Below are 72,089 nucleotides of genomic sequence, written 5' to 3' on the forward strand. Positions count from 1 at the left end.
ACAACATACACAATACTATGTAAAGATGACACAGAAAAAGATGCCATAACTGAAGACCAATAAGTGATGATCATAATGCTATGCAACTCTCCTCATTTCCTTACAAAACAAATAAAATCACAGAGAGTACTAACTGCAAACATAGTCCCCCAAATAAACAGGAGTTCTTCTTGTTCTTATTTCTCTTTCAACTTGTACAATGTTTCCTGGCTCACACACTCTCTCCCTCACTAGCCCCCCTTTGTTTACTTGTGACTAAATTCACTGTCATTCATGAATAACCATAGCGAATTTGAAATTTCTGCATCCATTGACCTACACTTTACTTCACCCTGTTTCTGATATAATGCCAACCTACTTAGATTCCAGACTTGCCCATTGTCCAACTTGACCCAATCCCCACCATTGGATTTGACCTTAAATGGGCCTTTGAACTTGGACATGCCTTTACCTACTCATCCTGGTTTAACCTTTACCAAATCCCCCACCTAAATGCATCTTTCTTGTCCCTTAGTACTTAACTAATTTTGTTCCTTCCTTGTAACAACTTTGCGCATCCAGGATGGGACCAATTTTGTGCCTGGTTGTCTGCCAGGCATCATTTCAAAAGGGCTCTTTCCTGTTCCGGTATGTACAGTAGTGCGATAGTCCCACATCTCCTTGATAGCCCTTTGCATTTGGATTTCAGAAGTACAGGCTAATTGCATTGCTCCTTTCACCATTTCGTTAACCCTTTCACATAACCCATTTCCTTGGGGATTATACTGAGAGGTGCAAGCATGTCTTATCGCTAGTTTTATAAAGAACTGATCCATTTCCTGAGAGGTCAATTGCATTCCATTATCAGCGAGGACCATTGCTGGAATGTTTCCCATCTAAACACTGAAAAATACATTTATGGCTCCATCTGTGGTAATGGACTTCATAAAGACTACCTTCACCCATCTTGACTGCATCCACCAACACAGCAGCATACCTTTCACATTCATGAAAACAATTGAATGGATCAATGAAATCCAAACAAATCTTCTCCCAGGTGTAATCGGCTTCCACTACATGCTGGACTCCTTCCACTTTGCCAACACCCACACGCAACCTCTTTTCAGGTTCTTTGTAACACTCACATTTTTCCACCAAGGCCTTTATTTGCTTGTCCATGATTGGCCACCAAAACCTGTCCTTTACTCTATTGATGGTCAATGTCTGAGCTAAATGTCCCTCATGGGCGAACCCCATTAGCCTATCTCTAAGTGATGCTGGTGGCACCACCCTTTCACCCCCCAACACCAACCATTCACCTTGGATCGACATCTCATCTTTGACATAGAAATATGGTCTTAGCTCCTCTGGTATGGTACTGTCCCTCCACTCTGCTCCTGTAATCATTTTTACCACACCTTTGGGAGTTTCATCTCGCTGCACAACTGTGATCCATTTTTCCCTATATACAGAACTTCCTAGACCTTCAGTAAAATCATCCAAATTAGTTACCACATCCTCAATTTGTAAATCAATGTGCTCAGCATTTTTATTTGGCAAGCTTGAGGATGTCGGCTACTTTATTCCTCCATCTCGGTACATACTCCACACCACAGTTATATTCCTGTAACTTAACAGCCAAACGTGCCAATCTTCTTGAACAATATTTTGTGCCATCAGGACCTAACTTTTCAAGAAGTGGTTTGTGCTCTGTTCTCAATGGGAAAACACTACTCCATAAAAAACAATGAAATACCTAGTGGCCCAGGTGGCTGCTAAAGCCTCACACTCTATGACTGAATAATTCCTTTCAGTATCTGTCAAAGAACGTGAGGCAAAAGCCACGGTTTTCTCCACTTTGCCATATATTTGTGCTAACACAGCACCAATGCCCACCGCACTGGCATCCACATAAAGTATGGTGCTTAAGCCTGATTAAAAGAAGACTCCTCCCTAACCCATATTTTCCTTAATCAGTGTGAATGCTGTCTGTTGCCTTTCATCTCCTGTGAACTTCCTGCCTTTCCGTAACAACTCCCGTAGAGGTTTTGATTTTTTTTTTTAGCTTTATTTATAATTTTTAATGAAGTATGCACATCACATAATTTGACAGGACATACACATCACGAGCATAGAAAACGTAAACAGTGGCTCTTGTACATTGAACAACATGGCATGAGTCCATAAAGCGCAGACCCATCCAGGTTCTCATCCGGGGCATGGTCCCTGTGAACTGGGTCTACATGCATCGGGGATAAGGTGACTAGCAGTAGTGTCAGCCCCACGGTCTCAGGGAAACAAAGGATTCATAGCAACAGGCGCGCAGCATTGGCATTATAAACTGCCCCCCTCATATTTCCCATAAATGTCAGTCACTGTCAATAGTAATGGAGTGAAGCAAATAGGTATGCAAAGGCGGCCAAACGTCTCATGGGCAGATTGTTGGGTGGTTGCATCTGAGCGTATAGTTCGCTGGTCGTATCACAAAAGACAAGGCTCTTGTGCCAGCCTTTGAATCTAGGGTATTGTGTGCCTCCGCAATATATGGCGACCTCACGCTTTGCAAATAAAAGTGCGATTGCAATAAATATGCGAGTTTCCTTTGGGGTATCATGTACGTATCCCAACAGGCCTGGAAGGGGGTCAAGGGTCAGTGTTGCACATACCATCTGGGAGATGTGTGTGAAAATGTCAGTTCAGTAACTGCTGATGTGGGGACACAACCATGACAGGTGCAAAAAACCTGGATTGGGGACGTGACATTTGGGACAGTGCGATGAGAGAGCCAGGTCAAACCTAGCCTGTAACTTGGGTGTCATGAATATGCGGCGCAAAATCTTAAAATGTAGCAGTTTGTGTCTGCGGTTGGAGAGACTAGACTAGCTTGGTTTGCACTGAGCAATATTTCTAGATTTCATCTAATATGGGGCGCTGTAAGTCCTCTGACCAGGCCTCTTGCAATCAGCCATCCACGGTGGGCAACAAGTCTAGACATGTGCTATACAACTTGGATACCAGGTGTTCACCAGTGTCGGCCTCAATGAGGACAGTGAGGGGGGTGAAGTTGTCAGGAGCTTTGGGAAAAGTCGGGACACAACTCCTCAGAGCACTCTGGACTTGATGCAGTACAAATCTGTCCAACTGCGTGGCCTCAGTGACGCGTGCCCCTTCCGACCTGGTGATAGCATGTCTCTCTTGGAACAGATCCCCGATGGTATGCAGTAAATATTTGCTGATGTGCGTTTGACTGTGGGGTCTGTCATCGGGGGGGAGCCATTGGTTGTCCATGAGCGGGAGGGCAGGCGAGTGCAGACTCTGTACTCCTAGTAAGTGCTGCAGTCGGCGCCAGCCGCGGTGCGTCCATTGGGGCGTAGGGGCGTAGCCCCACCAGCCCTGCTGATTGGACCCGCGTTAAATAATACCCGCGTTAAATAATTAAAATATAATGTCCAAATTACCATTTACTGCGCACATTATTCCGGCGGCGCCGGGCAGCACCCGACTTTATCGGGAGTGTGCAGGGGGGCGGGCTGGCTGGTGTGGTCATTGATTTGAAGCCGGATGATTGACAGGTCTAAAAACTTTTTTTTTCCCCTTTCCCCGCATGTATACTTCGGGCAGCAACTTGCCCGAGCATGCGCACCCAGGCCGGCCCCATTAGCTAGTAGGGGGGGGGGGGGTGCAGGACCTGCTGGCGGCAGCGCTGGCAGCAAAAGGGCGACAGGGCGAGCAGTCACTATGCCCTCCAAGCCAATCCTGGCGCTGCATGCAGCGCCACTGCGCCAGGATTGGCCGGTCACCGCGCAGCATGAGCAGGGGCAATCCTGATTGGATGCCGAGCTTGACGTAAGGTAAGCGTGCTGCTTGGATCCGGTAACGGTCGGGTTCACTTCGTGCGCGTCGCCTGAGCCTCGTGGTCGTCGTGACTCGTGGACTGGACGGTGGCTGAGGACTGAGGACACACAGGTAGGATCGGTTGGGGAAACATGGGGAAATGCTGGGCCGGCTGATTTGTAACTGCTGTCATATACCGTTTTAAGTGTTTATTAAAGTCCTTTTCGTATCAAATTAAAGCAGTGAGTTGGACCTACAATTTTGTGCTGCGGAGCGTTCAGTTTGTACACCCCTGCCCTACTTTCCTGAGAAGCCTGTGGCTGTTCACCAGCGGTACCACTGAAATTCGTGTTGAAGGGGTTGTACTTGGCCTAGTTTGCGAAGCCATAGTAGGACAGATTACAGGAGATCTGAGGTGAACCACCCCTGCCCTATGGCCGTGGCTCAGCCCCTAAACTGGGTCTGGCACATGCCTTCAACCAGAAAGGTTATGTATTCAGAGTGACCAACTTTACTCGTTGTGCCACCCAAGTCTATATAGTCCGTTAATCACTATTCACTGAATTCTACATTTCATTGGAAGTCAAGGGCACAGTGTGTGCAGGTAGAAATGCCGCACTAAAGGCATTAAAGGAAAAGAATGAAAACCAGCCTAGATGCCGGTCTACATCATTTCTTCAAAAGCTGCAAAACAGCACTTGTGGCTGTAGGTGACCTATTCCTTCCTTCATAGTGGTCGTTATGAAATCCATTGGGGCTCAGTGTTGGGCATGGGATTTCTTCCACCCCACCTGCGCTATACCCTTAGCGATCAGTCCCTGCTCGATTCCCACACAAGCTCACAGCCACAGTTGCAGTGCTTGAACCTCATCTGTTGTGCTGCTGCCCTCCAGCAGCCTTTGCCTGCTTTATCTACTCCCTTTTGGCTGATTCCTCAGGGCCTAAGACTAATCCCACCTCCCACTCAGCCACCTCTGGTTCCCACTCAGTCTTCTTTCCTGTGCTATTCCTCAGCGCACTCTTCCCCTCTTGCACTGGTATTTTAGTTACGGAGAGTAGGCATGCACTAATGCAGGAAGAACAGATATTCAAAGTATGTACACTTTCACGAGAGTTGGGTAATTAAATGTATGCTGTGTTAGGTGTGCCTGTGTAAGTGCTGGGTGACACGGAGTGAGCAGTGTGAGTGCAGGGTGAAAGGTATGCCTGTGGAAGTACAGGGTGAGTAGTGAGTGCAGGGTGAATAGGGTGCCCATGTGAGAACTGGGTGACCAGTGTGGTCTTGTCTCAGGACGGGAAGCGTGAAAGATGAGCTGTGTGAGAAATGCGTAACCGAAGTACCAGTGCGAGTGCTGGGGGAATCGTGAACCAGTGTGAGTGTAGGGTCATTCGTGGAGCTGTGTCCATGCAGGAGGATTCATCCCTCGACAGGAAGAAACCGTCATTGACAGTTTAGGTGTAATTGGAACTATAATTATAATGATTGTGAAGCTGATCCTGCAACAAAATGTCAGTATTTTGGATATTTCAAAGTTACTTTTGTAGAGGTAGGTGAGCCTTTGAAGGCCAGAGCCAGATGTTGAGCTCTGGCTCTGAAAGAAGTGTTCTTGGAACTTCACGCCAAGTCTTCTTGTGGTTTCTGTCACCCACACACTTATGTTTGTCACTACGCCGCCTCATCGAGAGGCTAAATGTTGCAACGTAAAACCAAGAAACCTGGTTTCAAATGGTATATCTGCTTGGCAAAATGTGTGTTTCCCTGGCCCATTAACTTATTTCACTGTGCCTTCTTTTCTGTTATCATCCTACCTTAAAACTCAATTAAGGATGTGTCATCAACAACCTCATTTGTTTAAAAGACTTTAATAATACCCCCTATGTTATAAAAACCTATGCAGTGTTCACATGACGGCTGACTTGCCTCTTGGTTCACTAAAAGCATCGTCCTCGCAGGCATGAATGTTTCAAAGTTGACATTTAGAACCAATAACTTCTCATAAATTCCAGTCCATGCAGAAATTAATTCTAGGTCTCTGAACTAAAACGCATCCAAGTTAAACAAATCTACCTTTTTAAAATTTGAGCCTTTAGCATAGGTTTACATGGCAAATTATACACCACACAGAGCACTGCCTGGACTCTGGCTCGGCACTCTTTTAATGTTCTGCTTGCCTAGCTCTGTATTGTTCCTGAAATGTATTCTTCCACTGTGGCATCAAGGGTCCTTAACAAGAGCAGGGACAGCAGGGGGGCCTGTAGTAATTAAAACACACAGACTGGTGAACTGAGAGCAGTCATGCGAAGGTGTGGCTAGAAGCGAAGAATACACTTTGACACCGCATAATCATGATTGCACTTAAGCACTTTAGGGTAATGCTTTAGTTGTGATACAATACATATATCATGCATTTATGTATTTCCATGTCTTAAGGTACCTTTCTTAGATTTGCGAATGAGAGAATATTTTATACTGGATTAGGTATGTGTTAAATATGTTATATTCTAAATCTCTGCTGAATGGGATTCATTCAAAATGTACACTTTATGATTAGGGTCAATCTGATGGCAGCGTAATCAAAATGACTTACTCCGTGACTCTAGGATTGTCGACAATGAATCTCTAGTATTGTGTGCTTTATTGCACCTTTCCTAGTGGGCTTCTGATATATTATGCATACTGTGAGACACTGCACTTCAATATCTGTGATTGCCTGTGTTTGCCTTAGCTTCTGCTTTGCAGTTGTCTCATTGGGTGATGAACTGAGCTATTACCCTTTTGCACTTGTTTTCTTGTCACGTTTGCTGGTTATTGAAATACAAAGGTCAAATGTCAGCCGCTTTCATTCTGGGAGCCTGGTGTTTACTTTTCTTTCTCTGACTTCGAAGTGAGAGAGTTATGTGAAATCTTGCTATGAAATGGAAAGGGTTTTTTCTAGCACACAACAAATATGAAAAGTGCTGATATTTCACACTATATTAGAATTATAAATAGATAATGAAGTTAATTTTTGTATTGGAGTCTGGAAACAAATATTTGAATACAATGAAAACACAATACACTAGCCAATGCTATTTCCACACATTATCATTTATGCGCTAAAAATCTGCATGTCTGTACCAATGTTATGGTCATTTCAATTGGAAATGTGTTGTCTGTAAAGGCAGTGTGCTACCACACGATGGATACTCCACATTACGCCGCTCCACTCTGCAACACTCTCCTTCAGTCTATGCCCTTTGATTCAGAGACATGCCCCTCGACTTTGACATGCCACTCTATGCCACTCCAATCTAAGCCACTCAACACCATTTGACCCTCTTAACTCTACCCACCCCACTCTTTACTAATCTATTTCAGTCAACTCTATCTCACTTCACTACAGTCTACCCCACTAGGGTCTACCCAACTTTACCCCTCTCCACTCCTGGCCAATCCACCCCAACCTGCCTCATTCCACTACAATCTACATCACTACAATCTACTCCAATCCACTCAACCACAATCTACACCAGTCCAGTCTGCCTATCTACCCTACTGCAATCTACCTCACTGCAATCCTCTCAATGTTTTCCACTCTACTACAATCTACCCCACTCCACTCTCCCACAATCTTGCACTCCAGTCTACTCCACAGCAAACTACCCCACCCCATGCCTTCCCCGCTCTGGTCTTCTCAAGTCTACCCCAACTCCACTTCACCCCAACTCCACTCGCTCTTCTCAAGACTACCCCAACTCCACTCCAATGTACCCCACCCCTTTCTGCCCCGCTCCAATCTACCCCTTTCCAATACACCAGTCTACCCCGCTCAACTCCAGTCTACCCCACCCCACTCTAGCCCACTTCACACCCATGTACCCCAATCTACTCCAGTCTACTACAATCTACCCCACTCCGCCCCAATCTACCCCACTCCGCCCCAATCTACCCCACTTACTCCAATCTACCCCACTTACTCCAATCTACCCCACTTACTCCAATCTACCCCACTTACTCCAATTACACTGCTGTGCAACTTCTTCTACTCTTAGAGCTGAGATTTCCATGAGTCTTATAGTCTGAATTCAGCACCTGAGCATAATAGGACAGAATGTATGAAGCTCTGTGGTAATACTGAATAAGCAGCTACCTATGTTATGCCATCTATTAATGTAATAACTGCACTTTCACAATTGCTTTATTAACCTTCCTGCTTTCTCAAATTTGCTTGAAAATGCCTGATTTTTCTTCTTTTTTTTCAATATTTTCTAGGGGGGGGTAACCCCCCCAAACCCCCCTTTTGGGGTTCGGGCTCGCTCGCTGCGCTCGCTCGCTACGGTGCTGTATGCTAATTCGTTTGCGCCCCACCACTTTAAAATCTCACCCACCGCCCCTGGTCGGCGCCATGCCCAACTAGTGGTGGAGGGTGGCTCGATGTCCCTGGGGTCCAGGGGTATTTCCAGTGGAAGACTGGCTCCAAGGGGTGGTGAGCCGGCCACCTCCCTATCTACCCTGCTGTAAGGAAGTCTGGCATCCCCATGGTTCAGATGGTATGCATACTGGCTCTGAGCTATCAGATAATAAAGGTAGAAGTGGGGCACACCAAAACCACCCCTCTCATATGGCAGGATAAGTGCCCGCCAACCGACATGTGGCCTGCGACCAGCCCATATCAGTCTCAACATGTGCCCTCTCAAGTTAGCGAAAAAAGCATTTGTAAGAGGGATAGGTATTTTGAGGAACAAGTAAAAAAAATCGAGGCAGGACGAGCATTTTGATTATCACAATACACCCTGATATCAATAACAGCAGTTTAATCCATCTTTCAATTTGTGATGTTAAATTGTCCATAGCCGGGCCGTAGTTTAAGCGAAGAACCTGCTCCTTATCAATGATGGACATGAACACCAAGCTATTTGACCGTGCCATTACACCAGCACAGTGGGAAATTGCAGTGAAACTGTTGGGCCGCCTCTGTCAATGGAAAGAGCTCTGACCTATTCCAGATAATCTGGAGCCCGGAGTATTGCCCATATCTCAGAATTTATCGCAGCACTGGGCTCTAGTTTGTGGCCGGGTGTCAGAGAAAAAGTAGGATATCATCTGTGTAAAGGGACAGTGAAAGCGGGCCTGTGTTGAACTGTAGCCCAAGCCCAATATGCTTGTCCTGCAGATGTTGAATGAGTGGGTCCATTACTATTATAAAGAGAAGCGGGGAGAGGGGGCATCCCCGCCTGGTACCTCTGGCCAGTTCAAACAGGGCAGTTAGAGAGCCATTGGTGCACAATCGAGACAATGTGCGGGCATAAAGGAGCTGGATCAAAGATGTGAAACCGAGCAGGAGCCCGAGCTTCCACAGCGTCGCCCACAAGAAGGGCCACTAGAGTGAGTCAAAGGACTTTTCTCTGTCAAGCAGGGACAGATATGCTGGGACCTCCAGGGAGATCCTGTTGATCACAGGGAACAGAGAGTGCAGATTTATGGATGTAGAGCGGTGAGGGACGAATCCTGCCTGGAGTGGAGAGATGATGGTTATGATAGGAGCGACAGTCTTGTTGCCAAGACCTTTGCAAGGATTTTATTATCAAAATTCAGGAGAGACAGTGGTCAATATGACTGGCAGTGTTGCGGGTCTTTGCTCGGCTTCAGCAATAGGACTATGACTGCCTCACGCAATGTGAGGGGAGAACCCCGCCTACAAGGATTCCACGTATAGCTCCAACAAAGAGGGCAAGCAGATGCTTTTACGTTTTGTAGAATGCGCCCATAAGGCCATCCGAGCTCGGAGCTTTCGATTCATCTATGGAGTCAACTGCAGATACAATCTCCTCCACTGCAAGGGGCTCGCTAAGAAATGGGAGGATAGCCAGACCATGGTGACCTCCCACAGGTAGACCGCCAAGCCGCCATCCTCCTCAACATATCTGGATGTGTAGAGCTGTTTATAATACTCCAACAATTCCTCCGGGATCTCTCTCTCATTTGTGGAGTGTGTACCATCCTCCAGGGTGAGTTCAGATTTGTAGTCACTTCCCCGCTGCGGGCAAAACAAATTTGCCAGAGTGCGCCCAGGCCACTTGCCCTCGCCATACTGATGTGCCCGCACGTATTTCACCAGAAACTGCACCTCACAATCTGCGAGATCCCGGAACTCTACCACTACTTCCACACAAAGTCGCAGCCCATCCTCCGACAGTTCCCCTGGGGCCACCGCATCGAGAAGCCAAAGAGTAGTCTCCACTCACTCTAGGGAATGCTGTATGTCACGCAATATTCCGCTGTGTTTGGCGATCGCCATACCAAGGATATATTGCTTAACGGCCTCCCATAGGGTGGCCTGTGTGGTCACTGGACGCATGTTGAGGTCAAAATAATCTGTGATTGCTGTGCGGAGCTCGTCGCGAAAGACTGGATCCAGAAGGAAGAAAACGCCACGCCCTAAACGCAGTGCCCAGAAGGGGGACCTTAAGAACCACACAAACCAGGGAGTGATCCTACAGTGTGCTGGGAAGGCATGTCACATCACTCAACCATGGGAGGACCAAGGGAGAGAGGAACCAATAGTCTAAGCGTGTCCAGGTGCCGTGGGGAGCAGAGTAAAAGGTGTACTCTGAAAGTTGCTCATGCAGATATCACCACAGATCTCTGAGGGAGTGTGAGGTTCAGGTGTCCTGGAGGATGGGTGTGGCGCGGGGTTTACTGCTTGGGCCGCTGTGGAGGAGTCCAGTCCTGGATTAAGGCACTGATTGAAGTCGCCCCCCAATATAACATGGTCCGTATTTGTCCTGTCAATGAGTGAGCCAAAGTTTGAAAGAACTCAGGAGAGTACATATTTTGTGCTAAGACATTCAGCTATAGCACCGTCTGGCCTGCCAACTGGCCGCCTTCAGCCACATATCTCCTCTCAGCATCTGATAAACTATCAAGAAGGGACAGAGCGGTGGATCAATATACAGACTCCTCGAGGATATGACCTGTAGTTGGAGTAGAACCTGTGTAGACCTCATGTCGAGGCCAAGGTCGGGGAAGCGCCTGCAGATATGTGTGTTTCTTGTAAGAAAGCAATTTTGACCCTGTGCCTGACCATGTATTGTAGCACTAACTTGCCTTTGCGGGGATTATTGATACCTCTAATGTTCCATGACATAAAAAGTATCTCGAGAGCCCGGGTCGCCGTAGACTCATCCACTGGCATGTTCAAGGGTACTAAAGTGGGACCTGCAGGATGCGATTTCACAAACATTTTGGAAAAATAGTGCACAGTCAAAAACAACAACCACTTCCCTTTCCCCACCCATCCCAGGCAAAATGGTGCCGGGAGCTTTCCAACATTACACATAGACAAAATACCCCAAGCAACCCAGATAATATAGCTGTGTACACCATGAGGGATGGGCGGCACACCGACATCTGGTTCCCATTCTGAATCAATGGTAGTTAGTGGTAAATCGAGCTAGAGGTGTGCATGAGTGGGCATAACAGAGTGCATGGTGGATACTGCGGTGGGGCCTGTTCTGCCAGGCGCCACGGTTGGGCAGGCAATCACATCTCCAAGTGCTGGTTCCATAAGGCATCCTAGTTCAACTCAGTCGTCATTGCCATGGGGCGTGAGCCAGAGGCCATGAGGCAAGGCGGAGGACAAAGGCCCAACTCCAGGGCCGCCGGAGCACAGTATGTGGCATCAGCTAGTCCATCGGAAAGAGATTATAGCTGTTCGTAGTACAGGTAGGGGGGACCACGCCGGGGAGCCCCCAGCAGCGTTCCGGCTACTCTTGGCATGTCTCTTGCAGAACTCCTGGGCCTCTACAGGGGTGTCGAACACGCAAGTCTTTTCCTGTACATCCATGCGTAAGTGCGCCGTGTAAAGCATGACATATCGGAGTCCCATCCCTCTGAGTGTTACCTTCACAGCCGAGAACTTGCGGCAGGCCTCCTGCACCATCAGAGTGAAATCTGGATAAAATTTGATCACTGCGCCTCTTGCATTCCAAACACACATTTTTCTCTCCGCAAGGTTAACCCTGCCTCAACCAATCGCAATAACACTTCTCCCAAAGTTCTATTGTGTTCTTCTTCATCCTCCCCAAACACCAAAATATTGTCTTGAAATAAATACGACTTTGGTGGGACCTGTTATGACTTGAGTAATAAGTTGTTAGAAAACACTAGCTGCTCAGCATAAACGGAATGGAAGCCTGTTAAATTGGAATGTTCCTTCAGATGTTATAAAAGATGTGAACTGTTTAGAGTGTGAATAAAGCTGCAACTGATGATATATGCTTCTTAAATCAAGTTTAGAAAATATTTCTCCCCTGACAACATCAACAATATTTCATTTATGTTGGGCAGTGGAAAATTATCCAGTGTCGCATTATCATTTAAACTTCACAAATCCACACAAAAACCAAGTTACTCATCGGACTTCTTGGTGATGATTACCCCGCCAACCATTCTGTTGCCTCCACTGCATCTACGACTTTATCATCTAACAGTTGCTGAATTATTTCTTTCACTTGTTCTCTTGCTGCCAGGGTGTTGAAGGGCCTGATAACGGCAGGGGCCGGGAAAAAATTGCCTTAATGGACAAAGTTAGTAGCCCCACAATACTTTAAAGGTCTTTCAAAAAGATCTTCTGAGATGAGAGGGCCTATCTCAGCTCCTTCTTGATCAACATAATCTTTTGGGTTGGAGGTTTTAGATGGGCTTGGATCAAATCAATTTGGAAACACAGAAATTCCAGAGACTGGGATGGAATCAGACTTGTTTTAGAGGTATTGATGATCAACTCCAAATTTTGCAACAATTAAATCGTCTTGTTGAGGTGAAGCAGTATCTTGTCTCAATTCTGCACCATTATGATCATGCAGTCTTGATAGATTATTAGTTTTACACACCTCAGCCTGAGAGTCTCAACTACTGGTCTCATTAGTTTGGTGAAACACCATTGGGCTTATGAAAGCCCAAAAGGAAGGATAGTGAATTTGTCCCAATGTAGGAAAATAGGCACTGCCAAGTATGCATCTTCAAGTCTAGCCTGACTAGCAAATCTGTTTCCTGAAGAAGGCCTCTAAACAGATGAACCCCCTCCATTTTGAAATGACGATAGATCATCGAAGCAATTCATTGTTTGAAGTTCAGAACCAACCTGCAACCACCTACTTTCTTCTATACTAGCAAGATAGTAATGATAAAGTCTTTGGGTGAGGCTGCATTAGTATAATAGGACTCCTTCCGCAAGAGCTCCTGAATCTCGATGCTTATGAAGACTGTTTCTTGATGGGAAAAAAGTAGGGTGCAAGGAGGCATGTGCTGTATGGGTGATTCATTGTACTCCAGTTTGTACCTCTGAACTGTCTCTAGCACCTATGGATCCATCGTGATTTGCCATCAATTGGAAAAGAAATGGGGCACCCTGCCCCACAAAGTGACCTCTGAGGGAGAATTTATGGGTACCTGAACATGATGAGTCGGCATTCCCAGCTGCTTTGTCTCGATAGATGGTCCTGTTGAAATGACCTTGGCCGTCTCATACTCTGGTTGGAAAGAAACTGCCATGGCCTAGGGAGTTATTCCAACTTCCTCTGGGATGGGAACCTCCATATGAGACCTGGCCATATCCTCGGTCTGACGTTTGGCCTCTATAGCGTCCGGCTCTGGTAAAAAGGCTATTGCGGAAGACCTTTTTAAGCGAAGATTGAGCCTTGACCAGTTTCTAAAATGTTGAGCCAAATTTCCCTTAATCCTTTATGAAGTTGTCTTAAAAAAATTGTCAATTTGCCACGGGGCCTGCTTCTGACAGAACCAATTTGGCGTCAATTCACATTGCCTTTCCGGTGAGATAGCGCATATGGCATGACCCAGCAAACATATCGTTCACTGGGTCCATCCCATGATGATATGTGGGTCCAAGGAAGAGCCTGTCTTCTTAGCCTGAATTGCCATCTCAAGGATTTTGGTTAGTGAACCAGATATGTCGAAGACCTTGTCGTGATACCTGCGCCAGGCGCCGTCAATTACCTTTTTGGGGGACTTTTGAGAACGTTTTCATAAAGTCCGGCATACCCTGATTGATTTCAGGAGTTTTCTGCTACTTTCCCCATCAGGGATAGACAGGGATAGACAGGGACATTCGGTATGGAGTTTTGCTCTGACCTCTTTCTCTGACCATTTACCAAGCGTAAACTGAACACAGTCCGTCACTTCAGTAAAGGGGCACCATTCCTTTGACCTGGGATGTATAATCTCTTCTGGATTGAAATCCAGGAGCCTGTTGTGGGTTCCTTGTGGATCAAGATAGTGGGTCTTGTGCTTGCGCTTCAGCATCAGTGGGTAGATGATTGGGATGAATCGTCATCCTGCGCTAGGTCTGTACACATTGAAGACCTGGAAGGCCGAGGGGGCTCATAGGTGCCATATCCATGATCAAGCAAAGTGTCCTTGGCAATCTTGTCCAGAGGCTTCCTGTGTTGCAATGTCGGCTCACTCGTGTTAGTCGTAGGCGAGTTGGCTGTGATACTCGCTACATGGGGTTCTTTGCCCAGATCTCGTAGCGCATAAGAGAAAGTCTAAATAGATGCAGCGCAACCACCAAAGCCTTGTTTACAGACCCCTGCATAGAGCTGTCTATCGCCTCAACCAATTGCTCTTCCAGGTGGTAGTCATTGGAGGCCTTGTACTCATCATAGCCCTCATACTCCCCAGATAGTACTCTGCTTTGAAGAGAATGTAGTATTAGCACTGTGTACTGATCTCCGAAAAAGGGTTGAGGGCAACCCCAAATAGGCTGGATGGTGTAAAGATTGTTGAATGTGCACTACCAATGATATATATACCCGGCCAGTATCTTGAGGAGGGAGCAGGCTGTAGCCCCTGGAGCCCAGCTCTAACTCAATTATTGCAGCCCCAGTAGGGCATAAGAAGAGACCTTGCGAGCGTTGACCTCCGTAGCAGTACTGAGCTGCACTGCTTAAATGTTGCGGGCCCCACATGCATGCTCGATTGGGCACCCATTAATAAAACGTGGGCTGCGCACGCTCCAAGGGATCGCTTGTGCTTCCTCTTGCTTCTCGCTCCACGTAGGGGGGATCACAGGGACCATGGTCTCATAAAGCCTGCGGTAAGGATTGTTGCCTAGGTTTCAAAGAAATAATGGAGAGCAAATGCCGTACCCGCTTGGAAGGTGGCCTGCATTGCAGATCGCGTGATAGCGAGCTATTCACAGACTTCACTACATAAACAAATATACGGATTCAATACATGATCAAGTACACAATCATCTTCCAGCATAGCATCAAGCATTAAATAAGATATACTTTATGGTAATTACTTAGACTAGAAAAACACTTGTCTCAGGGCTGCTGGAGCAGCAAAGAAAGAGGAAGGACTATGTGGTGGGGTTGGTGAGGCTAACACAGTTTATATAGGTCTGTAAGGGCCCTGATTGGAGGAAGGGGTGTGATGTCATGGTGCAGATTATGAGAAATTAAGTAGTGATATGTTTACTGTAACGTAATTGGCTGCTGTTTTTTGCAATAAAGTAAGAGAAGCATAATCTGAAGCCTCGCGGTTTTGATATAGAATAGTTGCCTCCTCACACGATGCCACGTCACAGCAATGCGTTCCCCATAGAGACCGTCTGCTTCTGGTGGGTGGGCTGAGCACTACACTCCCCATGGTGCCTTGCTGCTTCCGGTGGGCGGTACACTACACTCCCCATGATTCCCTGCGGCTTCCGGTGTGACTGTAAACACCGGGCCCGTATGGGGCTTTGAGCCTCGATGGGGAACTGTCTGTCCTCGCAGAGCGCTGACGACTTGTCTCTGCTGAACGAATCCGAAGGGGCCAGCCTGCCGGGAGAGCCGCCACCCCCATACCGGGTATAGAAGGTCCTGGGGTACCAGGGAGACGGGCGAGCCTGCCTGGGGAGCTGCTTCCCCCTCAACTGGGCGGCCTAGTGAATCTAGGGAAGCTTGAATGGAGAGCCTGTTTGTGGACAAGGCGGAGAGGGAGGGTCTTTAGGGAGAAAGAGTCTTGAGCGCCGCGAAATCCTCTATCGCCTGAAGAGCGGTAGCGAAACAGAGAAGAGAAGGCAGCTGGAGCTTCTCTACTAGTTTATTTGGCACAGAAGCAAGGCAGAGGGAACCATTTCCTCTTTACAGAGTGGCCGGTGAACTACGTGGAAGGTAGAGAGTTTGTCAGGCTATTTGCCTCCACTTTGGTGTAGAGGGCCAGGAGCAGAAGAGTCCCCGGAGTAGGCGAATAGCTTAATGGGGTGAACAAAAGAACATTCGTACGGCAGGGGGAGGTGGAGTGGAATCGCCGTGAATAAGTTACTCTCCCCCCCCTTCTCCTGCCTCCACTCCTACCAGATATTGAGGGCGCGAGAGAAGTGTCAAAGAATCATCGGGCACCTTATGATTACTTTTTAAATTTTGTTTCTTTGTCAGGAGCATGAGCATGTACCGGTGTATCACCCTACCCCGAGCCAGAGCCGCCTGGCCACACAGCTCACTGAAGAGGAGCAGATTCGTATCGCCCAGAGGATCGGACTCATTCAGCACCTTCCCAAAGGCATCTATGACCCAGGGTCCGAGCCTTCAGAGAAAAAAGTCAAAGAGTAAGTTGAGAGTGGGCACCCTAAACTTTTTTAAACATGAGAGATCGAGGTTTGGTGTGCGACCTTACTATTTAAATTGAATGAAGGTTATCACTTATCAGGGATGGGAAGATAATGCGAGTAGTCAACAAAAAAGGGGACTGTGGGACTTTTTATTGAGGTCCAGCATAAGTGCCCAGTCAGATACTAATAACTAAAGGTATGCAGTTCCTCTCATTGTAGTGCCTAGAAAATAAAGTCATTAGACCAAGTCACCGTCGTTTGTAGTAACAAACTTGGTGGTGTCTGATGCGAGAAAAGAGAGTGGAGGAATTCCTTCTTTTGGAACTAGGGTCCTCACACACCCAGCGAGCTAGGTGTCAGGACCTGGAGAGATAAGCATAGCTTAGACTGAACCTTTGTGTCAGAAAATCTGCCACTGTTTGTTTTATTGAGGTGGATAGCCAGCCAGAATAAAAGTTTTATTTGGACTATCTTACTTCTTTTAAATCACCCTCCCACTATATCTACACATTATAGCCCCCCCCCCCCTGCATCATACGGCGAGGAACAAAAGATCTCAGCTAAAGAGCCCCTTTATGGGTGCCTGTTGGGTATTGCAGCGCCAACTCGACGAGGAGCAGGTCCATATGATGAAGCATGACACCTAGCTTGCTGGGTGTGTGAGGACCCTAGTTCCAAAACAAGGAATTCCTCCATTCTCTTTTCTCACATAAGACACCACCAAGTTTGTTACTACGAACGGCGTTGACTTGGTCTACTGACTTTATTTTCTAGGCACTACAATGAGAGGAACTGCATACCTTTAGATCAGAGGTATTCAAACTTTTTTGCTCTGAGCCCCCCTTACCCAAAATATTTTTAAGTCGGGCCCCCCTCCAAAACGTTATGGATAATTGTGAGGGTTAGGACTGAGCGCAGAGAGTGGGGCTTATGAGATAATATCAGGGGCACTGTTTCAGTAGCTAATACTTCACACTAACTGTGAGATGTATAAAAGAGCAAACCCATATAAACTGAACTAAACAATAAATACTGCTCACATTAATTGAGGTCCTCATGCTCTTGGGTCCCAATGCAATTGCTCCTTCTGGGCCAACGGTAGCTGCAGCCATGAATAGTAGGTGATCCCCTCTCTCTTTCACCCCTTCCCCACCACATCTGCCCATCACTCCATTCTTGAAACAGATTCTCTGTCCCTAACAGAAAAAATGAGCGCCCATGTGTGAACCACCTTATCCCTAATGTTCTCCTCATGTCCTATTGTAAAGTATAATACAGTCTTCATTGTGATGCAGTGGGCCCTTCACACTCTTGGGCCCCAGTGCCACTTTGCTTGCTTCACTAAAGAGACCTACTGCCTTGCGAAGCTGGAAGTCTTCTCTACCCCATGTTAAAGTCCTCCTCCCACCCTCCTTTCTGGCATCTCCCTGAAGCCTAAAGCTAAAGTGTGTCCTCTGCTCAAATTATTCTCTCTCTTGGGCCATTGGTCTGATGCCGGACACAACACTGACACAGCAAGGGTGGACTGAGCCCTACTGCAAGGAAGGAATGAGTAAAGCAGCAATAATAAGGATTTAGTTGGGCCCTCACACCCCTGGGTCCTGATGCCATGCAGCCCAAATGATACCTACTCTTCTGCCCATTCCACTGGCTGTTATTTTTAAGTCTGACACCCAAAGCAGACAGTCTGCCCCTTTATTTCGAAAAATGGAGGAAAATATCCACATTCTCCCCCGTTGCTTGTAATCCAGACTCTAATGCTAACAAGGAAAATGGCTTCCCACCCTTTGTGCTAGCGCCACCCTCATTATTGGTGTGCATTGGCCCCTCGCACTATTGTGCCAATGCAGCTGCTGTACTAATGGTAGTGGTGGCCAAAAAAAGAAAACTGAACCTGCATTTCTGAACACTTTCTTCAGGCATCTCTCTGAGGATAGGGGGAAGCGGACTCATTTATAAATGAAAAAAATCATTCCACATAGCGCATCCTCCTCTGGTCTATCTCTTTTGATGCTGTCCATGGATTTCACGCCTTTACTCTTTCTGCTGGGCCATTACCCAGAAACCCCAGGGGTCCGGGCAATTGGGCGTTTGAATATGGCCCTTTTGGTCTCTTCCCTTGTACCCTCTCAACTCACCTGAAAGGACATCTGCATGTAAACAGAGGCCACAGTTGGCAGGGGGTATGAGGACTAAGGTGCCCATGTGTTTTTAATTTTGCAAAGACTTGCCATGTTAAAAACAACCATCCCAGATATGTTAACGGGGACCTGGAGGTACCTCTGTGTGAGAGTTCAAGGAGGGGGTGTAATGTGATTTAATTTATGGGATAACTTGAAGCACCATCATGGCAAAAAAATAATGATTTTTTAGAGGCAATGTAGGGATGTTGAGTTTTGAAAAGTGTACTTTTAATGGTCTTATAAAACAAATCCTACAATAGGTACAGTCTAGTTAGCTATTACTAATATGTATTCTTTGAAAGTACTTGTTTTATCTTATAAAGGTGCCGCTGGAATTATGCGAGTCTCCAGCCGTGACATTTTTCACATATTTGTGGATTTGCCACATAATCCACCACCTGCAGTATAACATGCAGATTAAAAAAAAATGTGATTGAAGCTCAGATGGATCAAAAGTTACTAAAAAACATGGTGACGTGTTTGTGCGCATTGAAAGCCCTTCACAAAGGGTATCTGGCCAACTTTCAGTGGCTTAGTTCTATATTTAGCTGTTAAATTGCTACTAATGAAGTGAAATCTTTGTCTAGTCAGTACTACCAAGTGAATACAATTTCAAAATAATTAATACTAGTAAAAATGTGCCGCATTATACTGCATAATTTGTCTATGGTGCTCCTGTGCCATATAATTCCATTGGCCCTGATCACATACGCAAAATCATTGTGTGGCAACCTATCTTAGACAGCGTTTAAACAATTTTAGAATAATGCCTTACATATTCACAATGCTTTCTGTTACATGCTAGGACCTAAACACACATTAAATTCACGTCACTATTATGCACTGCACCATCTTGGATTCAGTTTTGTGACTCTTTGTTCTCATACAGACATCTTCGGGGATCACATTAACCAAAATTTGCATTTATTTAACACCTAATTTCTCACTTGTAGAACTGAGCATTATTTTAAATGCAGTTGCTGAACATGTAAATACAACAAAATACTTATAAAATATTTTGTTATTTTTAGCCAAGCTGTTGACTTCGCGACCCCCAAGGTTCAGGATCACAGCTGCCTTACTTTTCTCAACACTTCCACTGTCATGTAAATGAAGTCGGCCTGGAAACGAGAAAAATAAGCAAAGTTGCTCTTCCAGGCTCTTCATTCTTAAGTACTTAATGAGGCATTTGCGCCCCCCTGGGACTGCCGCCACGGACCCCCAGGGGGGCGCGCCCCACAGTTTGACGACCTCTGCTTTAGATAGTAAGATAATGCAAGTGCCGCACACACCATTGCATCTAAAGCATTTTAGTTGCAACTTTGTTGTGTATTAAGAGCAGGCCTTAACTATCTCTTTGCAAATCTTGACACAGGCGACGTTTTTCACTTTCTGCAAATCATACATTTCCTCGTCCATTAGACTTGGTGTTTTATTTTTTATTTGGGGGGGGGGGGGGAGATACATCACGCACTACACTAAGCGACCTACTTTATCCATTGGCTCCTTTCTCTTTAAGTGACTACACAAAGCCTGTGCACATTGTTCACATCCATCTACAAATAGCTCCTTACTCTTCGTTGATAAGTCTGGTTCTAGGTGTGTTTTTTATTTTACTTATTTTTTTTATATTCACTTTAAGTAGCAGCTATATCTTGTGCCTACCCTTTAGGTGCCCAATTAGCTGATATATTTTTTGTCTCCTTTATTTTTAGGTCTCGCCTGACCCAGCGCATGCGCTGGTCTGGCGAGACTTATTTAGAGGGCTCCAAAAAGTGCTACCAGGCCAGCCTAGAGCTACAGTGCATGTGCGCGGGCACGCGCGCCGTGCTTTACCGGGATTACTTTCACTTTCGCTGCTACACGTCCGCTTTGATGTTTAATCACGAGCGCGATCACTTTCGCGGCTGCATGGCTGCTTTGCATAGCCAATGGGTCTCGCTTTTGGCACCTTATAAGTATTTAGTTATGCAACTGTTGCATGGCTAAACACTTATGAGGTCCCCAAGGCGAGACCTATTGGCTATGCCAATGCTTGTTTATTGTGATTTTCACCTTGTGTGATCAGAGCAAATGTCACCGATAATCCTCTATTCCAGCAGTTCTTAACATGACCCCTGGGGGTCTTTGACACCCACTGAGGAAGTCCACGACTGTTTAGAAAATTAAGTCTTTACAAGTGAATAAAGTGTATGTAAATAAAGAAGTAAAATTGAAAATGTAAAAACATTCTGTTAATGTAAAATAATTTAAAATTGGAGGATAAAAATTAAGTTGGTATTCTCAGATTGATCAGAGGGAGCACTGCAAGTGCATCAAATAGAATATAGTATGGAATATGGGTGGCCTTGATTGAATTTAGAAAAGCTCTAACCTTCCCATTAAAATACAGTTTTTTTATTTTATATTTGTTAAAGAAAATAGTTCATCATTGGTGTATTTGTTTGATAAATGCTTGTTTCTCTATTTTTGTGTATTGTTTTACGTTTCAAATCATGAAAATTGCTTAGGCCGGGGTTCCTGGATTCCACTAATGACTCAGTGGGGGACCCCAGATTCGAATAATGATTCATTGGTTGGTGGTTCCTGGGTTCCAGTAATGATTAAGTGGGGGTCTACAGAAGTCAAAAGGTTAAGAAAGACTACTCTATCTTGTCTCCTTTTTAAAGTTATAAAGTGTCAGGTGTCATCACAACATTGTTGCTGCCTTCAATTTGAGTACTTAGTTAACTGATTTAATTGTGTCTCCTTCAGAAATAGTAATGTAATGCTTTATAAAACTGAAAGTCATATATATTCACTGAAAAAACCAAAGGTTTCAGGGATGTTATAGTTGGGAATTAACATTTAAAAAAAGATCAGAAATTTATTTAAAAAACCCCAAGTTACAGGAACGTTCTCGTTAGGTTGACATTTCATTTGTACAAACCCTGTGAAATTCAGATGTTATAGTTAGCTGAGCTAACTATAACTCGTGCCTCTGCAATGCACTGCTGATGACGTCACCCATTACATTTCTCATGACGTGGTCAGTGCATTGCAGGGGGGTGAGTTATAGTTAGCTCAGCTAACTATAACAGCTGAATTGTGGAACTGAAATTATAGCCTAACTAATTTCTAAGCTTTTTAAAAATGTTAATTCCCACTATAACGTCCCTGAAAGCTTTGTTTTTTTTCAGTGAATTCCTAAGGTTTTTTTTTAACTAGCCATCACGTTTGCAGAGTAATGGAGAAAGGGGGCTGGGCCTCCGACCAGCTCTCAGGAATTCCGCTGCGTAGGGCTTACAGGATGTACCAGGAGGGCTTTTTGGTCCCTCTGGAGCCAAGGGGACTTTATCTCCAAATTAGTAGTGAACCGTGAGGCACATTTGCAGAGTGATGGAGAAAGGGGGGGTGGCCTCTGACAACTTCTCAGCAATCCTGCTGTGTAGGACCTACTGGAGGTAACAGGAGGGGTTAGTTGGCCCATAAGTATGTCCTTGGGGGCCAACTTCACCTCCTATTACTCCAGTAAGTTCCATACAGCAGGATTACAGAGTTCTGATAGCAGGCCACGCCTCCTTTCACCACCACTCTGCAGAGGGGGTAAGAAGCAAAGTGCTCCACTTAAAACCAGTGAGAGCAAAATGCTCTCACTTGCTCAAAGTGGAGCACTTGTTCGTTATGGAATGTCGGGAGCAGTGCTGCTGCTATCCCATAGCAAACTGCAATGTCCCTGGGGTGTGCACCCGGGGCTGTTGGGGGGGGGGGGGGGCTTGAGCCACCCCTACACGTTATTCTAAACATAGCCCTGGGGAGGGATCGGTTCCTGGGGCTGCTCGGGGGGGGGGGGGGCAGGAGTCCCCCACGCCTACTTATCTGCATAGCCCTAGGGAGGTGGTGGTCCCCGGGGCTGCGGAGGGGGGGGGCATGGCCCCCTGCATTTCACAAACGCGGACCGCCAGATTCTCAATAAGGCCCTTAGCTGATATTTTTTATGGTTTTCTGAATTTTTTTTTTGTCAACTTAAGCAGGTAGAGCAAACCTTTGCTGCATAATGGCTTCAGAGTTGCGTTGGTTGTGTTGTTGTTGTTAGTATGATCGCTAATCCGGTTAAGTTGTCTTCAGAACAGAGCTGAACAAAGTTGCATTCTTATACCGCATCTTATTTGCAGTCAGCTGAGCCGATTCTGGCTCACAATAACCCTTGCACAATTCTGGCATGATGACAACTGTATAGTAGCAAAAGTTTATCCTAGTGTGAGTGAACATACCACAAAAAATATAGAATGAATGCATATTACTTTAAAGAAACATTTTCTGTTGGTGGGGTCCCACTTGGCACGCTGTGGAAGTTGTGTGAAACAAGCGCGTTGGCTGTTAATGATTTTAAAGGTGGCTAAATTGGATCTTTCTAGTAAAAAAACGCTCTAATTTCCTGGATGCAAAATCATGGTTACGGTTACTCTTGTTTGCTGATTTGTCTGTTTTATAGCAATTGCTTTTGCCTGTCCAAAATGTTCACATATTTAAACTAGTGAATCGCAGGTAGTTTGTCTGGAATCACTCAAATGCTTATATCATTTAAGTGCTGCACTTTATTCCCAATAGTCTCCTATTATGAAAACAGTAAATGCAAAAAAAATGGATTAAAAAAATGTGTACAAGCTATCTTCCATACTTAAATATTTCTTTAAAAAACACCCATATTTAAATCCTAACTCAAACCAAACAAACATTTCACTGATAGGGTAGGTTAATTTACTAGTCTGATTCCAGTCAAAGAAAATTAAAAGACAGCTACACAACAGAGGTTATAGGTGTCTTCTGTTGTTTTTGAAGGAAAATTATATGTATGGCAGATGTTTTGGGAATAGGTGTTTTTGTAGATTTCACATTGTACCAGGGAAAAATCAGTTTAATTTGCTCATATAGGAAGCAGCATGTTGGATAGGAAGGGTAAATATTTTTTTATTAACCAGGCAGTGACTAAACACATATTGTTTCCATTTCTTAGGTGCGTGATCTGCATGTTGGATTTTGTTTATGGTGATCCGATCCGGTTCCTGCCCTGTATGCATATCTACCACATGGAATGTATCGATGACTGGCTGATGCGCTCCTTCACATGTCCGTCTTGTATGGAGCCTGTAGACGCTGCCTTGCTCTCATCTTATGAGGCCAACTGACAGGAGTGCTGCATCAGACTGGTTTAGTTTTGCTTGTTTGCACTTTAAAAAAAAATGCCAGGGCGAGGCAATGGAGAAGAGCTGCACTAATTTTGCACTTTTCAGGACAAACCAAAGACCTTTACGGCAGTTCGCTTCTGTGAGACTGCCAGAGAACTCGCCAGCTGTGAGCCTCCACAAGCAGTCCTAGTTTACCAATGTTGCTGGGGTTGCAGAGCTCCTGCACTCAGTTTGCTGGACTCTCTGGATCTTCTTTTCATGACTTGCTGGACGGCATTTATTGCTTGGATGGGACGCTGATAGCTATTTCACGCACACTTGTAGATGGGCTGTGGCTGTGATCATGGAAAGCTACTCTGCCACACATCCCAGCTACTGATAAACTGATTCTCTTTTAGCTGTCTATGCCTTGTCTCATCAAACACTTGCCTAGCATCAGCTGTCCAAAAGAAGCCTGCAACTTAAACAAAACGATAGACCCTCCTTCCTCACTAAAAAAACCAGAATCCATTGACTGGCAGAATAGCCTGAAAGGACCAACAGCTGCACGTATTACTTGTCTGATTCCTACATGTATCCTGGATTAGAACTGTGATTGATTATCTGCAGTCTGTGTACATGGAAACTACAATACTTCTGGGCCTAGGGCCAATTTTACCTTTTTCACTTTTGTTAAAAAAAAAGTGGCTCGTCACAACATATTCACATACATGTATGCTAGGTCTGTTTAGCTCCCTGCAAAGAAATGTCAAAGAAAAGCTCTGCTGCTTTCGTCATATACCTTACAAGCTTTGAACCAGTGTACCAAACACCATGTTCTGAGTGCTAAGCTCAATGCATAGCTTTGAGTGTAAACAGTTTACCCGTAATGGCTGCATGTGCAGCTTGGCTGGATGTAATTTCAGAAGAAGTGACCCCCCACCATAATCATGCTCATAACAAATGCTTGTACAGGTCCTTTCTCCAGTACTACTCCCAAATCATGTGTTTATTGGTAGGAGTTTGTGCAAGTAACCAATAAAAAACTGTGTTCAGTGTGTCAGTAGTTTTTGTCTGTTTTGGTTTTCGACCAAGCTAATTACTGCTTGGGAAAGCAAGTGTAAATGCACCTCAGATATAAAAAATAAAAATCTTGCTGTTCATGCTCCCATACTTCGGCACCTCATACTGATTTGCCTCTATGCGCTCTAGATACCTGCTAGTAGCTGAGGACCATATTAAGAAGGTCTGACCTATTTACTGTTTGCAACTTCACACTTTGTGCTACTATAGCAAGACAGATGTGTATTTAAGGCCAAATAACATATCCAGTTATTTAGAAAGCTGTGTCAAAGCATGTTTTCTTTTAGTCCACCATCCTCACAAAACAATTATTTTAGGCCTGTTTAGGTCTTTTTTTTTCTTCGTCGTCATAAAGCTGGTTTTAGGTAGGCCTGGGTGGTGTACTCCCCTGCGTTCGCAGAGTTGGCAGAGTTTTCTGCACTCCGCGCTCCACAGAGCTAGTGAAAAGCAGAAAACTCAGTGTAGTGCAGTGGAATTTTTTCCTCGCTCGCGTTCCCCCAACGGTACGTTGGCGAATGCGGGATGCCGCTCTGGTAGAATTTATACACGAGCGGCAGGAGGATCAGCACGAACGGGAGTTCACGTTGCACTCCGGCACTTGCGGAACTCCGCTGAGGTTTTTTGTCTCTACGCGGGACTTTGTGACTCCGCCCAGGCCTAGTTTTAGGCTTAGTTGGGTTCTAATCCATCCAGGAATGGAAACGCCGAATTGTTTGGTTGCAATGATGTCCATTTATAGACACATTTGTCATAGTATCCCTGCTAGGGACACATCCATGCTGTTACTCTGACACCAGGTTATGCAAGAGAGGAGCCAGGCTTGTTGCCAGTATTTTAGAAAATACATTTGTGTTGATCCAAAATGTGGGTCGAAATGAACCTCTTTCCCTGGGTGCTTAATCCTTTTTAAGAAACACTACCACATTTGTCACCACCAGGATACAGGGGCATCACTACCGCCCGCCATATCTTTAAATACATCGGCAACTTCTGGTACTAAAATTTCCCTGAAAACTTTATAAAATTCCAGGATAATTGTGTCCTCTACTGCAGCTTTCCCTCTGGACAGAACACTGATAGCAGATCCGATCTCTGAGAAGACGATGTCCCCTTGGAAGTGTGGATTCCTGCTGTGAATCAAGCTGAGGTAAGATGCTCCCCTGCAGATACTCCGTTATGATAGAATATTCGGGGCCATCTGGTTTGCTATAGACCTCTTGATAAAAAAGCCTAAACTGTTCTTCTATATAATGAGGTTATGTATAAATCACCCGTTGCTGCACTTAATGCATCTGATGTGCTCGAAAGCGGCCAACTTTCTCACTATTGAAACATTTTGTTCTTCTGATAGCTAGCGGCCACCTTCTCTGTCAGTCCCTGATTAATCATTAGCCGCTTTGCAATTAGCCTAAATATATAACCTGCTTGTTTGGGTCTATAGAGTACGTTGCCTGTGTGTGCTGTACTTCTAAATCCAGATAATCCTTCCGACACTGGGCAACTTCCTTGCGGCGAGATCTTTTTGTTTAAAATAAACTGAAGTGTTACCCCTCTGATTTACGCCTTAAATACAGTCCCATACAACAGCTACTGATGCAGCTCCTTTATTCATTTGTAAGAATTCGCTCAGTGAGCCTTTAGGCACCACCAATACTACAAATTAGCAAGACGATGAAGAGGGAACGAGAATGAACGATGACTTGCCCTGTCTGTTAATGTGACCTCAACTGTCGGCATAATAGGGTTATGATCTGATGTAATGTTAGGGCATATCTCAATACATGCACCCCCCAATGACTGGCCTTTAGTGAAGATCATATCGATATCTGAATACTGCTTATGGGGAGATGAGTAGTAAGTATATCCTGGTGTCAGGGGATTTAGCGTTCTCCATACATCCACGAACCTGTGCAATCACATAAGTTCCTAAATAGAAGCACACGTTTTAACCATCCTTGTGTGTGCTTGTCGGTTTGTGGTGTCAATACCATAGTCAATTATACAGTTAAAATCCCCCATGACTATTGGCTCACCCGACCAATCCAATATTTCCAGATTTAAGTAGTCAAACATCGGGATTGACCAGATTCGGACCATACACCACACAGATAGTGACCTTCTGCCCAAGAAATATCAGCTGAGCTATGGCTCACCTTCCCTTAGAATATGCCGAAGTCTTCACTATATTGACTGTCAAGTTTTTAGATTTCAATGTAGCCACCACCATATTGACACTCTGCAATGTGCAAATAAGGATCTCATACCCCAGCTGTTTTAGCTTAGCCCTATCCTTATATGCTAAGTGCGTTTCGGTTACTCCTAATATGTGTGCCTTAAAAACTATCAGTTCTTCTCTAATTGACAGTTTTTAGACTTTAGACTGATTCAGTTTAGCTACATTCAAGCACATGCATTTCAAACTAGACATAGTTTTGTCTTAATTTTGCTAATCTCTCCCTGACTACTTTCCAGAATGCTCCCAATCTCAAATTTTAGACCATACTTAAAAAACAAATTTGTGTCATTCGGCCTCCTCTGACCACCGCCCGACCTTCCCACAACACTAAATATATGCACGCAAAAAAGATAACCCCTCTTGCGACCCCTGCAAACCCCCTACACTGACCCACCCCATCTCGTGTCTGGAAAAAGGAATCCTCCACCCCAAATGTGATCTAGGATTACCAATAATTTATATACAAGACCTATTTCTATTTTGGACCCGTGAAAAACCATGACTGCCTTTATGGAAAAGAGTGCGAAAGTGAGTTTGCCTGTATGAGAGATAGTATGTATGGTGTGGGAATGATATTTTATCTGTTACACTTATTTTTCTAACAATGTGTAATGATTTTTGAAAAATGTTTGAGTGTTATATATCAAGAAGAGATTTTTCTACATGTTGCATGTTAATAAAAATACGAATTCTAAGAAATGTTGCATTCTCTGAGCCATATATTGTGGATGGATTCATAATTGAATGAGAGGGGTTTCTATTTACAATATTTCTCTCTATGAACCATAATCTTCCTACCATAGTGTTTTATATAACCACTCAGAAGAACTATGAAAGGGATTCAGAGTTACTGAACTTGGGTAAGCTACCTAAAGGGAATATCCCCATTCCTGGTTGATTTGCAAAGGGCAAACTGTAGCTTTTTCCCCTCAGGAAAGACTTTAACTTCACTTGGTATGGCATTTTCACAACTGGCCTCTAGAAATAGTATTTTATGCATGCTACCATCTCTTTCCTCCATTTGGAGGTATTGGGATGGGGGAAAGGGAGTAAATGGGGTTATCTTTTTTGGGCAGACTATGCTTCTGTTAACTGACCTCCGCACACAGTCTATGATGCCTTCATTTTGTAAGTTCAAAATTGCTGGTGGGACCCGCTTCTCTGGTCACAGGTAATATATTTGGGTCTTAAGGCGCAGAAGCAGCACATCATTTTTGTTTCTTGTCTCCCAGTCAGGACTTTTATCTCTGGCATCCACATAGCCTTGAAACAGCTTAGGCCATTGCCTCCCACGTCCTCTGGGACACTCTGTATCCACAGCTTCAGTGTCCAGGCTGCATTCAACAGATATTCCATTCCTGTCAAGTGCATACTGATGGTTTTGGATAACCCCTCAACCTTCCTGGGTATCTCTGATCATCTTCTAATTCCACGCGTATCCTCTGCAGTGTCCATGGATTTCTCCTGGTGAAAGGCTGTGCCATTTGATTTGAGAAAGATTTATTAAGCGTAGCATATGCCTGTAAGCATCAAGGCTCGTGCCAGTACTGTCGTTTGTGGGATGTTGAATTGAGAATTCAGGACAAATGTGGTTTTATTGACACATTACCACATTTGCATCACTCTAGTACCTAATGGGAATACTCCCCAGGAAAGTAAAAAACGAATCAATTCCTGTCTACTCCATCATCAAACCAGCTTTGTCTCCTCTCTCCTGGTATTTTTTGCAAGGAACTGAGCATACTGAAATGTCCACTGATCAAGGACAGCTGGCAGAAAAAAGGTACATATGCAATTGCCCAGCTCCACATCTGCTCTGCACCTTTTCAACGCTCATTCCAAATAGTAGGTATCTGGGCTTTCAAAGTCTGTTCTCACTACCCAACAATCTATCTTCTTAGTCAAGTCCTAGGAGACAGTCTAGGCTGGTATCTTCTGCAATAGCATTTTCCATAATGCTGGAGACCAGTCAGTTGGCGCTTCCCAGAGGCTCTCAGTTATCTTGAAAAACACAGCTGCAGGGAAGGTGTAGCTCTATCACTTTAAAAAATAACTTCACAGATGTAATGTTACTTGGGTGTACTTTTTCTCCACCCGGCTCTCTTGGGCTTCTTTAATAGATGGAACAACATATCAGCAAGAAATCGCAATAGGCTAGTCTTGCTGCAGTTTTTCCCGTTTGAGTAACAAAATACTTAAATCTCGCTGGTATGCATAATGATAGTAAGCATCAAAGTAAGAGTAAAATGTAGATGTCCTATGTTCTATTCTTCGATTAATGCTTAGCAAATGGCTGGGCAGAGAGGCCACTCCCAGCTAGGATGAAGATATACAACAAAATAATTAAAGTGACTACAAGACTAATGATTCCCCACCTAAGCCTCTCTCCCTTTCTGTCACTCGTCAGAGCTCGTGAGATAAGCACCCACCCAATCCAGCAGCTGTCATCATAAACTAGGGCGCTGTAATTCAATCGTGCATTTCTGGTTCAAAAGGGACCATTGGTGACCATACTAGAATAAAAGCTTTGACTGGCCCACAAAGGTAGAAACAGAAAGGAGAAAACATCCCTGAAGTTTAAACATTACACCTCTTCACCAGGCCACATGGTAGACCAAACCATTTAGCCTGTTTGAACTTGTATGGTCAGCCTAGTTAGCATCTGGGATCCTGGCAGCAAGAGCCTAACTTCCCACTGACCTTCTAGGATGTGCTAATCCCTCGAGGAGGAGACAGTAAACCAGTTGAGTATACAGTGACACATTCACATAATTTCAAGAATCTTTAGATTCCTCCCAGTGGGGATTTGTTTTTTACGTATCACCAGAGCCACAGGAAAAATGTAATTGTGGGGATGTGGCGTTTCCTGCATAAATATGAATTTGCCACATAAAGTCGTCGTCTGCTGCATCATTTGCACAAAATGCTTAGTATGACCCAAAGTTATTGTAATTGAGGCCTATGGGATCCAGTGGCGCACCGGCTACTCAAAACAATGACATCTAATTTAGAGAGGGTGGTTATAACGGTTCTTCTTTGGTTACGATTTAATTGTTTCACTACTAACTCCGATTTACTTTATTTCACTTCTCAAAAATGCATTTATTTAAGCTCAGACGTTCGAAGAATCCCAGATGTTTCATCTTTTATGGTACCATGTCTCGAACCCTAAAGTACCTTCTAGTTCATGGGTACTCACAAACTTTCTCTCAGGGGCCAAATTTACAGTGTGGTTTTTGTCCGAGGGCTGCACCGGTGGGGGCGGGGTCAGTGAGAGAGGGGGCGGGGTCCGTGAGAGAGGGGCGGGGCCAGAGCAAAAACAACTGACCGTGAGGTTGAACACAGGCCCTTGCATCGGACGCATTCATCCACTGAGCCCCCAGACCCGGCATACACACATCTCTCTCTATCTCCCTCCATCCGTCACCCTCCCTCCCTCTGGCTCACTCCCGCCTTCTGTCTCCCTCTCTCTGTCGCTGTCTCCCTCTCTCTATCGCTGTCTCCCTCTCTCTGTCGCTGTCTCCCTCTCTCTGTCGCTGTCTCCCTCTCTCTGTCGCTGTCTCCCTCTCTCTATCGCTGTCTCCCTCTCTCTGTCGCTGTCTCCCTCTCTCTGTCGCTGTCTCCCTCTCTCTGTCTCCCTCCTTCTGTCGCCCTCCTTCTGTCGCCCTCCTTCTGTCGCCCTCCTTCTGTCGCCCTCCTTCTGTCGCCCTCCTTCTGTCGCCCTCCTTCTGTCGCCCTCCTTCTGTCGCCCTCCTTCTGTCGCCCTCCTTCTGTCGCCCTCCTTCTGTCGCCCTCCTTCTGTCGCCCTCCTTCTGTCGCCCTCCTTCTGTCGCCCTCCTTCTGTCGCCCTCCTTCTGTCGCCCTCCTTCTGTCGCCCTCCTTCTGTCGCCCTCCTTCTGTCGCCCTCCTTCTGTCGCCCTCCTTCTGTCGCCCTCCTTCTGTCGCCCTCCTTCTGTCGCCCTCCTTCTGTCGCCCTCCTTCTGTCGCCCTCCTTCTGTCGCCCTCCTTCTGTCGCCCTCCTTCTGTCGCCCTCCTTCTGTCGCCCTCCTTCTGTCGCCCTCCTTCTGTCGCCCTCCTTCTGTCGCCCTCCTTCTGTCGCCCTCCTTCTGTCGCCCTCCTTCTGTCGCCCTCCTTCTGTCGCCCTCCTTCTGTCGCCCTCTCTCTGTCGCCCTCTCTCTGTCGCCCTGTCTCTGTCTCTATCTCCCTCCCTCTGTCTCTATCTCCCTCCCTCTGTCTCTATCTCCCTCCCTCTGTCTCTATCTCCCTCCCTCTGTCTCTATCTCCCTCCCTCTGTCTCTATCTCCCTCCCTCTGTCTCCCTCTCTCTGTCTAACTCTGTCTCTATCTCCCTCCCTCTGTCTCCCTCTCTCTGTCTAACTCTGTCTCTATCTCCCTCTCTCTGTCTAACTCTGTCTCTATCTCCCTCTCTCTGTCTAACTCTGTCTCTATCTCCCTCCCTCTGTCTCCCTCTCTCTGTCTAACTCTGTCTCTATCTCCCTCCCTCTGTCTCCCTCTCTCTGTCTAACTCTGTCTCTATCTCCCTCCCTCTGTCTCCCTCTCTCTGTCTAACTCTGTCTCTATCTCCCTCCCTCTGTCTCCCTCTCTCTGTCTAACTCTGTCTCTATCTCCCTCCCTCTGTCTCCCTCTCTCTGTCTAACTCTGTCTCTATCCCCCTCCCTCTGTCTCCCTCTCTCTGTCTAACTCTGTCTCTATCCCCCTCCCTCTGTCTCCCTCTCTCTGTCTAACTCTGTCTCTATCCCCCTCCCTCTCTATCTCCCTCCCTCTTGCGCCGTCTCCCTCTCTCTGTCTAGGCGAGGTGTAATAATTCTATTAGAAATGTCTTGAAAAGCAAGAGCTCTTTGCTGCACACATCGAACCACCTTCCCCAGCATTCCCAAAATCTGCAGCACATTATTAATGACACCCTAATGTAGAGGGTGGGGTGCACGAGAGGTGGCTGGACCGCCGCGGCAGTGATCAGGTGTAATCCGGAGGGCAGAGATTCCAAGTAAGGCTGGGCCGATTGAGACACTCAGACCTTAAGCCTCGCCCCCTCCCCCCCTGCCCTCTCGTGTGTGTCAGTGCGGCAGAGACAGATTTCCCGGCATACACACAGCCGCACCCTAGTAATTCACGGGTCTTTAAAAGACCATTTATATGCTAACGAGGCTTCGTTGCATTTCATATCTTCTTCACGCCCCTGCATCTCCACTCTGAATATCGCTGCCCATAGAGCAGAGTCTCCTGGAGCCCAACAGGTACGATGTCTGCGAGGTCCGCGGGCCGCCAAGGAAGGCTTGCCAGGCCGCTGGCGGCCCGCAGGCCGTACTATGAGTACCCGTGTTCTAGTTAAACCTCTACCTAATAAATAAGAAATGTACTAACTGTGCTGGTTGTTAAATGGAGAGAGTTGTTGTTAAACTGACACCTCCTGTACCTGCTCAAATCTGCATAATTCCAGTGGCCCTGTCTGTAATGCCTTCAGCGGCTTCCTGAGTGACTACGAAGATGATGCTATTTCATGGCGAAAATCCAGAAGTCAAACGAACGCTCAGCCTCGACACACTGAGTGAAGTGAACACTAGCCCAGGTTTTCTCTCTTTAAAAGAGCGTGAAGAATCTTTGCCAAATTCTAAATCCAACATTAAACGCCTCCACTAGAAGTCTCCCAGCTGGATGAAAGGTAGAGATTCACACAATCCTTCAAATTGTCAAGGGATTTCATATTACAATTGCGAAAACCAGACCTCTGCTGTCTCAGGATGTGGTCTTTGAATGGTACCTTCAAGAAGAGTTTTAGAGAAGGAAAAGGGTGGTAATAATTTTAATTTCTATTGGATCTCACTAGTGCTTGTTCTTATAGTCCCCTTCTAACCAGTTTAATGTGAGCTATAAAATGTAGTTAGTTCATGATTTTCTTCAAGAAAAGTCAGTATACAGAGGGTAGTAAAATCAGCTATGTAAGCATTTATCAATTGTTTTAGAATATTAGTCATGAGCTCATGAGTTAAAAAGCTCCACACGTGCTTAGCTTTCAATGAGTGCCGAAGTGTTTCTCTGCATAAGGGGGTCGGTATAATCCAGGGAATTCTTCATGACCTATGGAATTATTTTTTTCGAACACTCATTACATAATTGAGTTGTGAGACTTTACAGCTTTGACCATATCAAAACACTTTGGATCCTTCAGAAATGTAATTCATTCCAATAATTCATACAATTCAATAACACAGACATAGTTTGATACACTGGTAGCAGCACCCCAACTACGTTATTTGGTTGTTATATAGCTTAGAATCTAAGTGCACCCTGTTAAGCCTCAAACTTTAGGAGAGTGATTTTAAATAGAACAAGCATTGGCATAGCCAATAGGTCTCACTTTTGGGACCTTATAAGTATTTAGTTATGCAACTGTTGCATGGCTAAACACTTATAAGGTCCCAAAGGCGAGACCTATTGGCTATGCCAATGCTTGTTAAACTTGTGACAAAATCAAGCCTGCATAAAAAAACAGAAGCCTGTATTTAGAAGACTTCAAAAAGAATAAACTGTTTGAAATATCACTAGCTGCTGTGAAGCCTTAGAAGAATTCTCAAACTTGTTGGCAGCTAGGGTGTATTGGCACTTCAGTGCCAACCAGTGTTTAATGTGTAAAAAAAGCTTGTGAGGCATAGGCTCTGTAAATTGGCAAAACTAAGCAGCTTTGGGCTTGCCAGTGTGTGCAGGGGTGCCAGTTCTTTATTAAACAACTCACTCTTTCCATCAACAGGGGATTAAAAGGATGACCGAAACATCTTAAAGCGAAAAACAGATGGTCACAAAACCATATTTATTAGTATTGAACCGGGTACAAGAGGTATTCCATGTAAGAAGGAAGCGCGCGAGGGGCATCGTATGCAAAAACAAGCCTCTACAGCCATTCTTTGACTAGACAATGAATGCTGGAACTAATAGCTGACGGTGCAAAAACGATCAGATCTATAGAGTGGGCTGTTGAGGTGATGCAACTGACATATATGTATGAACGAATAAATGTTCGGACTGTTGAAATTCAACTTGAAAAATGCAGGTTTTGACTAATGCTGCAGGACAGCTTTGTGAATGAGGGCACGTGGCTACTGCCAATCAGAAAGTGCCTGGTTGAGAAAGGAGAAGCGGCATTGAAATATTGAGCTCTTAGCTGAATGGCTGAGCTCTGTCCTGGAGAAAAGTCATGTAAAATCCTTTCACTTTTGAAAGAGAAGGGCTGAGACGCCAATGGTTAAGGGGGCTGCCCCAAAGCCTCTTTCTGTGTGTTGTGTGCTGGCGTGAGGTCTCTCACTGACCATCCCTCATCGCGATTGCGATCACTGTAAAAGCGAGTGATCGCAATGACTCATGCTAGGGATATGCGCGCAGCAGCGGGGGGAGGGGTATGGTGCTGAAGGCTGGGGGAGGAGATGGCTGGGGGAGGAGGTCTCGCTGGGTCAGGCGAGACCTAATAAATGGCTTCACTTTACCACAAAACCTATTCTTACTCGGTGCTTATTTGTACTGTTGCATATGTATCAAGGTGCATATAGAACCGCTCTCCCATAACAAGTGAATATTGTGTACATCAAGAAAAGTGATTCATACTTTAGGTTTTACCTGAGAGTGCATGTGCTGTTGCATGTGAGTCTATTGTTACTTTAAAAATAAAAAATAAATGAAAAAGGGCTTAGTGGCTACCCAACACTAAACATTTGGCTTTATTGTCACTCTTTTTTCTTTACTTCGCATTGGTTAGCTTTTGGGGTTTCACTTTCTCTCTTCTCTTGTTTGTCTCTTTGATGGGAGTATGGACCAAATACTGATTCATTTGTTTTTTTTAGGTTGAGCCTAGCGCAGCGCGCTTGCGCTGCCCTGCTCAACTTTATGTAAGGACTTTAGAAATCTTGCACACGCTTGTGCGTGTGCTTTTGGTTTTGTCCCAGGCTATTGGCCTTTGTATGCATCTTTTTAACAAAGACAGCATGCAATTGGGCAAAGGCGGGCGCATGTCCCGCCTTTGCTCCGCCCACAGCCTATTGCATGCAGTTACCCGCACAGGCACCATCTGGTTTGAATTATCGTGCCCAGACGCGTGCGGGATAATTCAAACCAGATGCCACGCTGTGGCGCGCACGCACCACTCGCGTGCTTGTTTGAAGTTCTGCCATGAGTTTTCTTCACGCATTTGTTCCGGGTTCTGAACTGTGTCTGCTATATGCACGTGTAAATTAACAATATAAGGCTTTCTGTTTGCAGACACGCTCCGAGCGGGAAGTAAAGAGAGTTTGGTGGTTTTCCCTTTCATGGCACTGCCTTGGGTTTTCTTCCCACATTTGTTCCGGGTTCTGAACTGCGTCTGGCCGTCTGCTGTATATGCCCGCCCCTGTAAATTAACTATATAAGGCGTTTCTCTGTCCCATTAAAAGAACAGATTGAGCAGCTGACCAATGCTTTGTTGGAGGGTGGGGAAGGGGCGTACGCCGGTGACACAGCTCGGACGAGAGCACACAATAAGTACATCGATTGTAAAAGATCTTTTAATGACCCTGCTTTTGATTACATCCAAGTGAAAGTAGGGGTCCTACAGAGACCCTTACCCGTTTTACCGCCAACCCCCACCACCCCCTCCCCACAGTGATGTCACGGGGAGCATATGCATGACCCCACAGGACGTATACAGCTAGCAGATGCTACGTGCCTTATGCCTTTGCACCCCCCCCCCCCCCCCTTATGACCCAAAACACGTGCCCACCTTGCATAGGGTGGCCATGTACCTCTCATCACGGAGATGCCCCTTGTGTTTCCAAGTCTCAGCTTCAATCAACAAGCACAGACATTCTAGGATTCGTAGTAAAAGCGGTTTCTCAAGGATACTACTTAATTGCTGGAGAAGGAAGGGGCTGGCTAAAGTTGAGCCAGGGTACCTAGGAGCGCTATATCTCCTGCATCATATAGGTCCTCATGTTCCTGCTAATGATTAAAAATAGCACATTATACTCTGCTCTATCTGCATGTATGGTTCATCACATTGAATTTTTCATGAATATGGGTTTTATGATAAAAAAACATTTTTATAACAATTTAATTGATAATAAACGGCAAACATGTCAGGCAATACAGGGTTAGCAGTGGCAAGGCAGAGGATACAAAAGGATACATTACCAGTTATGCAGATTAAGAGGACACTTAACATTGTGTCTAGCCCGGTACCATGGCAGTCATAACAATGGTTCCCTCTTTCCAGAGAGCAGAAACAATGGAGAGCAGGTGCGTATTGTTTACACTTTGGAGTAATAGGAGTAGCCACACGGTGGTTAGGACCCCTCCGCCCCATCCCGTAGTTCCGGTTTTATTATTTTTTAAACTATTTAACCAAGACCAGGGTGCAACGGGTCAAATGTGCATAACGGTAAAATCCCATTAAAGAGGCCATGGGACTTTTAGGGAGGTTTCCTTGTGTAATAGTTCTTGCAATGTGCAATATGTGAGGATGAAAACAATTTTTCCCATGTCATTTCTGCTGTACTGTTGTAATAAAACGGGCTTTGGCACTGTAGCCATAAATGTGTGAAGGCCATGCGTTATAAGTGAAATTGTTCCAAAAATGTATTATTGGACCACATTTATTTCACTGCAATGACAGACAACGGGTCAATCTATCGACAGACAATAGTACCTAGATGACGTGGGTGCACGTGGCTGGTCATCGCCTTCCTTGCATGCATCTCCATGTAGAATTAAGAAACAGATATACCCTGGGAGGCTCACCACTCCTCAACCGAGGTTTACATACGTGCAGACCGTCTTGTAGAAGGCGCTATGTAAGTATAGCAAATCACTAAACCTTCTCCCAAAGCACACAGTCTGCAGTCCAGGATCTTGCTGAGCAACACAAAGAACACGCACAAAGAGCCCATCCCCCTTCAAGCAGGGCTAACGACCAGAGCCTCAAGGCGCTTTACTTTACACGTGCTGCTCACGAATACGATTGAATTTATTCAGATAAGATGCTATGGTGGTGATAGGCAGCTGCATCACACCTCGCGCTGCAGCGCACTGCCGGGCAGGGCGCCCGTCATCATGACTCATAATCACGAAATAAAAACACAGGGTGAGGCTGCCTGCTAAGGGGTTACTGGGACCACGCGCCGTGACGAGTTCAGTGATCGACGTCTGACTCAGTATTCACTCTAACCAGATTTATACACTGGTGTGAGCTCAGAGTTCATTACATAGACCGAATAAGTGTACTGTAAAGGGCGGAACCTCAACTGACTCTCAGACCAGAAGCATGCAGAGCAACAGCGACAGAAGTGTGGACTGACCGTTGGCCATTTTAGCGGGAGGCCAGAGTTCTCAGCGGCATCTGGACAACGCTGTGTGATCTGGGACTTCAAGCATGCCTCCTGTCATCGCGTCTTGTCTTGTCGAGCAAAAATGGGCATTCTTAGAAATCAGGCCGAAGCATTCTGTCCTGTAATGTTTGACCTTTCCTACTTAATCAACTATAGAGTTCCAATAAGCCCCTCGTGGGCAGGAAGATCACACCGCAGTGTGTCCATTCGGTCTTTGGACTGTTAGCAGAGATGCTTAAAATAGCGGTAAGTGCGACACCCCTCTGTGCTAAACTGGTTACCAGCTCAGCATTAACTCAACAAGCGTATGTTACACAGAGTACCAAACAACATCCATTGATGTTCACATATCCTATTTTCCCCAGCGATCACTGGGTCTATGCCAGGCCTTAAAGGAACTTCTGCCTACAGGGAAGCACACTCCCTGGATGCGGAGCAGTGGTGTACGCTAGGTCTAGCAAAGGGTTCCCTACTCACTTCAAGCCACCATTAACTCTCCAAACAACTTCCTGATGCCAGACCTGGGACCAGGAGTAACACATTTCTTGGAGTCTTGCTGGTGGGCATGTCTCACCTTATCCAAATAGCAGCGGGACATTGCAGCATGAATTAATGGGGTGCACAGGTGAATGCAGCCGGAGCTAGGATGTGGGTGCGGGTTCGGGACCCCCCAACAGATCGCTGCCCCAACTCTCTTTCCCCTCCTGGTGCACAAATCCCAACAATACAGCAGTTAAGCGGCCCCACCTGGCCCGGAGACGGTGCGCATGCACGATGCGTGGGCATACGGCTTTCAGGCGCATGCGTAGGGAGAGCGCTCCAGACAGAGCACGCTCTGCAGCTCGGCGGGAGGGAAGGGTGATCGTGGGGGCACGTGGAACATGAATGACGACAAGTTGTATGCCTGTGCCGACGCGCCCACTCGAACCCCAAACATTCCCTGCATGAAGTGTAGTTCACTTTAACCTACAAACAAGTATTGGCATAGCCAATAGGTCTCTCCTTGGGGACCTTATAAGTGTTTAGCCATGCAACGGTTGATGTTGCACCAATAAGGTCCCAAAAGCGAGACCTATTGACTTTGCCAATGCTTGTTTTATTTCTCCTTTCATCGCTCACATTCGGATTGAGGAACTTTAATTTTTTTTCTTGTTCTGTCGTCTAATCTGGCTCCCCTCCATGCCTAAGATTAGGACTGCCAGATAATATTTACTTTTGCTCTGTGGAATCTGTAAGTGTGTTTCTTCAGAGGAGAGTTACTTTTGAGGATTTTGACGTAACACAGAGAAAGCAGACAAAACATGGAAAAGGAATACACGCAGCGCGGGATCTCAGACGAGGTGGATACTCTAGGCCATTCATTAAAGTTAATTTGTGCGGTGCTGTAGTGAAACACAGCGTTTTTAGTGACTGTGCATACTTCAAATTATGATTGCCCGTGACTGACTTTCAAAACATGTGGCTAGTGGTTCCATCACACTCCTATCACTGCAATTTAAAGACTTTATTTGGGTTCATGTTTACAAACAAAATCAAGCAATGCAGGGCCTTTGTTTAAGTGCATGTTTTGAAACTAATTCACATGCACTCAAAAGTAAAAGTAATGTTGCACTGGCAAATCAGAATTTAAAAAAAAACGCAGTATGTTTATTCTGATTTTCAGGTGCAACATTACTTGCAATTCCGTGTGTGTAATTGAATTGCAAAACATGCGCCGAAACAGAGGCTTTTAACCCCTTCCATGCTGCGCAGATTCCGCCGCTGTGCTGACGGAATCTTGCGCGGGCGGGGTCATGACGGAACGGTTCCGTCATGAGCACAGCTCAACCGTGGCTCATGACGGAACCGTTCCGTCATGAGCACCGAAGGGGTTAATTGCTTGATTTTCTTTTATGCCTATATATATATATATATATATATATATATATATATATACATAAAATTATCGCATTAAACAATGATTTTCCAGCACTCCAAGAGGTAGAGGTTATTAGACTACTTTATTTTAGTGATGTTACATCTACGCGTTTCGACAGCTTAACGCTATATATATATATATATATATATATATATATATATATATATATACACACATATATACACACACACACATACATACATACACACACAAAGAAAATCAAGCAATTAAAAGCCTCTGTTTCGGCGCATGTTTTGCAATTCAATTACACACACGGAATTACAAGTAATGTTGCACCTGAAAATCAGAATAAACATACTGCGGTTTTTTTAAAATTCTGATTTGCCAGTGCAACATTACTTTTACTTTTGAGTGCATGTGAATTAGTTTCAAAACATGCACTTAAACAAAGGCCCAGCATTGCTTGATTTTGTTTGTAAACATGAACCCAAATAAAGTCTTTAAATTGCAGTGATAGGAGTGTGATGGAACCACTAGCCACATGTTTTGAAAGTCAGTCATGGGCAATCATAATTTGAAGTATGCACAGTCACTAAAAACGCTGTGTTTCACTACAGCACCGCACAAATGAACTTTAATGAATGGCCTAGAGTATCCACCTCGTCTGAGATCCCGCGCTATATATATATATATATATATATATATATATATATAATCTACTGGCGGTCGCCAGTAGATAGTTATAGTTAGGACCGTGTTTCCATAGGAAATCCGCAACATTCTATTTGGAATAACTTTGGCGCCGATTGACGAATCCTCGGGAAATTCTGAAAATAGGTGGGGCGCTCCGCTCCGCTCCTTCCCTGAAAGTCTCGGGGGGATTCGTTCCATAGGACCTTTAGTCCGAGCTACAGCCCGAACGGCTGAACAGAATTACTTGAAATTTGGCAGACAGGTAGCCCTCAGGTTAGGGATGTGCCTTTTGAAGGTCTCGTGTAAATCTGTTCAGTATTTCCTGAGAAAATAGCATTTAAATCAATATATATATCTATAGGCGTGCTCCGAGCGCGTACCGTAAGCTTCCCGTACGCGCACGCCGCCGTGCGCGAGCGCGATTCTGATTGGTTGTTAGATCTTAGTAAACATTCGAATCGGTCGAAACCAGGAAGTGTCGGCCGCCATTTTGTCTCTCGCAGTCTGAGGGGGTGAAAAACAAAGGTGGAGAACGTGAAAAGGGGGCAGGGTGGACAGTTCCTGACCCCCTAGCCTTTGTCAGGGGGTCCCAGAAGGACCCCCAAGGGCAAAAATTAATCGTAATTTTTTTTTGAAAAATCGCGGAATGCGCGTAGCGTACGCGCATGGCGTAAACGGAAAAATTCCGCGAACTTCGCGTAGCGATTCCGCGACTACGCGTACCGTGCGCGCACGGCAATTTTTTTTTCAAAAAGGAGAGATTAAAAAAAAATAAAAAAAATTGTGAGGTAAGGTTGGCTCTTAAAAGAGCCGTTGTGTTAATACAGGGATAGAGGAAAGAAAGAATGGGAATATTATGAACGTCTACAAACGTGCTGGTCTATCTTATTGTTAATAAGGGAAACACTGGTCTCCCCAAAAACAATAAGACCACAACACGTTGTACACCTCATTGAAACCCTCCGAAATCGAGGGTTAATGTCCAGAGGAGCTGAAGAAGGTGATGCTCCCACCTCAGAGGAAGGGCTCAGCTGAGCTGCCGATGATGTACTCGGCTGAGCTTCTGAGGTTGGGCTCCGGTGACTTACTGAAGAGTTTTCTTCAGTATGTCGAGCAAAGGTCCTGGGATGTTTATCCCTAATGTGTCTCATCATAGAGTGATTTCCAAAGGAATACTTCTTCCTTGGATTTCCTCTAGATAAAACACGGTCACAAAGTGTGCAAGTGACCAATGGAGCATTGACCTTTTTCTGCCCCTCTGGAAAAGTAAAATACTCCCACACAAAAGAATCCTTTTGTTTCCTCCTTCTCTGTCTGATGATGGTGCTGCTAGGCTCACTCTCAGAAGAGGACTGCTGTTCTGCCATTGTATCTCAAGGTCAATTCAGCTCCTCCTAGGGGATCTCAAGCAGTAATGAGGGGAATGGGTGTGGTGTTGGAAGTTTCTGGAACTGAAAGTAGTTTCAACCAATGAAAAGTGTTCTTTGTGGATCACATGACCTACCGTGCGCGCTCCGTAAGCTTACGGTACGCGCTCGTAAACAAGTATGCATGCGCAAACGTGACATAAACATGCGCTTACGGAGCGCGTACGTAGGACGCACTCGCGCATGCACATTACACGCAGCCACGTAACCGCGACGTTGGTCCCGCGCAACGCGCATGCGTGTACGCGTACATCACGTACGTATCACGTAAGCGCACCGTACTTATGACGTACGGAGCGCGTAGCGTCAGCTTACCGTACGCGCACGGCAAAAAATCAATAAAAATTTTTTTTTTAAAGTTTCAAGGGTTGTAGAAGATAATAACTGTGATGTACAACTGTATGTAAACATTAATTTTTAATAAATTAACCATTCCATAATGCAGGATATAGTACATATATTATTTTATACATAGGTTGGATATTATTTTTTAACAAAAATCTCAAAAAAAAATTTGCATTCAAAAAACCTTTGAAATTCACTGAAAAAACCATAGGTTTCACACACGTTATAGTTAGGAATTAGCATTTAAAAAACCTTGCAAATTCACTGAAAAAACCATAGGTTTCACACATGTTATAGTTAGCAGGACATTTCACTCGTGAAAAACCAATGAAATTCCCCCGTTATAGTTAGTGCAGGCAACTATAACTCACGCGACCGCAATCCTCTGCTGATGACGTCAGATATTACATCACTGATGACATATGTGTTTTTCTGAAAAAAAAAAAAAATTTGTAATATATGTATAGCTAAAAATTAATGGAAGAAGACATGGGTAAATAAGTGTCTAAATACAGTGATGTAATATCTGACGTCATCAGCAGAGGATTGCGGTCGCGTGAGTTATAGTTGCCTGCACTAACTATAACGGGGGAATTTCATTGGTTTTTCACGAGTGAAATGTCCTGCTAACTATAACATGTGTGAAACCTATGGTTTTTTCAGTGAATATATATATATATATATATATATAAAATGTTTACTTTGCAGTGATAGAAGCACAATTTAAGAGAGTGTAGCAAATCAGGGTACAAATAAATACAATGATTTGCCGGTGCAGCGATCACTTCTAATTCTGATTTACTTTTAAAATACTTGCTCTACATCGCTTTCATGTTTCAAGTTTTCATACAGACAGAAGTGTGAGTTTATACATACATCTCTCATTGATGTATTATTTCATCATGCCTGTGCACTTGATTTTCCATTGTCACATTAAAATAAAGGCTGACCATCGCATGGAAGCAACACTGACTACATTATATTTACTAATGTACATTTCCTTCAAATGCCTTTTTAAAATCTATTTCACGTGAGGGAAGAAGAAATGTATAGTGGAAACAAACACACCCAGTAGAAACATATACATTGCTCCATGCATACAGAGACCACAGTAACAATAAACCATTGTTTGCTAATGTAATAATGCTAGCTAATGTAAATAAATGCTACCTAATGTAAATAACACTGTTTGCAGTTTGTTGACAGCCAGTCAAATAGTGTGAATACTCAAGTTTGTGTATCCTCATTTGGTTTGTGTACCTCTGCACTGACGGGCCTTGCCATGCTTTTGCCATTCTACAGTATATTGTACAATGATAGGGCATACCGAGACAGGCCATTGCATATCCTACTATACAATGAAAGGCCACACCACAGTGACAAAGGCAATAAATCTGGCATAGGCGAGACCTATTTGACTTGCCAATGCGTGTTTATTTTGACTGTGCAATGCTGCACTGCTCTTTAGCATTTTAAAACAACACATGACCCAATCAGCAAGCAGTTGCTAGAAAATCAATAATTCAGAGATAAAGTGAATGAAGTTCTCCTCAATATCAAGCTGTACCAGAGCAGGTTAGACCTGGTCTCTAGCATCTGTTACATTTTTTTTGTTTTAATTAAGTACCACTGTGTCAGCAGTGGACAGAATCGTGTCCACTGCCCAATAGGAGGAGCGGCTCATGGGAGCGGCATTACAGAGCACAAATACAGCGTTAACAGTATACTGTGCTTCCAAGTATCACGTCTTTGTGTACAAGGCGGTGTTACTTTATTATCAACCCACTTGTTATATGTACATCACCTGACTTCTACTATCATACTGAACCTCAGCAACTACGATAATCTAGGAACCAACAGAGACCTGGGCACTCTCATGCTCCCTCCAGCTGGACATTTGACGATACCACTAATGAGGAAGAGAACATTGAAAGCCCATCCACTTCCACTGCCTCGTGTTCCATTTGCTCCTCCAGCACATCAACCTGAATAAGACCTAGGAACCTTGCTGTGATGTTTTTCTTTTTTGAAAAATAGAGAAGCATCAGAGGACGCAACCCTGCCAGTCAACAATGGCAAAATCAATCACCAGGGGTGATGAGGAGCAAATGGAGGGGACAGTTCAAACAGCTTCATAGTTAATCTTTTAGACTACCAACTTTTAGAGGTGAAAACTAGAGTCCTGGATAAGCTATTACGTTTTGTTCCTGCTCCTCGACATGGACATGTCCTGCAGCCCGTATACGGTATTAGTATATACCTAGGAGGGCACCAGCATATGCCTCTCTATCTGGGGCACAGGCAAGTAGGCCAGCCTCCTTTGTTGATGTTTGTTGTGTGGCTGGCGTGGTGATAATTGCTAAGAGAAACAACACCACGGACTGTTGATTCACAATAGGTAATGGTGTTTAACAAGGAGCCCTGATGAAAGCCCGAGACCCACCAGGGGCAGTTAGGATGGGCTGAAACATGTTGACATAGTATGAGGGTACAGGGGAAGTAACCCACTCCTTAATTCATCTGATCAATTTATTTATATTTTAATCATACCAGTGGCACGCAAAATACTTAGAAACTGAGGTGGCCAGTAGGTATTTTTAAATATTTATATCCCCCAGTTCTGGACGGGAGTGGTCCGCAGGATAAGTGAAGCTACGGGCTTTAAGTTGAGGCCAGAACCATTGCACTGCCTATTAGCATACGTACGGAAGCCCAAGAAACGGACACTGCCCTTTAAATTACTACAATTAATGCTAGTGTTAGCTAGATGTAGGGTGGCCATAACATGGATGGGAGAGAGAGGTCCGGATTTGCGGGTCTGGCTCAAGGATGTGCGTGAATGGACACTAACCGAAGAAGCACATATGAAACTCACACGTAGGGACGAAAAACTACAAGCTGATCTGATGGAATGGCGAGAACTGTGTAATTCAGGGTTAACGGAGGGGGACTAATCCGCTCACAACACTCCACAGACTGGGGAGAGCGGGACGGATGAGGAAGACCAACTTGATAATGGAGGCCGGGAGAATTAATGTTATAAGTGTACAGCCTATATGTATTTGGTTTACCCCATGCCCTGTTCTTAACTGTATTATATACAAGGATGATTATGTATCCCTATTGTGATTGTCTATCTCTAATGCTGCAACCTGTACCAAGTATCAACAACAAAATAGACGGTATAACCCTGTCTGCTGTATCGTTGACGATTTGTTTTTGTCATTGTAAAATGAAAAATAAAGTTTTATAATAAAAATTATATATATTTATATCCTCATTGAAGAGTGGAACATTATTCAAAGTCCTCCTAAAATATGGTATAGCCCACCCCGGGTTTTAGGCACCTGGGTATGACCTGATGATGAAGCATGATACCAATAGTGTGTGTGAGGGCACACAATAATAACACTGAATATTTCTTCAGGGTAGGAGGATAAAGCTACAACAAACCATTATAAGTAGGGTGGTGGGATATCTGTTGTAAAGAGAAAATGAATTTGAACCTGTATTTTCTGAATAAACCAATGGCACCACCATAAGTTAATTCTACTGATTTGATGCACGCATCTGACTATATATCACCACTGTCTATTTGGATCGGCAGTGTCTAGTGAAGAGTATTTTATACAAAATTACTTTAACGGAATATCAAAGAAGAAGACCTCATAACATCACATAGACAGAAGAACAAGCAGGATGGATAACCCAAAAAAGAAGTGTTTTGCTGCACTACACAACCTTGAATTCCTGCCTTCTATATCCTCCCTAAATTTCATAAGAAGACTTTCCTGTTACCAGGATGCCCCATTGTCTCCGAAATTGGCTCGGTTCTCGAACCACTGTCTAAATCTGCTGATTTTTCTTAAGAGATTGTGTCATTCATCAGCCTTCCTATAGTAAAGATACTACAGAAGTCTGGTTTGAATGGACTCCAGATTGATCAGTCAACCCAGATTTTGGTCACCTTGTATATCAAATCCTCATACACTAACATCCCGCAAGCATCCACCTTGGTGGCTGCCGAAAAAGCTATAAGATTCAACTAATGGTTTTGCGATACCTCACCTGTCTTCATTCCATGGTGCACTGAACTAGTCCTGACCAAAAATGACTGTAAGTTTGAGAAGGACCTATTCAACACATTTCCAGGATATCAATGAGAGCAACATTTGCTCCTGGTGTGGGTGTATGTATGTGGGCCAATTTCAAGATAACAATCTAGTATCAAACCAATCCATACTGCACACGGTGGCTTTTTTTTTAAAAACAATACAGCATTTTTTGTGCCTGGGAAGTCACTCACTCTAAACTGACAAACTATGTAGGAAGGCTCACTTGGCAAGATCCCATATACCTTTCACCTGGACAGGAAGTAATTGAAACAGTACTAAGTAATTTATTCCTTAAGCAACCCAACTACAGGGATACCCACCAGACAAATCATATCCCACAAAAGTTACATGCTATACTTACAAACAAGCTCTCAACACGCCGCAATCCATTCTTCTGAAACCAAATCCTAGATTTTTTTTATTGGACTTTGGGGTATGCCAGATTTGTTGGCATGTGCACTCTTTCTATTGCTTTATGAAAAGCTTAGCCTTCCTTCTTACCACCCAACATCTTTTAGGTCGAGCCTGGGCAGCGCGTGCGCCGCTCTGCGAGGCATGCTGTAATGTACACTGTTGCTTGAAGCCCTTACTCTTTTTTCCATTCATTCCATTTGTGCCTTTTATAAATGCATGCTTCTGTTTGGTCAGCAGGTCTAAAAACTCCTGCATTTTGTTGTTTTAGATCCTTCCTGCGGACTGCCCCTGCTACATGTGGTTTTCCACTTTCTTTAATTAACATAGATTTGTGCACACTCCTTTTTTAGGTCTCGGCTAGCGATGGCTGCGCTTGCGCAGTCTCGCTTGCGAGATTTAATGACTTTAAGAAGAGGGGCTTGCACCCGCCCCTCTTCTCTCCTGTTCTCCATTGGCTGGCCTCTTAAATGCTGGCCAGCCACTGGAGAAGAGGTCCAGTCACTCCGATTATGCCCCGTCCTTTTCGGATCGGGGGGGCGTGTTTTTTGCGAGAAGTCTCAGGGAGGAGACAACAGCAAAACACGCCCCCAAATCCGAAAAGGACGCTCCCTTTCTCCGAGGCATTTTCTGCTGTGCCTCGGAGAAAGGCGGTGGTGTCCCGGCGTTGCTCCCTCACCTGATCTCCTTGTTTTTCTTTGTTAAAGGAGGCATCACTTTCCTGTCACAGACGCCGCACCTCTGGCCCTCTCCCCCATCAAGTTACAGGCATACTTAATACGCGCAGTGTCGGATATTGTGGGATGGCCCAAGACCTCATGAGTCATATTTTAACTCGGCACGAGATATTAAGGAAAAGCTTTGAAACCACGGAAATGTCACACTAAAGCACACATGCTTGTCTGAACTTTGCAGCTATGGGCCCCCGGCCATGGCCTTCTTAATTGACTCCGCCACATCATTGAAACATTTTATCCGTAATTCTACATTTCATGAAGTCAATTAAACAAAGGAACGTAAAATGTATCAACGCCTCTAAGCCTTTACTCGTATCTCCTCGCCCTCCTTTCATCGGAGAGCTTTCCCATTCCAAGATGGCCGCGGTCTCCGTCAGGTCGGATGCTTTATTTGAGTCCTTCTTATACGTCACCCGTTTTGTGTAATTTGGCTCCTAAGGCTCGCCGTCCCTTGGTTACACCTGCAAAGAGTCCTTAGCGACCGCCCGGGATGGTGCTTCGAGTCTCTGGGTTCACTCTATCCCAGAGGGCGGCCCGGGCAGAATCTAGGGGTGACATGGGGCTGCTCTGCCGGGTGACCACCACGGACCTGTGCGCAACCTAGGTCCTCGATGCCGGCCTCAGTAAGTGGAATCTCATGCTTCTCTGCAGTGACCTGCACATGTTCTGTATTGTTTAATCCATTTTATTTAAAAGGAAAATGTGAGTAACCCCGTCTTATTTCCGTCGGTAAACAGGTATGTAACCCCTACCAAACGTGCGGCATCATAAACAAGCTCTGGATTTTTATCGTACTGTCCTTTGCTGACTGGGCTGTTTAAGCCCAAACCTACTATGATACAAGCATTTACAATGCAACGGTCTCGGCATTGTTAAAGTTAGAGCGATTGGCATTGCTCATGACAATGCCGTTTCTTTAAATGTTTTAAAAACAAAAACATAAACAAAAATAATGTCATGAGCAATGCCAATAGCTCTAACTTTACCAATGCCGAGACCATTGCATTGTAAATGCCTGTTTAAGCTCTGCGACCTGTGTGGGTAGAAAATGAAGACGGAGATGGGGTCACGGTAAGGAGACTTCCGCCTCCATGAGAAGCGGCAGTTTTATTTAATCGCCGTCACTTTGTAGTGGCATCATATTGCAAACCGATAGGCCTGTCACAGCCTCGCTCGGTAACAGATACTAGTTGGGTTACAGTGTATGCATGACGCAGTGTTAAAATGCAATTAAGTGTATTGTTAAGCAGTCAGATGTACTGCCAAGGATGGTGCCATGTCAATATAATTGATACCGAAATTGCTCCTCTGTCCATTGACTGAAGAGACAAGATGGCTTTTTGAAACGGCCTGCCCTATTGTGTTATCTGAAGACTCCAGTTGTCAGACTAGACATGAAAAGAGAGATATATCATTTTGACGTCATTTTCTTTGAGGAAACGTGGCTCTGGGGGATTACCCCCTGTTAACAGGTTAACATGCGGGGTGATGGATGAGCTCATAGGCCACTCCCCTTTTCCTCTTGCGTACTGTACGTCAGGTTACGCTCTGGACACGTACCTTGCGTTTCGAGCTTTCACTGTCACCTTGTAGGATGTCCATTGTTGGATGTGTTGTTGTTGTCATATCGCTGTGCTGAAGGGACAGCAGAGGGGGGAGGGTCGGCGGGCTGGCTTGTGTTTTCTGAAGCTGGAGGAGGGACACGGTGAATATCAATGTGGCGGCGTTTGTAATTGCTTAAACAAACACTTTCGTTAAAACATAATGCCCGGGTTAAGCTGTAAGGTTGCTGCCGGGGGGCTTCATTCAGCCCAGAACCTGTGAAAACGTTCGAATTTGCATGTGAAAATAAGCGCTAAAGAAATGCAAATGGCTGTAGCATGCCTTTATCGCTATTCTCAGAGGCCGCGCTGGGGACCCGCTCTGTGCGGAAGGCATCACTTTCACAGATGTGTCCAGAGGACTGTTCACTCTGCCACTTAATGTTTTCGTAAAGTAATTCATGCTTTTTTTCACTCTCAATAATTATTTTCTCACAAACTGTCGGGTAACAATTACGATTTCGCGTTTTGGTGGTATCCCCCAATTCATATTTTACTTTGTATAGTGGGATTCATTGATAGGTAATCTGCAAGAATTTATAGGGGCGGGAAGCATCCCTGTGTGGCCTGAGACAGGTTTCCCAGACAACTGAAAGCAATGGCTTTGTATCCAGAAAAAAAAACAGTTCTTGGATTTTTAGAATTGTGTCCCAGGCCGCCCATATTTATACAAATAAAGCGGTATGAATATTAATACCGGTATTGAACATGTGCGTGTTACAACCTACCCAAGCGTGCTATAACGTACCCAAGCGAACTGAAATCGAGAACAGTGGGCGTGCGCTCTTAGAAAGTTCATATTCAGAGGAGACGACCCCTGACAATGGCGTCACTACGCCCTCACCAGAGGATAGGAGCCGCATAATGATAAAACCGTTGTCATACAGGGAGATCGATGCAAGGCACAGCAAAGGCTGCTCATATTTCTACCTTTTGTAACAACCACTGGTCTGAGTCACAAAGAAACAATTTTGAAACGTACATTTAGACGTGTGAAAATTTACCACTAGATTTGAGAGTACCATTTAAATTCTGGGGGATTTAAAGACAAGCATTTACAATGCAATGGTCTCGGCATTGGTAAAGTTAGAGCTATTGGCATTGCTCATGACATTATTTTTGTTTATCTTTTTGTTTTTAAAACATTTAAAGAAACGGCATTGTCACGAGCAATGCCAATAGCTCTAACTCTAACAATGCCGAGACCGTTGCATTGTAAATGCTTGTTCTTTGAGCGATGGCTTGTTTTGCAATTGTAGCGCAAACCCGACCAGAAGGTATTGGAGCGATTTACGTAAGCGCCAGTTCTCCATTTCCAAAGTGGCAGCTCGCCACACTAACATCTTCCAATGAGGACATTTATATTATAATCAGCGTGACTGCTCTGTGCACTAATATGAAGCGGTGTTGAATCTCACTTTGCAACTAGGCGTGCAGTTGGGAGCGCTTTGGTGTCTAAGCACACTAACAGAGGCACCGATTTCCTGTTATTTCTTTTGCAGTTGTATCGCAAACCCGAGCAGAAGGTATTGGATCACTTTACGTGAGCACCAGTTCTCCAGTTCCAAAGTGGCAGCTCGCCACACTAACATTTTCCAACGAGGGCAACTGACGGCATTAGGTTTGCTCCTCGGCTCACTTGCTGATAACCATGACTTCAACAAATGGCTCTTACCCTCTCTTTCTTTGCTTGATTTGGTCCCTGTGAAATGGATCCAAAAAAGAATAAAACATTGGTTGCAAATGCTTTCTTTTTCTGAAATTTTTCTAAGCAGAAGTGCAGCCTCGAAACAGAGAGAAAAAAAGGTTCAAAACATGAAAAGTGGCCGGATTGGTTTTATTCACAACCAAACACACTAGCGCCACTTTACAAAGTTTGCCAGTGAAGGGCTACTTTCGTTTTCTCTTCTTTCTTTGAACAACAGTGTTCACTTCTCCTGCTGTGCCGCTGCCCCTCCCCACTATCTTTCGCTCTCTTCCTCTTATCCCCTCTCTTTCTGTCTCTGTCTTACTCCTCCTCAAGTGCTAAAAGCCATGACTTCAACAAACAGCTCTTACCCTCTCTTTCCTCTCCTTTCCTTTATTTGTTTCCCTGTGAAATGGATCTAAAAAAGAAAGAAATACTTTGGCTGCAAACGTCATTTCAGACATTTTTCTATTCCAAAAATGAGCCTTAGGAGAGTAAAAAAAAAAGTTCAAATTACGAAACAAAAAAAAAGAAATAAACTATGCAGAGTGGTTGCAAAATGGACAGATTGGTTTTATTCACAACCACACACTTTACAGAATTTGCCAGTGAAGCACTACTTTTGTTTTCTCCTCTTTCTTTGAACAACATTGTTTTCCCCAGGTGGAGAAGTGCATCATTCCTGGAGGTACTGCAATACCTGTTTGATGCATAAAATGGAAAATGTTTAATATGATCCTTATCAGCAGTTCTCCATTTTTTAGTTTAGAAAATGTATACCACAGCTTTGTGTTCAGGGATGTGTTTTTTTTTAAACCATACTACTTACGGTTTTTAAGGATATAAGCAATGGACATTAAAACAGGTCACTTCTTGCCCTGTAGTCATGTTCTTAACTTTTAAGGCAAAAACACTCAATGGATTCTGAATAATAAGTGTAAAAGCTTTAAGGTAACTATGTTGTTCCTGCTTACATTTCACATGCTTTACTTAATCTTGCATTCCCTACGAGTGTTTGCTGTTTCCAGGATGTTGTTACTTTTTTTCCAGACAGCATATTACTCTAGTCTCCCCTCCCTCATAACCTATTTCCCATTTTATGGTTCTCCAGTGCCGAAGGTCATTCGAATGGCAATAACGCTATGCAAATATCATCACTTACTGCATACAAATAAACAAAAGTAAAAAACAGTCATTTTCAACGCCAAGAGCTCTAACTTTCACAAGTGTGAAACCAATTGCATTGCAAATGTTTCTTTATATGTCCACTCCATACCAAAACACATGAGTAAAGGACCTTTTGTCATTTACAAAGCCAATAGCTCTAACTCTCGTAAATGCGAGACCTATTGCATTGCAAATGCGGTTGTACCTGCGTATGTTTTGCATGTTCTTCAGTAAAGATCACAATCGTATTCGATATCTGACTATGTTTTCTAATGCTTCTCTATTATGAAGGACCACATATTGCGTTTGCTTTTACGTTTTAGCCCCTTAGATTTTGCTCTTAACATTTAATTTTGGATGAACACTTTACTTGTATCAGAACTATAGGGATAGATTGCAGCACCTATCTTTTACTAAGCTATTGTTATATTGTATTTTAGCCTGTCTATCCTTATGATGAAATGTTTTACCATGCCACTTTCCCTGAGAAATAATCTAGCATGCTTGGATGCATGTAGTAGAACAGACAGTTTTTCTCCCAGAGTTTTGATTTAGCGTCCTATCCAAGGGAGGATCCTGTATGTGCTACAGCATTACCCGGTGTAGGAAAACCCAGTAAGATCAGGATCCTTTGGGTCCAGATATTACCAGTTTCACTTATGAAATCATTTATTCGGATCTGGTCTGTATTAAGAAGGCACCTTTATTTTATTCTTATGTCTCGCAATCAAAGATGTAAACCTTTTCTTTACAATGGTCTTACCAAGTCCAGTGGTGTATGAACACAGGATGAAAAATAAATTCAATTCAGGCATCTCTTTGACAAGTTTTTAGCTGCTTGCATGTTGGAAGTGCACTCCTACATGGAGGAGATACAACAATACGCATAAGTTAACACTCCTCCTTTCTCTTTTTCAAAGATACAGTGGTAGGATAGGCCTTATTTTTGCCCCTATATTTAGGATCACAACTGAGTCAAGAGCTGAGTAAGATATCCTTTCGAACCAATGGGCCTCGGATGCCTGTGGAGTGAGCACTGATGTTGAGAAGCCCGGGATACAGTTAGCAATGTTATCCGCAGTCTGTAATGTCACTCCCATGGGGTGTTTCCTCAAACTCTTCTGTAGACACAGTGGTATTGGATCAATCATCTAACAACTGCATTAGATAAAGTCCAACTTTCTATGGTATAAAGGGAATCTTGAAAATTGATCAGAGCTTGATCTTTGACTTATTTCTACTAACCGATTTCTGATTGTAGTGTGTGTTGTATTGCTAGGTTAATAAAACGGATATAGAAGAAACAGTGACAACCTGGGCCTTAAAGGACCTCGCAGACATGATATACCTTGCAAGACCTCAGTTCGAAACATGGGGAATTTCCATAACGCGCCACAAGCGCCCGAGATACCCATATCCATTACAATCTAGCAGAAGGGATCAAGCTAAGGAGAAAGAGAGCAAAGGACAAACATCAACTTGTCTACGAGGCGCAAGGGCCTTTACGCCAGAGTCTTCTAGTACAACCCATCAGGTACAAGTAATTGATCGTCAGCACAAAGACAGATTGGATTGGTCCTGGATCCCCGCTGTCCTGAGTAACAAAGCTACCTAACCCCGTTTCGAAGTCCACGGAGACTCCACGACTGCCGTGGTATCGCCAGAAAGCAATAAAGAAGCCCACAGTCTTAATCTGTTCATGGAATGTCCATGGCTTTCGAGAAATGGCCTATGACCATGAAACCCAAACCTTTTCTCAACGACAGGATATAATATTGTTTCAGGAGTCCTGGAAAATGGCATCAACGCCAATACCAGGCTTCCAAGAATTTCAAATATACGCGGAAAGAGTCGCCACGTATGGCCACCCTCGTGGCGGTCTTTCAATATACGTAACCCTTAAGTTCAACTGGGCATCCGAGGAGATAGACGTGGGGCTGAAGTGGGTCCAAGTAATCAGAATAATTGGAAACCAGTCACAGGGGATGGATCCTTGGAAATTGATAATTCTTAATGTCTATATCCACCCCGACAAACAGTCACAGAAAGAAAAACACGTGACCTTGATATCACTTATCAAGTTCCTGCAAAGGACTTACTCACTATATCCATTGGTCATTTCAGGTGATTTCAACACCGTCCTCATTGACCAAAACAAGGCGAGGGTGAAGATAAAAGCAGACAATGGAGGAAAACAGTTAACATCAAGCCTTAAAGATCACGGTTTGTCAATTCTAAATGGGAATTTTAAGGAAGACACGCCGGCTGCCGCCACATATCTATGTGGCAGGGCTCAATCAATAATTGATTACACCATAACAAGTGATGAGTTAATTCCCAATATTAAAGCGTTTGGTATAGAACACCGAGCGGAAAGCGACCATCTCCCCCAAATTATAAGTTTGAATTCTGCACCAAGTATGGCCCCAACAATGACCTCTTTATTGCAACACGCATCAAAGTTTAACCTGCATAAACTAAAATGGCGTGGGGAGGGTCTGGGCAAAATCATGGACACAGTTAAAGCACAGTTGGCTGACATTGGACCCCAAAAGGAGGAGGACAGAGTATCCAACTGGGAACAAATGATTCAGGTTTTGCAACATAAGTTCCCAGCTAGTTCAGGGTACCACAGAAATCTCTACAACAAAAAGGAGCCGTGGTTCAATATGGATCTCAGAACAAAAAAAAGAAAAGTGGCCAAAGAGGTCCGGGCCCTGGCATATCAAAAAAAGCAGGACTAACGATAAATACTTCTAAATTGCGGAAAGCAAGGAGTATATATAGAAAGGCACTGAGTGTGGCAAAGTATGCATACAAAGAATCCATCTGGCATAAATTGCTAATCTCGGGAAAAAATCCGAACAATCGGGATTTTTGGGGCATCATAAACGATCTCAATCAAGGGTCTAAACTCCAGCAGGAAGCCGGGGTTGGAGCAGATATATGGTCAAGACACGTACAATTGCTATATAGCAAAAAGGAGGCGGGTCACAACAACAACACTGGGGTAGAGAAATTAAAAAGAGACTATAAAACCAAAAAAGGGGAATTCAAGCAGGAATACATGGAGAACGGGTTAACAGAATCAGACGTTTTAACCAGCAAAAACGAACTAAGGTTGATAATCTCAAGACTAAGGACAGAGGGGGCAGCAGGACCTAACGGGCTGCCAAACGCAATCTGCGCCTTTCTTGGCTCCCTTGCATAGAAGCATTTCAAAACACCACAAAGTATCAAGGGATGATATCCATGGTCCAAGTGTGTATATGTTACGACTACTGCGGAGTGTAAATCGAAAAAAGAAGTGGCTGCTAATTGTTTAACATAGTTGACGCATGCAATGCTAGGACTCCTAACAAAAGCAAGTACATTTTTTCTGCATACATATGGAAGACCTGTAGGGAAACTCATCACATCTCTCAAGTACACCCCACGTCAGATTAATAGCTATGTGTCCCTTGCCAAACAGGCGATTAGCTTGGTTTTAAATCCTGATACACGAATCACGGTTTCATGTTCTAGGAAGCATGTGTTTTTCTTCATGTGCATCATCCCAATATAAAAATGAAATTACAAAGGCATCTCAATGCATGCAATACTGGTGCTATTACAAACTATAGTGAGTACACTGTAGCAAGGGGTCTTCACTGATCATAGCCACTGACTTTGTGGGTTTCAATTTATTGCATGCTTCATACTGCCTGCATGGATAGAGGAGGAAGACCTATATATATATATGGCAGTTTGCTTGAGGGTCCTTTTTAGGCCAAAGCCTACCAGACAGCACACTATGCCATGCTACTCCACTCTACAACACTCCACTCCACGTAATGTCAATTAACTTCACTCTACGCCACTCCACTTAACACCACTCTACTCAATGCCACTTTACTTCACTCTACACTACTCCATTCTGACACTCCACTCTACGCTAATCTACTCTGTGGCACTCTACGACATGACACCCCACTCTACACCACTTCACTCTGCCACTGTACTCTACGCCACTCTGACACCCTACGCCACTACACTGTATGACACTACTCCTCTCTATGCCACTCTGCGCCACTCCACTCTACAAAACTCTACTTAAACTTAATCATTAAGTTAACTCTTCATTTTAATTTTCTCTCATTTAAAAGAATTCTGAAACATCATTTTGTTCCTTCGCTCCAATACTAAGTTGAGAATGACTTTTATTTAAGAGTTAAATATCTTGGTGCTTCCGTTTTTTAGCTCTTTGAACCACTTGAGTCATAAATCTGAGTGGATCAGGGCTCTTTATCAGGTTCTGCTATCTGCAGCCTGTTAATAATGTAAAGTAAACATAGCCTTTCCTTAACTTTCAGTTCTTATTTAAAAGGGAGCTCAAGGGTGGGAGCTGCTGTGAAGGTTTCTGTGAGCTACTGGTAGCTCGCCATCAACTGGTTGGAGACACCTGCTCTGCTTCACGTCACGCACACCACTGCACCCTGTACCACTCTACTCCACTTTACGCCACTCTACGAGACTGCACTCTATGCCACTCTACTCCACTCTATACCAATCCAGTCTACAACAGTCTACTCCACAACACCATTGCTGAATTTGTGAAATTTGTGAAAAACTGCAGCTTACACAACCCATTTCCTCTGCCAGCATTGCCAATGCCAGTAAACACAACTACAAAGCATCACACTCCTCCTAGTGAGACAATTTAGAATATTCAAGGTCCCCAAAGCTATGTGAATGGCTTGGAAGGCAGACATTAGCCATTGTTAAGGCATATTGAATTAATAAATTACTTTTGTTGTGCTTGTTCCGAAATTAGACAAACGGCGCCACCATGTGGCACACTCTCATAATGGCTGGTGCCGAGCACCAGAAACCCACGGCAAAAATTAAGCACTGCACAACACTGTACGCCACTCTACTCTAAACCACCACACTCCACTCTGCATTACTTTATGCTACTCCCCTCAATGCCACTCCAGTCTACAACACTCCCCTCCATGACACTCTACGCCACTCCACTTTACGAAACTTCACTCCATGCCTTTTTCCTCTACGACACTAATGGCTAACCATGCCCCACAGTATTCACGCTGGTGTACAACATTGCTAGAAGACATTGGCAAAGTCAATAGATCTCATGTAGGCAAGGCCTATTGGCTTTGCCAGTGCTTGTTTTTATTTCTGCTCTGAGTGTACAAAATAATCACTCACAATAGATCCCTTGCTGAAGGCAGAAAGGTGTTGGTGCACGTTGATGTTATTAGGTCTTGCCTGAGACAGCGTGAATGCGCTGTCGCTTGCAACAATCTATTTTTTCTTTTAAAAATAAGTAAACTCTAATAAAGGGTTATTAGCCCACCTATTACTTACTATTGGTTAGCTTTATTGTCACTCTTATTCTCTTCCTTTTCATTGGTGATCGCGTATGCGCATGCCTGCCTTATTTCGACTTTTTTTCCCTGGAGTATGAACCAGGTACGGATTGATTTCTTTATTAGTGTTCTTCAGCGCTGCTTGCACTTGGACTGCAGCACTTTTTTAAAGGTCTCGCCTGAGACACCATGCATACGCAGTTGCTTGCCACAATCTATTTTTTCTTAAAATAAAAAAAAACTCTAAAAGGGGGCTTTTAGCCTGCCCATTACTTGGCATTGGTTGACTTCATTGTCACTTTTAGTTTCTTCCTTTTCATTGGTGAGTGCGTTTATGGCATGTGGTGTATTGTTGTCTGTTCCTCTTACACACTCCTATGCTGCTCTATTTAATATTTTTGATGCTTTTATGTCCTTTCGTTTTCGCTTTTTTGTCTTGGCACCTCCACTCCAATTGCTTGTTGTTTGCTTTCCAGATTTTTCAAAGCTTCACTTTCTAGTAAGGTGCTTTTCTATGGCCTGTCTCGTTCGAGCCATATAACAACACAACAACACAATGTGTTACATTTTAATAAAGTTTCATGTTGCAGTATTCACTAAAGGTGCATTTGTTTATGATTTGTCCTCGTTTTGATTGCATTCCATGTAATGCCACCTTATTTCCCACTTTGGAAATGTTCAACGTAAGTTACATGTTTTATAATTATACCAACTGGTATAATTTAGGCACTTGCCTAAATGCGCGTGTACGTATGCTGTTAACAGTTTATAGGTTGTATGACTCAATAAGACGCCATTCCATACTCATATTATATACTATATAATAAAAGGCCATGACTTACCATACCACACCATAATTCACAATAACAAACACTACCATACATTACGATACTATACTTCACAATGACAGTCCATACCACATCATACCATATTATACCAAGTCATGCGATGACAAGCCATACCATAACATACTATAACAGCCCATACCATAAAATGACAGACCATACAATATCATACTATCCAATCAAGTCACCCTCACATCCTTTTACCTGTCCACTCCTGAACCCTCGTCAATCGAATCGCCCTTTATCTCTACCCACCCCTAAACATTGGTCACCCTCACCTCCGTTTACCTCTACCCACCCGAGCCCTCAATACATCCTCACTTCACTTTACTTTTACCCACCCTGCAACCCACCCTCACATGCCTTTACCTTCTCTCATCCCTCAACCCTCAAGTCACCCTCATCTCCCTGTTCCTCTGCCCACCCCTCAAACCTAAAGTCACACTTACTCCCCTTTACCTCTACCCATCACTAACCCTAAATTAACTTTTTGTTAAAATAACATAAAAAACATATTTAAACAAAAATACTTCCCTGAGTGGTAAAGTACTGCGTGGGAAAGGTACAAATACTTATCTGTTTGGTAAAGGTCATGTTTGGTAAAGGCTGCAAGGTAAAGGAAGGCTTTTCCCATCAGACAGAATGTGTCTTGAGGGCACTGTTAGTTGTTTTGTGCCCTTCTGTATGTTTGTTGGGCACCTTTGGATCTTTGACAGATTGACCCCTCCCTCAACCTTACCGCCACACCCTATACTTTAGGTCTCGTGACAGCGCATGACCTGTCAATTGCGAGTAATTTTGTTTACTTGAGGGACTTAAAACGTGCCCATTGCTTATCATTGTTTGGCTTCATCGTCACTCTCATTTCCCTTCTTCTCTTTGGTCAGCCAGCTTTACCTCCTCTTTGTGTGTTTATCCCTACCCTGGAGAATGGCTCAAACACTGCTTCCCTTGCCCAGTGGCTTTACACTGCTGTCCACAGTTTTTCTTCCTGAAACTAAGTTTTTGCTTGTCTATGACCGTTTCCCATTGTTGCTTACTCCATCTCTGTTACCCTCTCCCTCTTTGTAGCTTGCCCCTCCTGCCCCCCCAGAAAAAAAGCACCAAAAAGTCACACCAATATGTGTCAAGATGCTCCAAAGATGCACATGGCACTGTGCTTCCTGCTCTGTATGGCAGTTTTGGTGCTGTCTTCATGATGGGCTAAAACTGCGAACTTCAGCTTAGACGTACGATGGTTAAACTTTTTTGTTTATTGAAGGCAGAGAAGAACAAGTTACTTACCTTCGGTAACGCTTTTTCTGGTGGATTCCTCACCTTTTGAATACCCCCTGCGCCAGCATTCCGTGGGAAAATTCTTTTCTAGCTCTCCCACGTCGACGAGGATGTCATAATGGACCGGCTCCGCTTGCGGCACCGTATGACGTCATCGGAGCCACAAAAGGATCTCGTCGGCGTGCTGACGTCAGTTCCACCCATTTTTTCCGTGCCACCGAGGCAAACGGGCGAACCGACACATTTTCAAATGCAAACATAGCATACCAAAATATACATGTATATAAATTCACAAAAGCATAATCCATAAAAATATAGAGAAATAGAAACAGAATGAGCATTTCTCATTATTAAAATATAAACATGATTAAGACATTAAAATAAAATATTTTTTGGTAGAAACAGGTGGACAACGGGGAGGCGGGTGGGAGCGTGAGGAATCCATAGGTAGATATTGTATCCACCAGAAAAAGCGTTACCGATGGTAAGTAACTTGTTCTTCTGATGGATACTTCTGCCTGTGGATAGATTCCCAAAGCCATACCTCTCCCGGAGGAGCGTGTCCACCTGACTAGACCAAAAAAGTACTGCAAAACAGAGCGAGCAAAATGGCCATCCCTCCTAACCTCAGAGTCCAAGCAGTAATGCTTTGCAAAGGTGTGGAGGGAGGCCCAAGTTGCTGCTTTACAGATATCAAGAACAGGAACACCTCTAGCCAAAGCAGAAGAAGTAGACTTAGCTCTGGTGGAATGAGTTCTGATACCTTCAGGCGGTTCCTTCTTGGGCCAGGGCGTAGCAAATCTTGATGCACGAGATAATCCACCTGGAAAGCATCCTCTTGTGCACTGCCTTGCCTTTCATTTCATTTTCCCAACATAGCCCACGAAGAGCTGATCGTCCAGCCTCAGATCTCTAGTCCGATCCAAATAAAAGCTGACAGCCCTCTTAGGGTCCAACCGATGCAGTCTCTCTTCCTCCTTGGAAGGGTAAGGGGGAGGATAAAAGGTGGGTAAAGTGATGGATTGTCCCATATGAAAAGGGATAACCACCTTGGGAAGGAAAGCAGCCCTGGTCCTCAAAACCAACTTATTCGCATGAATGGTCAGGAAAGGAGGTTTCGAACTAAGAGCTTGAAGCTCACTTACCCTCCTAGCCGAGTTAATGGCAATCAAGAAAACCGTTTTAAAAGAAAGAAGCTTCAACGGGCAAGAGTGAAGAGGCTCAAACGGAGAACCCATTAAAAAAGTGAGTACTAGATTCAAATCCCACTAAGGCATAATGAAAGGTGTGGGAGGAAACTTATTTGTAAGACCCTTAATGAACCTCATGACAATGGGGGACTTAAATAAAGACAGCTGGTCCGGCAAACATAAAAAGGCCGACAAATAGCCCTTAACAGTGGCTACAGCACAACCTTGCTGTGCTAAAGAAAGAGAAAACTCCAAAATATTAGACAAGCGGGCCTTCTAAGGATCAATGTCTCTCTCTCCGCACCACTTAACAAATCTGAACCATCTGGAAGAGTAAACAGACTTAGTGGAGTGTGCGGATGGATGATAAAATAAAATCCACTATATCCGGCGGGAGAGAGAAAGAACTCAGGTTGCCGCGTTCAATCTCCAGGCATGAAGGCGCAGGCTCTGGAGGTAGGGGTGTAGAACCTGCCCCTGCGACTACAAGAGGAGGTCTGCCCTGAGAGGGAGACGGAGCAGAGGGTGCGACGAGAGGTGAAGTAGGTCTGTGTACCACACCCTTCTTGGCCAATCCGGGGCGATCAATATAACTTGGGCCCGGTCTTGGCGAATCTTCCTCAGAACCCGAGGAATCAAGGGTATGGGAGGAAACGCGTAATGGAGTTGTGAGCTCCAATCTATCTGAAACGCATCCCCCAAAGCTCCCTGCATCAGATACTGCAGAATAACGGGCAGTGCGCGTTCTCGTGAGAGGCAAACAGGTCTAACCGAGGAGATCCCCACATCTGAAAGATGCGATGCACCACCTCCGGATGAAGCCGCCACTCGTGATCGGCCGAGTAACGACGACTGAGACTGTCTGCACGAACATTCAACACACCTGCCAGATGATTTGCAAACACACAAATCCGTTGGCCCTGAGCCCAGGACCAGAGCGGCAGAGCCTCTCGACAGAGGCAATACGACCCTACACCACCCTGTTTGTTGATGTACCACATCGCGGTAGTGCTGTCCGGCAGGACCTGAACCGACTGACCGCGAAGGGAAGGGAGAAAAGCCTTTAGTGCCAAACGTATCGCCTGCAATTCCAGAAGGTTGATGTGAAGCAACCTTTCCTCTGGAGACCAAAGGCCTTTGACCTCCAGATCCCCCAGATGTGCACCCCGCCCTAGAGTGGAGGCATCCATGATCACTGTGGCCACCGGCGGAGGAGGCTGAAAGGGCTTTCCTTGAGACAGGTTGCCCTGCACACTCCACCAAGACAGCTCCGCTGCAGCTTCTCTGGAGATTCTGATGTTCTCCCCGAGATCTCCGTTGTGCTGATACCACTGCCTGCGGAGGCACCACTGGAGTGCCCTCATGTGCCAGCGGGCATGGTTGACCAACAGAATGCAGGAAGTGAACAGACCAAGCAGGCAAAGAACCTTCAGGACTGGAACAACCGCTCCATCGTGAAATAAAGGAATCATTTCCTGTATGTCGAGAATCCTCTGCGGAGGTGGATATGCTCGGCACACAGAAGTGTCCAGTATTGCCTCGATGAACAGGCTGTGCTGAGAAGGCACCAGGTGAGATTTGGGTACATTTACCGAAAAACCCAATTTGAACAACAGATGAGTTGTCACTTGCAAGTGGCGCGAAACCAACTCTGGAGACTCCGCGTTCAACAGCCAGTCGTCCAGGTAGGGGAAAACAGGAACCCCATACCTTCTGAGATGAGCCGCTACCACCGCCATCACCTTTGTAAAGACTCGAGGCGCGGAAGTGAGACCGAACGGGAGAACCGCAAACTGGAAATGTTGCGATCCCACCGTGAACCGGAGATACTTCCGATGCGACTTCAGGATGGGAAGATGAAAATACGCATCCTGCAGATCGATGGACACCATCCAGCCTTCCTGTTGCAGCGCAAGGAGAACCTGAGCCAAGGTCAACATTTTAAACTTTTCCTGCCTGAGGTAAAGGTTCAAAATCCTGAGGACCAAGATTGGTCTCAAGCGACCATCCTTTTTGGGAAACAGGAAATATCGGGAGTAACAACCCTGACCCCTTTCCTGCTCCGGTACCACCTCTATCGCACCTTTTTGGAGTAATGTAAGAACCGCCTGCTGCAAAAGTAGCAAGTGGTCATCTGAACAACCACTCTGGCGAGGAGGGTAAGGAGGAGGAAACTCCAAAAATGGGAGGGCGTACCCATTCTCTACAAGATTCAAGACCCAACGATCTGATGTGATCAGTCTCCAATCTTGTAGGAAGTGGGACACCCAACCTCCAACTGGACCAACATGTTCTAAGATGGGGAATCTAGAACTGCTTTCCTGATGTACCAACGGTGACGGGAGGGGAGGTAGAGGAAGAGGCCTGTTGACGATTTGCACCCCTGAGGCCTCTCTTATTCTTCCCTCTGTATGATTTGTACAAGGGATTTTGCTGTTGATGGCTCTGCTGAAATTGATGGCGGCCATGAAAGGAAGCAGATCTCCCAAAGCCCCGATATCTCTTGTACCAATAACCTCTAGATTGCACCTGGAGGCCTAAAGATCTTGCGGTAGCTCTACTGTCTTTGATACGTTCCAAGGCTGAGTCCGCCTTAGAACCAAAGAGCCTTGACCCATCAAAGGGCAAATCCAACAAGGTCGCCTGTACATCAGCCGAAAACCCTGAAGACTTGAGCCATGCTTGTCTCCTAGCCACAGAAGACCCCATAACACGAGCCACAGAGTCAGCAGTGTCCATGCCAGACTGAATCACTTGTCGTGCTGCGGCCTGCGAATCTGAAAGGACTTCCAAGAAGTTGGCACGATCCTCCTCAGGCAACTTAGGAGCCAATTGAACAACAGTTCATCAATGCATGTATATATCGTCCCAGAAGGCAAGTCGCATTAGTTGACTTTAGAGCCATACTTGCAGAAGAAAACACCTTCTTCGCAGCTTGCTCCATCTTTTTTGAGTCCCTGTCACCCAAAATGGTAGGAAAAGCACCAGAAGACTGTTTTGAGCAAGAAGCTTGGACAACTAGACTCTCCGGCGTCGGATGTGATGACAAAAAAGCCGGATCACCAGGGGCAGGCTTGTATCTTCTCGAGAGAGAACGAGATACAGCCGGAGCAGACAAAGGCTTCTGCCACACCTCTAGAATTGGATCTGTTAAAGCCTCTGTGAATGGAAGTAGGGGCTCAGAAGTTGAAGAAGAAGTATTCAAAACTTCCGTCAGTATGTTGGACTTCATCTCAGCAGAAGGAAGTTTAAGGCCCAATAAATCAGCTGCCTTCTTAATTACAACATGATAAGGTGCAACGTCCTGCACAACACAACCACTTGCAGATGGTAAGTCATACTCAGGGGAAGTATCTAGGCCACTAGCTTCCTGAAGGCCTTCAAACTCATCCACAGAGTCCACAATTTCTCCTTCCTCCTGTTCTTACAAATACTCCTTCTCTTCAAGCAATCTCTGAGCCTCTCTCCTAGAGCGTTGCTTAGGCAACGGCGTCGGTGGAGCCACACGCGGCGCCGGAGAAGACACCAGCGGCGTCGATGGAGGAGCCTCGACATCGAACCTCGACGTCCATCGAATCCGAGGTGGAGCAGACTCAGCAGCTGAAGGAGTCCGGGGAGCCGGAGTAGACGGTCTCGGCGCCAGAAAATGCCAAGCCCGAGTCGACGGCATAAAAGGTGCCTGGGGATAGAACTGAGGCACACCCAGGTTGAATGCCAGAGGACCCATGGGGCCTGAAGGCGCACCGGATGGAGTCGAGGCTCTTGTAAATAAACCAAACATCGCATTGAGAAAATGCGAAGAGTTAGCCCCAGGAGCAGGAAAAGGAGGATATGGATCCAAACCTTCTGTAGGGGAGTCACCTGAGGTCGCACTGGAGCCTGCGGAGCAGGGGACGGCGCCCGCACAGGTGAAGCCATATGGCCTGGAGAGGACCCTCCCGGCGCCGGTGACGTCGCTGGAGCCAGTGATTCTTCATGAAGTGAAGAAGCCTCTGAAATCTGCGACGCCGCAGCCGGCAATGGTACTGGCGTTGCTTGAGGAGAAGGAGTTGGAGAGATGAAGTTCCTTCTCCGAGGTCGCTCAGCTGGAGTCGGCGACCTCAGTCTTGACCTCGAGACCCTGGCCTTCGAAGAACGATGTCGAGAGGTATGTCTCCACTTGGATTTTTTGTGCTTCTTTGACCTTGAAGTGTGAGAAGAAGAAGACTTCGCCCTCTTCCTCCCTCTCTTTTCCTTCTTGGCTTTCGCCATAAACAATTTGGCTTCACGTTCTTTGATAGCCTTAGGATCTCATTTTCCTGCAGCTCCTGCATTCCTCGACGTCGTGGTCCGAGGATAAACACCACAGTCAGTCATCATGCGGATCCGTGATTTTTTTTTTTTGAAAACCGTTTTTATTGCAGAACAAAAGGATAAGCAGCTTACATACATAATGACCCTGCACCGCAAATGCCAGTGCCTTTTCCATTCTTGGCCATGAGGCTTCCGTACACAGCTTGTGAGCCCACATCCCAGAGGCCGGGCAGCGATAACATGTAGGTCATTATACTTAACCATATTTCACCCTGTACATTTGTTTATATCATTATAGGATGTCTGCGTTCCGCTTTTAAGTTTTCTCCCCCTTCCCTCCCACCCAGTCACTCCCCCTCCCCAGTCCCTATCCCCCTCCCTCTCCACCCTGTAGTGCCCTCGCCAACGACTGGACTCGGCCTTAATATGTATTCTTGGGTACGTATCAGAAGTAAATGACTATCTACTGTGTATGTGTGGTTGGGACGTTCCGGGGATCAGCATCAGTATCAGAGGGCTCCTCTTCCTCCTCAATCTCGCTGTTGCGCAGGGCCTGCACCAACATCTCCCACTCTGTGGCCGCCTCTAGTGCCCTATCATCTGACCTACGACACGCCAGTTGGTATCTAAGTGTACTCATGCGGATCCGTGATAGACATGTGTCCGCCACACTCTCTGCAAGGGTTGAATCCGGTCTTCCTAGAAGTAGCAATTCTGACAAACTATGAGATACAAAGTATTCCACGATGAAAATGGAGAGCCCTGAAAAAATAGTTGAGTGTCGATGGCGCGGAAAAAAGGGAACAGACGTCAGCACGCCGACGAGGTCCTTTTGTGGCTCCGATGACGTCAAACGGTGCCGCGAGCGGAGCCGGTCCATTGTGACGTCCTCGTCGACGTGGGAGATCTAGGAAATAATTTTTCCGTGGAATGCTGACGCAGGGGGTATTCAAAAGGTGAGGAAGCCACAGGCAGAAGTATCCATCAGAATAATATTATACTCATGGACCACCGCCCCCCGGTCATTGTTGGCCACTTGATATTGCTTTGTTAAAAATACCTTTATGCTGTGCAACATGGCTAAATGAAACTGACAAAGCCAATAGCTCTCCCGCGGTGAGACCTATTGGTTTTGCCACAGCTTGTCTAACTTAAAACTTTTCCAGTGTTTGAAAATAATCTACTTGATCTTGTTTTGAAACAGATTATATGCTGAAACGTGTAATCCTTTTGATTCATAGTTTGGAAGTGTCTCCTATTGTCGATGGTGCATTTCCATACTTGGAAGTAACCGATGTTGGTGCATACTTACAAATAATGCCCATACAGCAAGTTATCCTGCAAATAGTGAGGATGAAAGCTTGAGTATCTCAGAAGGAAATTTAGATGAATTGATTTGGCATATACTCCTATGCTCAGTGTTCTTTCACTGCAAAAAATAAGCAAGCCCAAGAACATCTATTGTGCTTCCTGGTGTTGATGGGTAAACCTGAAAGAATCTGTCCTGAAGGCTCAGCCCCAGTAAACACTCATTTCTTTTTGGACCTGTGCTAGATGATAAAATATCTGCTTCCATCTGGTCCGTGTTCGAATCTTGTAGTGGTAAGGATTATGGTTTGCCAGGATATGTGTTTTTTTTCAATTTGGTCAACATATAGGTTTGTTACTGACAGGGCACAAGTTGCTTCTAGTGCCATTTATCTTGACATGCAATGTTCCTCAAAAAGTCCCCGGTAGGTTCAATATGAAACAATTGATTTGAAAATTAATTGATACATCATGGCGTCCTACTGCAGATTGTAATGTTTCTTCCACTGCAGCCAGGGTTGCCCATGGAGGGGTTCTGGAGCAGAGGCCTCAATGGAGACCAACCAGTTACTCAGATGTGGCTCAAACGATACATTGTTTAAGATGTTCACCATTACTTGTGTGTCATGATTTATGTAGACATATTTAACACAATTTCCCTCAAAAGAAGAATTTGAAAATTGTGGTGAAGGTTCAACGATGGACCCCATCCCTGACACTATATGTGTTCCACTGAAAAGGAAGCAATCATAACTATACTAATGGCTTTCCTAGTTTAAGCGTGTCACAGTTTCAATGAAGAAGGGCTCATTGTTTTCCTCTTAATACTTGGGCACTGTGGTGCTCGTTCTATGCTCTCAAATGTTTTCCAACATGCACGCCACTCTCACTAACTCCTATCCATCTGGATGAAATTCATATTGCTCCTTTGTCTCAAATATTAACATCATTCCTCGCCATATGATTCAAGCAGAGACCGGCACAGATACCTGGAACCAGGCACAAAGATGTGGTGCACTGGTGATCACACTGCTGCTCTCATTAACCCAGTGCTTAATTTGTAAAATATTAAGTGCCAGGGCTCTGACCAGGAGGCCACTGCAGCTTGCACCACCCATCGCCCTTGTCATCGCTCCCAAAACTACTACTAACCATCTCTCTTGCATGTAAATGCAACAGTTCAGATGATTCCAGGTCCCAACGATAAAGGAATGCAGGTATTAGCAATTTTAATGTATATTTTAGTCCTAAACTACTGTTGTTCTGCTCATCTCTAAATTAGATGAGCAGCGCCATCATGTGGTGGACTGTTCTAAGTATGGTGTTGACAATAAGGTGCCGGTGCCGAGCACCGGAAAGCCCAGCTCAAATTAAGCACTGTATTAACCAGTACAAAGTAAATGCCTCAAAACGACGGGATGATGAGCAAGACAGATCTATGCAAATCTTGGCCATAGAAAATTAGGGTCATATTGATGAAAACTGTGGCACAGGGTAACCTTGCTGTGCTGCCCTGGATCACAGGGAAAGGGCAGGACTGCACCGTATTTAAGGCATACAGCATAGTCCTGTCCTTTCCCCCTGTGCTGATGCACAAGGCTGCCTCGCGCCAACACATGCGCCCTTTTACCATGGTGCAAGGGTGCCGGAGTTGTGTGCAGGAAAGGGCGACTTCGTGCAACAAAAAAAAATCCTGAGAGGCTTTTTTCTCTTTTTATGTGTGCTGCGGAATGCAGCACACATAGAGAGAGTAAAAAATGAGGAGAAATAAAAATATTTCTCCTCGTTAAGCCTCTCCTGGGGAGGTATATAATTTTGGTGCATTTTCCGGTTTACTGGGTTTGGTAAATCTGGGAATGCTTCAAAAACCATGGGAGTTGTATGGGAACACCGATGAGTGATTTGCACTGTGTTGCATTACTCCATATTTTTGAAGCCATTCTAAGCCACGCAAAGTGGCTTTACGCAGCTTCAAAAAATATGACTTTGAGGTTTACGTCACGCATGTACCACATTGCGTGGTGCATGCATGACGCCAAGCTCTCAGAAATATGCCCCCAGTTACAATTCACAATTTCTTCAGTAATGTAGTCACCCCCTTCTTTAAAGTCTCCAGCAGGATTCTTAATCTACTACCTAGTATAAGGCAAAAGGCTTTGCACCAAATGGCCCACAGACTAAGGCTGACTCCACTTAAAAGTGCCTCTAATCCATCCAAATCACTCTACAGAAGCTGGGCATTCGAGGCTGTGAAATGAGGGCAGGGTATATTACTTCAGCTTGAGCATGCCAGGACCCCGTCACAGCTTCTCTTTAACCTGTTACAACATGTAAGAGTTGGTAAGGAGAGACCTTGCACATTTTGCCTTTCGTAAGTAGGGATAGTCGAGGAAAGTTACATGTTAATGCAGTTCTTGATATCATAAATTCACTTTTGTAAATATAAGTGTCCGATAGTCTTTCTACACATTAATATTAAAACATTTATTAAAATAACTTATGTCGCCTACCCATTCCATTGTTTGAAACTGCAACGAGGTGGAGAAACCTACATTTTATCCACCCCAGAGGCAACAATGGCTCAGATCTCCAGAATTACCTTCTCTAGCATTGGATTGTTCATAGAGCCACATACTTCAATGAAGACTACTAAGCAGTTCAACACGAAATCTAACAAACATTTACAATGCAATGGTCTCGGCATTGTTAAAGTTAGAGCTATTGGCATTGCTCATGACATTATTTTTGTTTTTAAAACATTTAAAGAAACGGCATTGTTATTTACAATGTCAATAGCTTAATCTCTCTTAGATGCGAGACTTATTGCATTTGCACCCACACACAGAACCACACACACAAAGCCACCCACACACACACACACACAGAGCCACCCACACTGGAGCGGGAGACTACCGATTTCGGGGTTTCAGCAGCCAGGGCATGGTATTGTGTAATGTGCTAATTCTTCCAGCAATAGTCAGTGGCGATGCAGGGGCTCTAGAAGGGGTGAAAAACCAACAAAGCCCCATTAACAAGCGAATGGTCTTTTAAAGACTTGAAGTACTCGGGGGTGGCTCTGTGTGTGTCCGGGGTGCCACACACGGTGGGGGTGGGGGGGAAGGGGGTTGGTGTATGCACTGCCAGCAACTTTCCAGGCCAGTGCACAACACTTGCATCACCCTCTCTCTGCCTGCCATTGCGCTCTATGCTTCTGAAAGGTAAGAAAAAAAAGCGCATTTGCGTTTCAAATGTCCAGTCCTGCAGCAGCACACTTCCAAAGCCCATACATGACAGTAACCCGATTCAAGGCCCCATTCTCCCGATTTTTTTTAAAATCTCCCACCTTGCTCTTCTGAAATGTTGGCATGTATGCTGTATGTAGGGACAAATGCCATTTACACTGTGCAGTTCTACTCCCAAGAACGTCCTTAGAAGCAGAATAACAGTCCCGTGTTCGGGGGTTAGCGGCCAGGATGTGAGGACCTCTCGTGAGTAGTGCGGACACAGCACAGGTTCAAAAGGGCTCGGAGTCACCGCGCTCCCCATGCTGGGCGGCGCTGAGCTGTTGCCCCTACTGGGGGTGGCCGGCGGCATCGGGCGGTGTGGAGCGGAGGAAAAAGCTTAAGCTTAAAAAAAAGTGGGGAGGAGGGGGTCGCCGGTGGCGGTCGGGTCGGAACCTGTCACCGCTGCCGCCGTTACCGTTGCTGCTGCCCCCGCAGGCCTACGTGCCCCGAGGGAAGTCCCTCTCTCCTTCAGCCTGACTGCAGCACACTTCTAAAGCCGAGACCTAAAAAGGGCACGGTGGCCCCTTCTTTGCAGGCGTGGTCCAGCCCTCCCCCACCCCCCCTCTCTCCCCAAGTTTGTTTTTCACCCCTCCAGGGAGGGGGTCGGTTTGTTGGTTTCGGTTTGCTATGAAAGAAACGTTTTGGTTCTTGTCCTAGCTGTCGCTCGGACAATATGTTATCACTTAACAGACAAAATGAGACTTTGACAGATCGCTCAAAAACATGATGATTCGCAGAATGCTCTAAAAAAAAACAAAACACTGAAGCGTGAAGGAGGAAGGACGGAAGTCCTGCCAGGGGTTTTCCGTTAACCGAGAGTTTCACAGCATGAAAAACACAGCATGGAAACTGGCAGTCACTGCAAATGCGCTGCGTGGACACTGCGCGCGCACTGTGTGCGTACTGCACAGACGCTTCACATACTCTGGACAGACAGACATTGCATGACCCTGTACAGGCATTACTTTTTAAAGACACTGCCCAGAGACTGCACAAAGGAAACACCGAACCCATGCTGCCCTCGCACTGCCAAACGCTACACTGCTGAGCCACGCGCTATCATAAAACACTTCGCAGGCACTGCACGACCACACACAACGGGCACTGTACAGCGGAGCCACCGCAAAACAATGTTACTGACTCGGATGACAAAAAAACGTCATACCGAAGACCACAAAACAATATATTGTTCAATGCCTTTCTCATTTATTGAGTGGCAGGCCTTCCTCTCTTGTGTATTAGAGACACCGTGTATTCTCCTGTACATTCCCTATCTCATCATCGTCCTCATCAAGCTCGTCCTCGGGAGGCAGCGCTGCCAGTGGGCTTGGAGTCTCCATTTTAGCGACGGCTGGTGGAAAGGCAGCTTCCATTCAAGATCCTCGGGTTGCGTGGAGCTCAGGGTCAAGGGAAGTACGTCAGTCATTGAGGGAATCGCCATGAACACCACCGCCTTTCTCCGAGGTCAAGTAGCAATGCCTCGGAGAAACGCAGCGGCTTTTTCGGATTTGGGGCGTGTTTTTCTTTCTCTCCTCTTGCCATTGGCTGGAATGTTTACATTCCAGAGGAGAGAAAGAAAGTAAAAAACACGCCCCGAATCCGAAAAAGACGGGGCTTAAATGGACAGACGCCCCTCTCCTCCAATGGCTGGCCTCCGTTTAGGAAGCCAGCCAATGGAGAAGAGGGGCGGGTTCAAGCCCCATACCTAAAAACATTAAATCTCGCTCGCGAGACTGCGCAAGCGCAGCCTTCGCTAGCCGAGACCTCAAAAGCAGAACCATGGCACACTTTAGAGAAGTATCGCTGGCCCATTCTCGTCATGGGTTAGCTGTCCATCAACCATGTTGCTTGAAGGTGCAGAACATCTTTCCCATTGTGGCTTTGTACATTTCCAGTAGAGATACTCCTGCCAAGGGTGCTGCTGTGATCAACAGACCTCTAGGAGGAGCATGCCGAGACTCTCTCAATGTGAGGCATACTTTGGATCATATTTAGAACTTTGCCCTGAGACAAGAATCACCAGCAGAATTAGACTGCATGTCAAAATAATCCCTGAAAACAACATAGTTTTCTAAATTACGTACTGTAACAGCTTCATCGAGGAGCTTCCAAGATTGATTCATGAGATGGGAAAGGACCACATTCAGTTCCTAGGCTAGCAGAGGTCCTTCTGCAGTCAAAGTTCTTGAATGGTTATTGCTTAAGTTTCTTCATTAGGTGCTTAGAGTAAAGAAAATCTTGCATCTCTTCTGAACAGTGTTATGGCTACAACATAAACTCTGATTGAGGAGTGCTTGAGACCACAGTCCATGAGTAATAAGTGGGTCAGTAGCCAATGGTAACATCCTGAATTGCAGTACAGCAGGCAAAATCTGTTCTACATTAAATCATATTGACTCCCAATAGAAAGCCCTCAGAATGCACGGTCAGCATTTTATTTGCCAAGAAGTCTAGCTTCTGGATGTAAAGATGTTGGTCTTTGATATATGTAGCACTTGGCCCCTCTTTTTCATGCATGCTGTGTGAACACTGAACCTGGAAAGCCTACATATTACTATATCCTGAAGATCTGTTAACCAACCATTGACGGGTCAGAAAATAAATATCAGTCGCAAGCGTCTTATTTTCACAGCTACATGGGGAACAGGTGTAAGCAAAGATGCTTATCTCATCAAAAATGCAACCGACAACCTTCTGACCCCACTCTCACAGAGTAGTTTATGGTTATCACGACTGACAAACTACTGTTTTGGGGTATTAGGGTTGAGGGTTGTCCCCTAGTAACTGAAGATTTGTCACTTGCCAAACTCCCACCCATGGCATGCATTTTTCCCCTGGTCAGGGAAACCGCCAGTTTTCTAGTGCTTGCTGGCCAACCCTATGTTTGATTTGAAATGCTGCAAGGTGCCCGGTGCTTGTACCATGTTGAAAACACCAGAGATATGATGACTTTTTTTCCAGCCATAGAACTTCGATGGTAGGTTGTCTGTTCTGATTCGCAATGATGAAAAGGTAAAAATGTACACACCCTTAAAC

General features: G+C 45.0%; 1 protein-coding gene across 1 annotated transcript; it reads left to right on the forward strand.

Moving 5' to 3' along the window:
- Positions 1-15,503: 15,503 nt before the first annotated feature.
- LOC146856351 (RING finger protein 11-like) lies at positions 15,504-24,800 on the forward strand. Its single transcript, XM_085654462.1, has 3 exons — positions 15,504-15,669; positions 16,240-16,409; positions 23,592-24,800. The coding sequence occupies exons 1-3, from the start codon at positions 15,571-15,573 to the stop codon at positions 23,761-23,763; spliced, it is 441 nt and encodes a 146-aa protein (XP_085510588.1). The 5' UTR covers positions 15,504-15,570; the 3' UTR covers positions 23,764-24,800.
- Positions 24,801-72,089: the final 47,289 nt, after the last annotated feature.

The sequence above is a fragment of the Triturus cristatus genome, chromosome 4_1 (genome assembly GCF_964204655.1).
Source record: "Triturus cristatus chromosome 4_1, aTriCri1.1, whole genome shotgun sequence".
NCBI classification, from domain to species: domain Eukaryota; kingdom Metazoa; phylum Chordata; class Amphibia; order Caudata; family Salamandridae; genus Triturus; species Triturus cristatus.

What these genes read in the sequence shown, in the direction of transcription:
- LOC146856351 (XM_085654462.1), top strand. Translation starts at nt 15,571, where the DNA reads ATGGGGAACTGTCTGTCCTCGCAGAGCGCTGACGACTTGTCTCTGCTG. An exon ending in AGCCGCCACCCCCATACCGG is followed by an intron (nt 15,670 to 16,239) that starts GTATAGAAGGTC and finishes TTTCTTTGTCAG; the next exon opens with GAGCATGAGCATGTACCGGT. An exon ending in TCAGAGAAAAAAGTCAAAGA is followed by an intron (nt 16,410 to 23,591) that starts GTAAGTTGAGAG and finishes TCCATTTCTTAG; the next exon opens with GTGCGTGATCTGCATGTTGG.